Here is a 72,089-nt window from a genome sequence, read left to right on the forward strand (position 1 = left end):
GTGATGAAGGTAACATCAGTGGCAGGGACAACAGTGTGAGGGTTCTGACATGTTTGCGCCGATGATCTGACAGCAGATGGATAAAACATTGCAGTGCTACTCCTTTCATTATGAAAGCTGTCAGCTGATGCCTCTACCTGCTATGTATGTTGATAGCCTGCACATTATGTTTCTGCTTGCATGTCACCTCTGAAAAATTAAAGCATGTCTCTCATCCGCCCGCTCCCCGTCATTTAATTAGCAGAGAAGCAGCATCCGAGCCCATTACTCTACCCTGCCTACATCCAAACAATCATTCGTAACAACAGCAAAATATTATTGCTCTGCACAAAAATGAGAGCCAGATATATCTGCACAGGTACACAGAAACAATGGAATGGTGCATGGCAAACATCCAATATCCCCCATGAGTAGGGGTGGAAGCTATTATTCACTCGCTATGGGTGCAGTTTGCATTACAGTAACACTATTCAGGGACTCGGTTTTCCATGTATTCTTAAAAGAAAATATGTGACTACCTCATGTAAACTTAAAATATGTACCTTTTCAAACTGAAAAACGGCCAACCACTTCCATGCGCTTCTGTTTGGTACATTATGGTATTAAAGGGGCCCTATAATGTTCATTTCCAGGTTCATTGTTGTATGTTGTGCCTCTACTGTGACATATTTCCATGCTTTAATGTTCAAAAAGCTGCAGCACCTCTTTTCACCCTCTGTCTGAAACCAGAGTCAAGTCTGCTCTGATTGGTTAGCCGCTCCATTTGCATGCACACAAACAGCAAACTACCAAAAAGGACATTAGGGCCTCTTTAAAGGATTGAAGGTAAAATATTGTCTACTTCTCTCATATATTTCCTAAGGTTTCTAAGCATGTATCAATGAATCCTAGGAGTAAGGCTATGGTGTCAGGTTGCATCAAAGATGTGTGTAAATCTCGTTAAACATCTCCAGGTGGTGTCTTAAATTGTTTTTCTTTATGACAATGCAATCCTACTTTAGTCTGTAAAATAAGGTCAGGCATTTGCTCTGTTTTCTGTAATAATCTAACTGATTCTGTGAAAGGCTAATAGATGGCATCCGATTTGCATATAAATTATTGTGAAGTCTCTGGTGATCTATGACTCTCAATCTGATTAAGTAGCGATGGAACAGCAGGGGAGGAGCTGCCGATACAGTGGGGGGAGTTTAAAGGGAGGAAAAGAGGGAGAATACATCAACAAATAGGAAGGAGTTTTTCAGTTTGGCAACTAGATAAGCGTTTTAATCATGTTTCAGATTTCTTGGCCCTCTCTAACTCCTCACACAGCACAGGGCTCCTATTCTATCAGGGTTTGTTCTTTTTGCTGGCACGGCTCTCTGTAAACAATTATAAAATTGGGTAAGGTACAAAAAGATTACCTGTACTGGCTTTGCAAATTTCTACAAACATGATTCAGGGTTTGCTTTTTTTGCTTTAAGCATACAACTGGGTCAGCTGCTGGTGGTTGCATTTTCTCTCGAGGGAGTTAAATATTAATCCATTATTTAAAGGTGATCACATTTGAAATAGTAACCAGAAGCTACATGCAGGGGAAAGTAGCAACAGCTGAAATACACAAGTAACCCCATATTGCACTTATGCGTTTGATACGTGATATATTTCAATACAACTGATATAAAGTCATGTGAAATGAATCCAGGCTATTTTAAGGTCAATAATATCACCAGTGTATTTGTTTAAATGCTGCATGCTGAAGGTTTGGCAAGATCCAATGATTATTTCACCCTTGTTTCCACACTGCCTATGAGTGGAGTGCATCATCGTCAGTGTAATAACAGTTATAATGGAGGCAATCCTGTGAAAATGATGAGTAAGATTGCAGGAGCCATTTTGCAAGTGTCTGCCAGCCCGCCGTAATCAACTGGAGACCTGGGTTGTTCTCCGCAGAACTACACACATCAGGAGGAGCTATAGGAAGCAAATGATCTCATTTTGAATCGAGGTCCAGTAATTGCTGTATGATTCACGTTTTTGAAACACATGTTTATTTATAGTGTATTTAAATAACTCATTTGACGGTGGTACACAATGATCCCTTTATTTGCTATTTCAAAGCATAACAACAAAGGGGAAAAAAACATGTTGCATTTCTAAATCACACCTTCAGGTCTAGTTCTACCAGTCCATTCACCGTCTGTCATAACTTGTATTATGCTCTTTTACATCTTATTCCTGTTTTAATTTGTAGGGTATTGGCTTTTTAATGACTTTTAAAAAAAAGTTGATTTAAATGTGAGGTTCAAATGTGTTTATTTTGCGTTGTTTCTCAATGCGTTTAATCTTTTTTGTAGAGTACTTTGAATTCCCTTGTTTAAATAAACTCACCATGGCCAATAAATACCATCGTATAACATGCCCACTTGTTGTTAGGTCATTAAAGCAACACCTTATTGTACTTTAATGTGTCACGCCTGAAAGCAACTTGACTCATATCCAAATGATAATGAATGGAGAGAGCCATCCATATCCGTTAGGAACAGCAGTTACATTTCCAAAAGTGCTGATCAGCTCATTTCTAACATGATGCACTGTTAATGGCGGCCATATAATGGCTTTCTTTAGCACGCCCATTTATTTCAGCAAGTCATTTCATACATCACTGTATTTCAAGATGTGTGCCGTCGATTTCCTGTTAGCGGGCCCCTCATTTATGTTTATTTAAATATTGAGGATCTTTCAACCCGGGGATACATAAGTGGAAGATGCTGCGAGGCTGAGAGCGTTGTCAATTCTTCTGCAGGCATTCATTAACAGGGGGTGTGAGAAAATCAATTACTTCTATTTTAATCATACATGTCTAATACTAGCCTCACAGTAATGGTAGAGTGAGCTATAAAGTGCGTTTTAATAAAAACAATTAAGTTAAGATTGAAGAAAAACAGACATCTTTAGAGAACCCAACACTAGTCAAATTTACTTGACTGCTTTTTGACATTCTAAATAGGCCCTATTACGCTCATTTTCAGATGTGTATTTTGTGACTGTGACATTTTATACTTTTTAAAGGGCTCCTATTATGCTCTGTTATGGCACATATTATAGGTCTCAAATATATTAAAAAAGCATGTCTCTGATGTGTTTTGCTCAAAATACCAAATAGATCCTTAGTTTTAGCATGTCCACTATCCCTCTGTATCAGCCCTACTTTTGAAAGTGCTGATTCTGTGACTGTCGCTTTAAATGTGAGCTGAGCTGAAGCTGGCCACGCTCCTTTGGAGGGTGATGATCTCTCTGTCTGAAGAGAGAAGTCTCTAACGGAGAAAACTCAGCTAAACGCTGCCGTGATTAAACGCCATATGAGGTTCCAATCCACATCAAGCATTATTTCTGAAATACTTCTCAGTGTTTACCACGAGAACAGAGACATTATATGTATTATATCTACAACAACTCTGAGTCCCTCCTACAGACATCCTGCTGAGTACACAGAGACACAGAGGTGCTGCGGAGGGGATTCAGCTCGCGACTGTATACTGTGGACGAGAGGTTGGGACGTGTCACGTGGGCGGGACATTGCCAGGAGTTCAGTGTAAAGCCAGCCCACATTTCTGGCAAATCTGGATCAGCTCGTTTGTACCCCTGTTTTTAGAGATGTGGGTAAGGAGGAAAAGAGAGAGGGTTGTATGTTCTGACACTTTGAGTCTCCTTACACACATATTTATGTATAAAAGACATCACAAAGTGCATTTTGCATAATAAGGGACCTTTAATGTTCATGAAGTGCCTTATTTCTTTCCTTTTGAATGAGTTACAGCACCTCTTTTCACCCTATGGCTGAAACCAGAGCCTAGTCTGCTCTGATTGGTTAGCTGACCGGATCTGTTAGTCAACCCTTAGCGATGTCCCACCCCTTAGCCTAACAAGGTTGGAGCCCTACCCTATAGAAGCACACATGTTACATAGTGATGTCACTATGTTATGATAGTAAAACAACGTTTTCAATTGACATCTTTCAGGCAGGGCTTAGTTAGACATACATTCTCTCTTGAGGGCTGAATTGTTAGTAATTGGTAGCAGAATTAAAACAAATGAAATGATGTTTGTTAGCTGACTTACCTCTGCCTTAAATAAGCAATAGCTTGGTGTTTTCCCAAAGTAAATTCAACAGAAGCTTCCTGAAAGCCGTGAGCAGCTAACATTAATGTTTTATTTTTGTCCGTGGACTCTCCAGACCATTAATTTATGCAATTTATTTTCCTAATGAGTCAATTAGATGTAGATTACAAAAGGGCTAGCAAGTTTAATTAATCTATAATGGATAATTGCTCCACATCATTTGAAACTTTCCCTGATGTGCTGAATGTACTCAGACATCACGAGCCTGCTATGGACATCTTACTATTTTATAATGTGAGAAAATCACAGAGAGGAAATTAAACTAAAAACGGACCATGTGAGAATGGTTGCTCATTTAAAATAAGTTAATTTACGATTATGCATTTGACATCTTGTGTAAATGCTGACACCAATTAGCGCAAGATCAACTGTATTATAAACTGGCAAAATGTTTAGTACGTGTTGTCTAAAATTGTGTCGACAAGCATGAAACGTGTACATTTAACGACTAAATGATTAGATTTATCAGACACTTTACCATCACTTCAGGACTTTACTAAAACTCTCATTTTTGACATCTTTCCGGCAGAATGACACGCACCTTGACATACATAGAGCTAGTACAGAGAGTATATATTGATCTTCTATTCACTTGTATACTATTGACAATGGTTAAGGTGCTGTTAAGAAAACGAAGGTTACTCCATTTAGTTTCTGTAGAAATTCTCAAAATGCAAACAGTTCAAGGCGAGTTGTGCTGGAGAGTTCCCAGCAGTGATTATCTACACACATGTTCAGAGGAACACATTGTGTGCCAAACCCAATGTATTAAGGTAGACTAAAGCAAGTACCATTTATGTGTTCCCATTTTTCGTTATTCCTGAAAAAAAAACTGGGGACAAAACATTTCATAATTATGGCTGACATGACCAGGAGTATCACTTAGAGATTCATAAATTCAAAACAACCAGGAGTCATACTATTTGCTTCCTGCCAGCTCTCAGATAGTTGCATTATGTTATCCACAAATGGAAATGGACAGCTCCTGCTGACTGCATTATTTTTTGACAGATGCTCTTTAGATTATTGAAGTTTTCTATGACAGGAAACATATGGGGTGGTCAGCAATCACTACCTCATTCTTGGGCCAATTTCCCATCTAAATTCAATACTCTGACAGCCTGTAGATACGTGCAAAATGAGATGGATGCTGGGACCAGGCCATCCCCATGCATCATTAATATGTCAATAAACATGTTCTCCTCGTTCAACTAAATATCTCTTTTTCATAATACAAATGTAGAAATCCACTGTATAACAAGTAGTGGTTGAATAGTGTTCATTTGCATGTATTTTGTATACTACTGTTGGTTGAAAGAAAGCTCATTTGTACAGCAACATTATGATAATTCCTATGATGTAAGCACCTTCTGATATACAGGATGCATAAGATATGCTGCATCCAAACCTCCAGCAGTGACACACGATGATTGGCAAGGGCAGCGATAAAGATAACTCCCGCTCCTTATGTAAAATGACCAATCATTAAATATGCATAGACCTTGATAAGATATTTTATTTTTAGATACTCCTGAAATCACCGAGGTGCGACCTTTTTACGGCACCAAGCAAACATTGAGCCCTGGATGATATTTGGTACACTCCTGACTCATGAGGATGTGAAAACTAGACCTATAAAAAATAAATAACAGTGGAAATAACATTAATTTATCCTGAATCTGGCAATACTTTTCAAAGAAGTAAGCAATGCTCTTCTGTGATTCAATGTTTATTATAAAGAAAACAAAAACTGAGCCTTTACAAATCATCCATCATCCAATCATTGCAAGGCATTGAACTTCTGTCTTTGTTGACCTCTCATCGCCCACGGTTGTAAATCTGTGGTGATGGTAATGATGGCCCATCCCGAGTCAAGGACCCGCACCTCACAGACTGACGATTAAATCAGCAGTGACGTCATGTGGTGGGGAAGTGTGTGGGGAGGAAGCTTATAAGACAGAGTGAAGGAGAATGGCTCAGTTAAATACCATATATTCAATATCCCTTAAAGACCAATGTACCATCTTTAAAATCACAACAAGGATATTCGATGTACAAGGACAACAATTTCTACTATGCTCTGCAATGGTGTTTGAATTCTACATGTATTGTTTTTCAAAAGGGGAACACAACTACCTCCTGTACTACGTTTTTGTAGCATGAAAAGTGGGGTACGTGTACTTCTAACAGAGCCCCAATCAATGCACGCCACCTAAAATGTAAATCTGCATGGGAAACGTCATCTGCCAGGACAACTCTGTCTCATAGTAGTCCAAGGTTCATGGATGAAGGTATACTGGAAAGTAAGGTGCATGTCAAAAGGTTCAACGAAAGTAAAGAGCTTCCTGAAGTGGTTACACTTTTAAAAGCACATCATTACCGGCGCTGCAAAGAACATGTTCTGCTAAAATGAATGCTGTATGAAAAGAAAATAATTGGGTTTTAAAGAAACTTTTCGCATCACTATTGTGTGACTTTATTGGTAGGTTCAACACAAGGTTACCTAATCATTCTGATGACAGTGCCATTACATGTCTTACATAACATACTTTTAGCACGTTCGCACAACCCGCCTCATGACACAGTTGAAATATGGAGCTACTCTTCAATTAAAATGAATACTGACTGATGCATGGAGATTAAATATACATCAAATCAGGAAATATGCCACTAAGCTATATTGGCAGTTGAAGAAAAAAGTCAAGTTTAACCCATAAGCAGCCTAATAGCAGAGGGAATACAATAATCACCTGTAAACACATTATGGCCTCCATATATTTCCACTCACTAATGGGTACAGACAGCTTGAATGAGGATAGATATGCCAATCAACCGGCACTCACTCTGGATGATTGATGACTGTCATTTTTCTCTCCTCCAGGGTTCTACCTGATGGTCAGAGCTGGATCTTGCAGCTTCATGCTATAAATGTCCAAGAAATAGCATTGCTTTATCTTTGAATAATGGCATTTGTTTATATTTAGATATGTATTGTATTTTTCCTCTTCACAAAGAAAAAAGGAACTCATATGTTTCTTACTTTTTGACTTGATAGTTAATGTGTGAACAAAAGCAAGGCAGGGATAGAAGAATACACCCATGATTAATAAGAGATATCATCATCTACAAAGTTAATGTTATGATGTTCAGATTTTCTTCCTTTTGCCTCAGAGTTGCACAATAGTTATCATGAATTGTATTTGCCTAGTTGGTAATCATCATTTCCTTTCATATTAAGCTTTAATATTTCTGTCACAGACAAATAAAAACACCCGTGCTTTAAGACTTAATAAAAAACACATTTCATATTAGGTTCTGGGATTTCTGGTATCCCAAAAGATGGTCCATACAGTATAATGATGAGTTTAGTCACCTGCTATAAGTTGCCAAAAATGATTGTGCAACAATTTATGGAGCAAAGATGCTGCCTAAGAAAATAGGTCAGCATCTGAGGTTGGATAATCCCCTCCCCAATTTTTGCACCTCAAAAGTGCCATCTCCAAAAATACATATTAATGAGGTCAAAAGGGTGATATCCATCTGCCACCGGGGGTAACCTGGATCTCATTCATGGGTGCATGTAGGTTGATAGAGCAACATATATTATTTTATACATCGAGCTACATCAGCCCTGTTTCAAATGCATTCAGGCTCAATGTCAGTAACATGATTGGATTAATGTGATATTTGTTGCAGAGGGTTTGATGTGCGCTGATAAGATACAGCACCGTTACGCAGGCAGCTTTAAGTGTCTGTTATGAATAAAAGTCAAATGTGGGTTGCTGAATGAATTTCCTCCTTTAGCAATCTGTTGCTGGATACCGAGAACTGTATGACTTTAACACCCCCTTTGTACAAAACTCTGAACAGATGGTTGGATGGGTGAACAGAAATCAGCAGCCTAGATTTTCGTTGCGATTTACTGGTCAAATTAGTTTGGTGTTTCTTTTTGTTTTTAACTGGTTATGTAATGTAGAGTTTAGGGGTTGTGTTAAGCTAGCATGAGCACTGCATACTGTTTTTTTTACATGTTTGTAACTCACAGAAGTGGGTGGTGGTAATTTGGTCATGATTAGCCAATATTTAATGCCACCCATGATTTGAATGTCTTTCTTTTTAAACATGTAAAACATGTTGTCTGATAAGGGGCTTTGGCAGGTTGCATAGGGTTACGAAATGACACTTAGCTGCATTCTCCTGGGGACATGGACACACAGACACACACACACACACACATATATATATATAAATACATATATGTGAATCAATGTCTAATAATCAGAAAATCTTACTTTAAAGATTCAAGCATGTTGATGGACATTTAGTCACTTTAGTCATGGCATGGTCATCTGGACAACTACATGTAGGTCATCCAATGATTTTTTTCCATCCAAGGTTATGTGTGATAATCTGCATATGATGGATTAGAAGAACTAGTTAGAAGAACTCATCTGCAATTCCTCCCATCATCAGGCTTGTTCAGAGTCTGTATGCCACGAGGCAGAGCTTATGGGATTACAGTCAGAGTTCAGTGGCAGCTAATCAGAAACAACCAACAGATACTTTTAATATCCCACTGCGCTTGTTAAAACATTGTTGGAACTGCCACTGCAAATGTGGATTAAGTAGTGAGTGGGTTTTAAGTTCCAAGACAATGCCTTCAAATAGTTTTGTTCATCTTTTTTGACTGTTTTTCATGCGATCAAACAGACACAAGGTCTGAGAGAGAAATATTCTATTTATGTCATTTTTAAAATGTGACTTCCCGTGACCCATGACAACAACTGCACTGACAAGGAAACAAACTGTCAGGCTGTTTGAAACAATATCGCCTCCAGTCACTCCGTGCCCCCAAACAAAGCACTTATTTGTTTAGTTTGTAGCAAATAATAAAGGAGAAGAACAAAAAAACACTCATTGTGTGCTGCTGCTTGTGACAGGCTGATAATTGTAGGTTGCTGGCCAGTGGGAGACATATTTAGATGGTGAACAAAAGAATACAGAGCAAGAAACCCTATGCAATTTAACAGTTTTATATGTTTTGTATTTCATAAAAAAACCTTGAGCTGTACCAAGTAACGTCACTTTTACATGTCATCAAATACGAAAAGTGAAAAGGAAAAAACACACACACTCTTTTATGAGTTTTTTTTCCACATGAGCTGCAACACTGATCTTGACTGTTTGTTACACATGTTTGACAATTGGTTAACTACAGGATGTGCTGAACACTTTCACACTGAAGCTCAGAAATATAAAGACAGCTTGAGAAATGAGTCGTACTGATCAAAAATCGACTCGTAACCATACTTGATTATCAGCTGTTTGTTGAAGTGGTGTTTTTTCGGTTTTACTCACAAGGTGACGCACTTTGCACACACATTGATTATCACTGACAGTCCAATGCTTGTTATTGCACCAAATAAAGACCTATTCTTCAGCGCCTCGACACATTGTACTTGCTAAGGGGTGGGACATCTCTTAGAGGTTGACCAATCACAACAGAGTCGGCCAGATAGCCAATCAGAGTAGACTGGTCTCTGGTTTCAGACAGAGGGTGAACAAAGGTGCTGCAGCACAGGCAGTATGAGAAAAATAAGGAGGTTTTTGAACATTAAAGCATGGAGACATGTCCCAATAGAGACACAATCTAAATATGAAGCTGGAAATTAGCATAATAGGGCTCCTTTAAGATCATTCCATATACATGTTGATTTTATCTCACTGATTTTAATACTAGGGGTTTTAGATGGTCTAAATTGACGAGGTGATTTCTAAGGGGTGATTAGCTTGACTGGTGAAGTTGAGTTGATTTTTTTCCTCAGTCTATCCATGCATCCATATGGCAAGCTCAGTGCTGCTCTCTTGTACATATGTGCATTGACATATCTAAATAAAAAATGGTAAAAAGAAGGGGATTGCAAGCAGGTCACTGGACATGCACAGGAACTGTCTTTGCTCTTTCTCCCAAAGGTCCAGACTGAATTATTCAAGAGTTCTGTTTTATGTCCAGCCCTCATGATATGGAGGAAAAGAATGTGCTCTCTAAATACAAATCTGTGCTCTGAAATTAGAGAATGTTGCTCCCATTTTATTAAGTTATGCTCCCAATTTAATAGCATTTTCTTTCTGATAGCATTTGTGATGAGAGCCATTTTCAGGCTCTGTTTCTCGTCTGTGTCCATACAAACAAAGCCACAATATTTCCCTGTTAATGAGAAAAAAATTACAGTAGCTACATCGTCAACAAGGCTGCCTCTGCACACACGACAACGTTTGAACGCCAGGCTTTTCTTCCACACTCAAGCTCTGAGACAAAAGCCACAGAAAGTGTGTGGCTTTAGCTTGCGGAGGTGCACCCACACACGCACACACTGTATAGACCTCTCCACATTACAAAGCACCTCCATGTCACCTCTAAATAAACAGTTTTTTACAGCCACGAACGAGTGAAGCGGGCAGAGGCTTCAAAAGGGCTTCAGCGCGGCAATATTACTCACTGCACCCTGATTAGAAATAATTGCACAGTGATAACAATATATTAGATCAAATGATGCTGTGGTCTGATATGATGCCAGATATTGGACTGTCCCTCATACATTAAAGGCAATTAGATGATGTTAATCTGCAAGTCCTGCTGGAGACAGCCGTTCTAGCGGTGCACCGTGTTAATACAATATGTAGAAGTTCAATGTTTGCTGACATGTAGGAGAAAGATTGAAAGGTGTGAAGCATGCCTTCTCACTCTATTGACTGGTTAACTGTTACTCACACAGTTGACTTGGCTTTAAAGTACTTTGAAAATGTGTGAGCACTGGAACTGCACAAGACAGTTATGTAAGATATGTGAATAACCCGTATAAACACATTACATGATGCCTGGATCAACCAACCAGGCTTATTGGAACTTACAATTAAGAAGGGTGCATTATTATTCAGAGGTTGTACCACGTCCCAAGTCCTAAAGCTTGCATTTCAGCCCAACACAAGCAATACGGTTTCCTTTTATCACCCCACATTTTGCAGACTGCAATTTGTTTAGCGTTGACCACAGCATTGTTGTTATACAAACATGTTTTGTTTTCTCCACTGTAACCTGATTGGATACTGCGGGAACCGTTTGAACAGAAAGGATCTGAGAATTAAGGTTTGACTTGGATAGCTTTAACATTTGTTCGTTCAGGGAATGAAGGGAAACAAATTGATTTGTGACACTATTTTAAATTATCTTTAACCTTTGGGGCTGGGGACATCCTTTTAAGTATGTTATGTCAAAAGTCATCAAATGTTTGACTTAAGTCTCGATTCTGTGACTCCAGTCTGGACCTGTGCTAACAGCAGTGCAATTGTCTCTACTGTACATGATGCTCAAGTGCATGCAAATGCCAGAGTGGAGAAAAAAAACTACAAAACTTCTGAAAATAAACCTTCAAATTCAAATTGCCTAAATCAAGACAAGCTATTTCCTGCATCCCCATGATCCCGGGATCAGCACCTTGGACAGCAATTTTGATCAGACTGTACAACAGGAGGCTGCTACTGACTGCTGATCTGCTGATCACGTTTAATCTTCATCACACTCCGACATTACACAGCACTATTGAATTTTTCAGTTCATCATAGGGATGTTATCCAGAAGCCTGCAGGAAAACTGAGATGGAAAATAAAAACAGCATGGACATAAGTGGGTCGATATTGTCTTGAAAACAACACACTGCTTTCCAACTTGAGCGCGGCTCCGTTTTTTTCTATTTCCTGGACGGACATGAAATGTCTGTGTTACAGAGAATCTGTCTGACAGATATACAGAGTGACATGTACCATTAGTCTGTGACAAATACCTTAAGACATTAACACCTTATGAAAGGATGTCTTTTGCTTATATTGTTCTACTGTGAGGGCCACACATATTTAATATATATTAGTAAACTCTTCATTTGATAAAATGCTGATGATGATACAGCTAATTATTAAGCTGAGTACACAGATTAATTAAAAACCACAAATTGTTAAATGTTTTTTAATTTATTTGTACGTGTTGTTAAAACGAGCCTGTCCCTTGATTATGCTGCCCTGTTGGTGTTAATACTTGTTGATTGTAAACATTATTAATTATCTAATTATGATTAATGGTTCATTGGTTAATCGTTTGCCGTTTAACTTCATGTTTGGTTTAACAAATAGTGAAATGCATTCATGTTGCTCTTGCAGTATGAAGAAAGATGTATACATAGAATTATACAAATATGTATTTCACTGTACAGTATTTTCATTTACGCTCTGTTTATCTTATTCTATGTGACATGCACAAACGTATTCCTGGAATTCATAGGTAGAGATATACATGTATAAAGCCATTATGCATTTGACAGTAAAACCTTTGAACGTTTCATGTTTCTATCTCAAATATGTGGCAGTGGACATATATATGTTCATGTAGGTGCTGATGTTCTGCTAATCTTAATGTGGAGTGAATTGTGAACAGCTCTCTCAAACAATGTAACCTACAGTAAATTGGGTTCTTTTTCAAAAGGTAAAGATGGATTTTGAAGTGTGTTAAAGGTTGACATCCAAGTACAATACTGAGCAATAACACAGTACTGATACACTATTGGCGCAGAGAGGTGCATAGCCATAATATGACTTTATTTTGCTCTTCCTATTCCCTCAGAGTCCTCCTGTGGGTGCTCTGTTTTTGCCGTCCCTGATTTCCGCAGATTGTAAATATCTGAACGTTCACACATACGTCAAGAAGTGGAGATGCCAATCTTCCTTTCTTGTTCTGCAGAGCTGGATGCTGGACTGAGTGCTCTGAACAAACTGTCCTGTGGCTTGTATGAATTGGATTTGCTAGTTCTGCACATATTCCTCAGCAAACCAACGCAGCAGTTTTTATGTAGGTCTTGCCGCTTGCGTTGCATTTACAATTACTGTCTGTGCTCTTTTGAAGACACAAACTGCTCTTAGAAATCAATTCAAAAAAAGATTGGCCACTTCAAAGTGCTTATTATATCTTCTGTGTAACTCTTGTACGATGAGAGCACAGGATAAAGGATACAATGTTGTACTAGAAATGTGAATACCAGAGGAATATTTGAAATCGTGGCATTTGTTATAACATTGCAAGTTCCAACACTAAGTAGATTCATTCGCAGAAAGGTACAAAAAAAACACCACTTTGAGTTTCCTTCGTTTGGATACCAACGCTATGTAGTACTGTTAACATTAATTCACAAATTAACTAAACATTGGAAATGAGACTGAATACACATGGCTACTTTAAAAAATAAATGTATATTCAAAAAGTGATTCCAAGATGCTAAGCTGCAATTATAATTATTATTCTCTATTTGATATTACTACATGTTAATGTTGTTTAACCAGATTGTAGGGAAATTAGCTGAAGCCCGTCTCCACACATAAAGCTCATCTATTTATCCTATAAAATATGAGTAGAAATATGTTTCCACATGCCCGGTGGTGTCTTAAAATAATATTAAACCGATTATATATTTTCTCCAGAATGTAGTTACCTCAGTTTTAACTGCATTATCAGTACTGATTCCCAGCTGTAAAACGGCCAGCAGTCTGCCGACAGTGTGGAAGGTGATTATAATTCACATTGCCCCGGGACACTGCTCTGCTCTATTTCATGGATTTCAATGCATTTCAACCAATGTTACACCTGTTAGAATGCATCCTAATTCCAAGCCAGTTTACGGATTACCTGACTTTGGCTTGTTAGATGAACACATTTTGACAATTCTGTTCAGCGTGATGGTGATACTTCTACCTAATCTAGTGGGAATGTGACTGTAGTCTTTACATTTCTGATGTATGGCTTGTGGAACAACCTGCACGTGAAACACACAGATAGCTGGCATCTTAATTACAGTTCAGTGCAACTCTTCTACATCAGCTGTCTAATGATGTTTTCTATTTGCGTGGCAGTTCTTTTTTTGTCACGTTCACACTGGATGTAAATAAATGTCAGTCCCTTTCTGATGTCGGTTACGTTTCCTCCCTTTACAATCATCAAGTTCTCAAGGGTTTCTTTTTAACTCTGCATTATAATGAAATGAATACATTTTTGAAAATAACTTTCCCCGACAGTGCATCATTATGATGAACCGTGCTAACATGCCAGGCACAGCATCACCAGCAGATTGCCCTCGAGAATTTGCTCTTCTGTAACAAAGCCTAAAATGAGGAAAATAAGAGCCATGTAACACAGGCTTAAACTCAATGTCTCCAGAGTATCTACCCCAGGAATACCCCTGAGCAGAGAAAGCATCTGGTGGAGGAGTAAAATCCATCCAGCAGCCACTGTCAGAGCAGATCCCGGTGGACATGTGGGAAGCCAGTGATAGACATCCACACCGTAACGGCACTGTGCTACTTCCTGTGGAAATTCACACGTTCACCAACGATAACAATTTACTTTTCTTTATGGTTAAAACCACACATCCACTGCTCTGTGTTTAAAGCTGTAAATGCTGAGCTCTTAGTACCACAGATGTATTTGAATTGCAAAAATAATGCAAGTGTCGTGCCTCTACTCAACCAATGAGCTATAAATGAATATGATGAGTCAATGCTTTTGTTTTCTCACTCAGTTCCGAATTAAAATGTGTCGTTACGATTAAGAAAAGAAAGAAAACAACCATGGAGCAGATCTTAATTAGCCAGATGGCGTGTTGTCGATTCATCTTACAGTCTATTATCTACCTGTTTATTTAAACTTCTGCAATTTGAATGCTTCTGGCTCTCTTTGAAAAGACAATACATGAACCAGACAGATGTCTTTCTTTTTCTGACACTTGTTTAAAACTTTATACACAAATCTCAAAAGCAGTGTTGAATATATTTTTATACCTGAACAGTCACGGAAATGATTTTTCCCCCTCCCTTTGCTAGATAACAGCAACCAAATCTAACAATGCAGCACAGCAGACATCCAGAGTTGTCGGCAGCATTGTCAGAGAGGCCCACTATTTGAGAACAGTGCTGTTCGATACATCATGATTTGATTTCTCTGAGTATGGCAAGTTTCAAAGAGAAATACTAAGACAGAAAAGGATGTTGGCAGCCTGAAGTGGAGAAATGTGAAACCTCCTCCTTAATGGGGGAGGAAAGATCGACAGTTACTGTGTCACCACTTGTCAGAAAGAGGAGTGGAGGTATACCCGAGCTTGAGTTGTTCTGAAAGTAGTTTTACATGGTACCTTCTGCCAGCTGTCGGAGTAAAGCTTGAGGAGAAGCAGCAGTTCAATAAAGGATGTATGCTGCTGGCTGCGGCGATTGATAAAGTGAGATACTGTAGCTGTGGCAGAGTTTCAGAGCTAAATTAATCACCTATCAGCAGGTGGTGTTTATCTACAGTACGGACCAAAAGTAGATAACTGACTTTTGTTAACAGGGAACTTATCATTTCTTCGCAATAAAACATGTAAAGGTAGGAAAACCAATCTGCAAACATAACATTACAGATCATTTAGATGAGGCTTTATCCAAATCCAGTTACATTCACTCCTATTATAGCACTTTGGGGTTATGTATTTTGCAAAAGAACATTTCAAACAAGTTAAAGAAGAGACTGGAATTCAACATATCCTCAGATGTACCCTCTGAGCTAGCACCCAATACTAATGGATGTGATCTTCCAGTATACACATCACTACCGACTTTAGACAGTTAGATTATCGAATGTTTGCAAGCATTTTTACATTGAACAGTTCTAAAATCACTCAGAAAAGAGTCTTTCTGCTACAGAGTTTATTTTCACCTATAGTAGTCATAACTTGCACACAGTCAGTTCACTGCTGGATGTATATGGAGGCAGCACAAGTTGTTGCTAGGGGATGTGTGTGCAGAGCCTCAATACAATTGTGGAAAAACAATTTCACAGCCTAAACATTTTTTTCAACTTCTAAGGAGGTCCGTTTTATCTGTTGCTAGGCTTCTTTTTGAGTCTTTCTTTTCTTTTGAATTGTTAATGGATGTACCAAGTGTATAAGTCCTATTGAATACATGCTGAATGATGCTGTTGTACTCCAGCTATATCCCAAAGAGAAGTTGTTGGAAAGAAAGGAAACGTAACTCTGCTTTTAGCTGCTAGAACTTTAAACAGTGCCGTTAGTGTGAATACATCTTCCCAGTTAGATTTGTTTAAATATAGCTTCAATGAGAGAATGGTGACTTAGATGGAGTGATTTGGCTTCAAATAATGATGTTGAATGAATATGAATAACCATGTTGGTGGTTTTACAAATGTATTATATACCAAACAGTTGAATAATTCTCAATACACGTTATATAATAAATTGACAGTCAAATGTATACTTCTCTGGTATGATTGAGAACCCTTGGTTATTGTAAGAAAAAGTGAATTTCTAAGAAATATGAACATTATGTACGTTATGAGAGAGTGAACTGTGAGATGTCGTGAATCGTCTTATATATAAATGTAACACAGCAGAACTTCTTTCATAGACCCACACCAATGCTCCATATTGAATTCATTCATTCAACAGCTATTGTGGGGGATTCTTCTTTGCAATGGAAGAGGGCAAGGTTGCCAATGAAGAGAAGTGGAGATTTTTGTATAGGGCGGACTGCAGGTCATCACCATTGAAACGCCTTGAGCTATAAATGTTGCTCCCTTACTTATTTTGTAAGTAATTATTTGTAAATTAGGACTGACGGATGTGAGTAGGGCCAATAACAAAAAATAAATGACAATTGGCACATTTCAAATAGGTTTTCCACATATGCATGTCATGATTTATTACAACAAAAACAAATCTGCATGTCGACATTTCAGGAGCAAATGTGCCTCTACAGCCAGGTGATACGATAGCGTATGCTAAAGCTTCTCACAGTGCTATGCATGTGTTTGTTTTCCTCAAAATACCACAGGAATAGGCTTCAGAATCCATAATCATTTCATTCATGTACTGTAACCTCTCCAAAGTGTGCCATGGCAACACTGTTTCCAAATGATCCTTAAGGGCAAAAACAGAGCATAACAAATGTAAAATCAGGGTGGATACTGCAGTGTAATTCAAATGTATACGAACTGCCTTAGCAATTCTTATCCAAACGTGTTGTTGGCCAATCAGCACAATAGCCAGGCGAAATACAGAATTAATAAGAACATGGATTACCTGGACGGAGAGAATGTCTGCTATATGTCAAAGCATTCTTTTGAGCATTTTAGTCACCTAAAGAGACTTGTGGGTAAACAAAAGGAAACGGCTACATGGAGGATGTCAAACCCACAGAGTGATACACACTGACTTCTTTAGATCAAATATGAATGGTTTTATTTATAATAGCCTCCCACCAAATGTGCAGCGTGCAGCTTGTCCGTGCATACAGTTCTGTTTTCCACAAAAAATAAGTTATGTAACGCCAAATCCAGCAGATGAATAGTAACAAATAAATTGAGATGTGGGTCACCAAATTCAAAAGAGGAAAGAAAGGGGAGGACTCCATGTGTTCTTCATATTATGTATTCATACATGGACTAGCTAGGCGCACAAGTCAGACATACACACAATGGTAGCCATAAGCATGGTACAAATCTCCTTCCTGACTCATTTTGAGACTGATAAGGATATTTGCATTACTATTCAAGCCCGGAGCAATAGAGGCAAAGGTCTTTTGTGGACAAAGATGAACTCAACCCAAGTCTGAGAGCCTGTTGAACTTGATACAACAGCTCTGTTTATCCATACTGTGCATATGCTGACATTTGTACTCCGGCATTGGCCTGGAGAAAAACTAAAAATATACTGGAATACATGTAGAGTCACTGACAGTGTATAATAACAACATGTTGCTTGGGTTTTATCCCAAGAAGAGCAGCGCATTTGGACTTTGGTTATTCAATACCAACGTTTATGTCAATTTCAATTTGTATTTAATTGTAAATAAAAATAAATAAAATACATTGATTCTGCAAAAAAGTTTTTAGAATCGTTGCTTTAACAATATATATGTCTATAGTCAGGGGAAGGGTTGCATAAATCATGTTAAACTAAGGGTGCTTTGTGATTAGGGTTAGGCATCAAGAACAACGCTTTAAGCTTGAATAGAGATTAACTGTGTGGTTCATTATAAACACTAATTGCAGGTCTGTGATTGGAGGCTCCATTCTCCTGTATGAAATTCTGATCCGTGTTGGCTGTGTCTGTATATTGCCAAATGTTTAATAGGAATAGTGTTAAGTGTACTCTGAAACACTTCAATGACAACTAAAGCCTTTAGTGAAGCATAATGCAATGCCAATGTGAAGTATGTTATGTCATGTTTTCTGATGAAATGTGTCAGAGACCTTTTGAGTGGATCAATCCTTCCACCTTTCAGCCGGTACTTAGAACTGCAGAGTACCTTCTCCCTAGATACATCCTGAAGCCCTACTTGGAGATCCTGGTGTATTCCCAGTTTATATTGGATATCATTTAATCCGTCCAGTGAGCTCTGGGCTTTTCACAGCCTCTCTTCCCTTTTGGACCCCCATGATACCTTACAGTAAAGTATGGATGGCTGGGAACCATCTTTAAAGCCAAAGGTTAACAGTTCTAGCCAGAGTTCATTACCGATGCTTTTCAATCACACACATTTTAAGTTGTTGTGCTTTGTTTATTCTAAAACGCAATCATGGGTCAACGACACTGGATTTGCTTTGTGTTGTTAGAATATTTTGCCTTGGTTAAATTTTCATCATCAGCAAAGAAAACCTGGGTATGGGATGTCAGTATCGCCAGGCAAATGGACAAAAGGTCAGCGAATCAAGATTATGTTGTTGTGTTAATGAGTTTATTTAGGTTCACAGCACACCGTTAGAGTGGGGTCAAGAGGCTTTGTGGTGTCAGCGACACAAAGAGAAGGATTGTATTACTCACGGGTATTTTACAGACCAATATAAATCACAACCAATCAAACCCTTACTTTTATCTCCCTTTAAAAGCAGGGCTCAAACAATCGAGTCAATTTCGGGATGAAAGAATGGTCTGGGGGAAATTCAGGACAAAGGTAGACCTCCAAGATGAAAACATGGAGAGACATCACAAGAATGATCACAGAGCACGTATGATTCCTTATTTTACCATCAGTCAGTGGAGATCGACTGCTCAACACTGAACAATTTGCTCAGAAAACAGGTCAAAAAGCCCAACAGGAACTGAAGGTGGACTCGAAGCACAGATTGACTGGAGGAAGTCCGGAGACATTCATCATCAGTCCCTCAGATCTATACTGGATACATCCACCTCCATATTTCACACCATGCATGACGCACAGCAACAAACTGGAAAACTATAATTATTCCCACACAATCACTGCAGACTTTGCGTAATCATTATTTTTCTGCACCTATAAATATCTTAGCAAATGTTAGACACTTAATGACTGTACACGAACGGTGGGTGGGTTTTATGGAATTTTAAAAAAGTGTTTAAAGATGTTCATTGGGAACTGTTTCGAGGTACACCACAAAATCAGAGGTTCCTTACCCCTTTTTGATTTATCATTTCCATCTCAATATGTTTGAGATAGGAAGTTCAAGTAAGAAATGAATTGTATTTTCTGTTCTTATTTATTGTACAAGTTGCTGCAAACCCCATTGTAAGGGTGCCTGGCGACATGTTTGAAATGCAGCAGGTTTTATTCATTTATTTGTGTTTATATACTGTAAGTGTGTGGGACATTGAACATGTTGCATATGGGTAGCAAGTCCAATATTTAATTGTTTCTCATTATTTTATGGTGGCTTAATCCATTTATTGATCATACTTTTCAGAATCATCTGGCTTAGAAAATGCATGAGCACATGGAGATATTCAACTTACAGTAATTGTATTTGCTGTACAAAATGAATTATTTCCCCAGTTGAATGCTGCTCTACAAAATCTACTAAATGCCCACGAGGGGGAAGTGGACTGTGAATTTTTTTATGACAGTGGCAATTTTGTCAATAAAAGCTGACGTATTGCCTGCTGAGCTCCTCCATAAGTAAGTGTTCACAGACTGAGTAAAGTGTCATCACTTCTGCTGGGACAGGAGCATCCTCAGGGCTTTTCTTGTGAAACCATCATCCAGCACTTCTTCCTACACACCACCTCGCTCCACACAAATGTCACTGTGCATTAGTGTGTCACCGGGGATGGGAGCTTCCTCCAATAGCAACACTTTTTCGGAATTAAAAACAACTGCTGGGAGTAATACAATTATAAGTCAGGGCTTTTTCTAGGAAAACACAGTATGAGGGCTATACTGTTGCGCTGAGCTTGTATAGATATATATCAATTCTCGCAAGAAAAGGACGCCCATATACAAGATGGCGCCGCGGAGGAAAACAGAGTAGACAAACAAATATGTGATCGCGTCTGATGCTCTATTTGACACAACTTTCATATTTGTGGATTATTGAACCGTTTCTGATGGACAGAAATATAGTGTTCCGCCAACACTTTTACATTTTACCGGGAAAATCTGCATTTTGGTATGAGGGTGTACGCCAAAAGTATGAGGGTGCAGCGATCCTGTTACCTGTTTAGGACAAAACCCTGCATTTGCACATGTGTGTATTTGCCCAAAAGCACAATTACTCTCTTTTTGTAAAGGCATGGTTATTAAGTGTAATATTATATTGTAAATAATATAATTTTTTGGGGTTCGCAGTTAAACAAATATATATCACCAACTATAGGGGTCAAAATGAATCCGTGCAAGAGCTTTTCAATTACTACAATGGAAGCCTAGACACCTTAATTAATTGCTATTGCTAAAAAAAAGAAAGAGAAATAGTGCAATGTCTGTGAACTCAGCAAAGAACACTCTTAACGATAGAGAGGATTTTAAATTTATTGAATTGGCCCAAATTCAACTTTTTATTGCAGTCATAGCCCAGGTGAATAATAACAATCAGGACAAAAAAGCAATGGCGACTTCAGAATAACCTTTGGATTACAATTTTAAAAAAAAGGAAAGCTTTTGTCAGAGAGCCAAGATGATCACAGTTTCCTTTCCTGTAATAGCTAACATGTGTCCATTAACGGACGTGTATACGGTCAAAGTGTCCTTGAGCGGCGACCCAGACCTTACCCTGTACCTTCACCCAGTGTTAGATAGTCTTGGTAAGAGCTTTCACTGCAGTAAATATGTGGAATGTATGCAAATGAAACCGAGTCAATATTGAGCACACTCAACCCTCCAATTCTGCAACCTCTGTGAGTGTAATTATGGAGTATATCGTAATTACAGAGTAATTGTAGTCTTTAGTCTTACTGGCCAATGCTTTATACCTTTGATGGTATAACTATAGTATAGTTTGGCTAATTATAGTTCCAACTCTGGATGAGATATGCTTGATTACTGAGGCAAACATGAAATGTAATTGTAATTGTCATCTGTACTTGACAAAATTCTGAGCAAACAAATTTGATGACGAAACGTTACTCTGTGTGCAAAATCAAATAATGGTACAGCTTAAGGTATGGTGTTCACATGCTCCACAGCCTGTAATCAGAGAGAATGGTTCTCGGATTTGCAATAAAAATAACCCAGCATTGCCAAACTTCTGAAGATGATGGAACGCTATCAAACACTCAGCGTTATCATTAATTCACAGTCATGTTTGCTTCTGAAGTTATCTGGGTATCATTCTTGGAGTCAATAAATGGAAGACATGTATACACCCACAGCACTAAACAATCACAATCATTTGCAAAAGATGTATTTTCTAGATGTTAAACCTTATGTTACTTACTACTTGAGGAAGCACTTTGTATTTGCCCACTCAATTCCGGCCTTGAATTCACCACTGTTGTGCGCTGACAGTCAATCTTGCATTTGATCTTTTTCAACAATAAACTGTTTTTACTGCAAACAATCCTCCCAGAGATGAATCATGCCCACAATGAACAGCTGCACACCTGGCAGATAAGCATTCCTGTTATAGAATTGTGACTCAAATTACAGATGTTTTTCTTCAGTTTGGATTACAGCAGCAGAAATGATCACCCTATAGAAGATTGACATCCTATCAACATGTGATCTGTCCTCAATGGATTGAAAGAAGCTTGCCTCAGTCAGGCAAGAGGCAGGTGTATGTTGTACAGGCGCCTAAGTGGAACACACAGATTGGATCATTCACAAACATAGCAACAGGACTGCTTTAGCAAGAAAACGTTTTTCTTTACGTTGTTTGCTTTTGAATTTAATCCCATTTAATGTATTGGTTTCAAACTGTTTGAATGGTATTTAAAAATGTGTTTTGTAAGAATTTGGATACAGTGGAAACTAATGAGTCCAAAAAATAACTAAAATGAAGCAAAAGAAATAAGTGAAGTGAAGGACAACTGTACATACTTAATAAAATAGATCACAATGAGTTACAAACACAACTAGTTGTCAAGAACAAGCTTGCAAAGTTTGAAAACGCCATGAATTATGTATAAGGCCAAAATCAAAGTTTTACCCGGGAGTATTTTAAAGTTTAAAATGAGAAGAAAATCAATACGACTTGAGAGGAATATGCACGCCTAAGGAAAGGTCAGGGATAATGTAAAAATGGTATTTTTGTTAAAGGGGTGAATATATGGAACTAGAAATGTAGCACACTCATGTCTCTGCTAGTTGGTAAGGGATCTACATGCGACCACTAAGAGCAGCAACAGGAGACAGGACTCGGGTTTTCCTTGCTCAGCTAATGTGGTCTTGTCATTGCCATGCAGAGAGCCATATATCAATAACCTATCGGCAGCTGCAGTTGTTATGCTAGCACAGCAAACAGTGGGTAGACATCCGCACTTGAGTGTTCCGTTGGGAAGGCGAGGGAAATCAGAGAACTAATCAGCGGCAGCTAGCATTGTGGAGGTGAATGCAAGTGCAAGAAGAAAGTGATGCTGATGGGAGCTGACACTGAGAATTGGGAGAGGATCAGGAGACACCCTTACTTAAGGAAGCTGTTTCCTCAGCCTGGAAAACTTTGATTTAATGTAATGGAGTCCTCATCAGGAGGTTACAGGAAGAAAAAAAAACATGGGAATCAGGAAATTGTTAGCCTGGGAGGCCTGTGAAATTAGGAAGAGGAGATTGGAATTTCTCTGTGCATAGGAGAGTAGAACATGTTTGCACTGAAGACATGTTTCTATATTTTCAGAAACAGTTGGGAACAATGCTTGTTCTTGTTCTCTGATGTTTGCTCAGAGTTGTTTGGGCTGTGTAACAACAGCTTTATTACCGTCCCAGGGGGTGGGGTATAGCAGGTAAATTAATACTAATGCTATGCAGAGAAGTACAAATTAGCCTGCTTTTTTTCCCAGTGGCTTGTTAGTAAGAAACACCACACACACACACACACACACACACACACACACACACGTGCCTCCATCCCATACATACAAGGGTATAAGTAAACATGACAAACCTCCCCTCCCCCAGTCATACATACAAACACAGTACCCGGGCCAACATGTGCACACATGAACAAACACACACTTCTTCTTAATCTCGCAGCAGCATACACACTGCGCTGCAGAGTGTGAGGAGTTGGCTCAGATTCAGAGGGAGGCTACCTCGCCGCTTGTTTCGGATGTTAATTAGTTTGGCCTGTTTGCATTTTTATTAATCTGGTGCAGGGAGTTTGAGCTGATAATCTATTCACGCTGATATCGGGAGATAAAACTTCAACTGGGGTGAGGTTGGCCCGTCAAACTGCTGCTTTTCTTAAATTATTCATCCACAGTTCAGCTCAGAGTGGCGTCCCGTGCATTTCAAAGCCCCTTCAACTGACCGTTTATCTGCTCCAGGTACATGTTGGGGACCGATATCGGCATCTAATAAGGTATTGCTCCTCGTCTCACCCCTTAGCATCAAGCAGCCTGATGTATGACCCCCTCTCCATTCCATTCAGTTGAATTAAACTGCTATATCACTCAATAGGCACATGCTGTATGGAGATGTATTGATATGCATCCAACATGGAGCATGTAATGAGAAGGGATGACAGAGTGCCTGGAATGCATTTGCACCTGCCACAAACCGCCGGCCAAGGCAGCGGGACGAAAGAGGAGGATGAAGACGAACAGAGCACCCCCCACCCCCCACCCCCCCACTGCTGTGAGGCTGATTTACAAGTTATGGCCTTTTTCTCCTTCACTCCGCTGTCATTGAAAGAAGATTAGATGGGGCAGATTGCTTTAGACATCAAACATCATGCCGTCGATCCGTCATAGCAGTGGCTTTTTAGCGCAGCCTCTCATGTAGAGAGCTTTCTGGATGCATTCACAGTTTGAAAAAAAAGAAAAGGCTGTGTACGCTGCCAGCGTCTTCAGCCTCTAACCTCCCTGTTTCTCCATTCCACAGTCAACTGATGCTCACTGGGATGTAAGGGCACAATTTTGTCCCCTAACCCCCCCCCCCCTTCTCCCTCCCCCGCCTCCCTTTTTCTCCCTGCCTTTGCTTTTCTGCCCATTTTCTCTCTCCCCTTTTCTTTATCGCTAACTTGTGAATGGCAGCCAATCAGGGGCAGAGTCGCCTCAGCTTCAGCCTCGGTGACATCCACCGCCAGAAGTGATGCACTGCGAGAGAAAGAGAGAGGAGGGGAGGGGGGTGAGGGGGAGGGAGGGACATAGAAAGAGAGAGAGGAGATGATAGAAAGAAAGTGTAGAGGAGGAAAGGGATAGAAGCCAGAGAGCGGGGAGGAGAAATGGAGCGAGGGAGGGCAGAGAGAAAGAGAGGAGCATAGAGTGAGGGAGGCGAGCAGGCATTAGACTCTCTCTCTCTGTTGCACACACACACACACACACACACACTCACACACACACACACACTGCCATACACATTCGCACCAGCTGTGCTGTTGTCAGTCTTGGAATGTAAGCAGTGCCGTGAGGAGTCACATTCTCCAGCGCTAAGCACTGCTCAGGAGTAGGGACCGAGCGCTCAGTGACACAGATGGATGCTAAGCTGTGAAAATCAAAAGAAAGGTAAGGGCTTCTTTTTTCTGCTGATTAATGTTTAGGGATGTGTTTCTATGTTGTCTGCCTCCAGACTCCAAGGGATGATGTGCTTTTTTTGTGTTGCTCTGTGGCAAAGCTACACTTACGCAGCAGTGTGGAGATCTCATGAAAAAGAAGAGTTGCAACTTCAAAGAGGTTTATAAACGCTCCGTCGGCTGAACCAGGCGAATGATTAGACTCTCTGTTCAAAACTCTAATCTAGAATGTGTCTTCATCATTTATTTATGTACAGGGTGAGCTTGAATATAGGAAAAAAAAGAGTATGTGGAAGTAGGCTCAACATATTCGATAGACATTTTAACTTTAAGATGAATGATGATGCCTGAAAATCGTAAATAATTGCCACTGTTTTGTTTATTTTTCCTTTAAAATTAAATGAAATGCAAAAAAAGGGAACAAACCCATGACACCTGTCAGACAGGCTACATGTGTCACTTTAATGTCATGTTGTCAAGATATAAGCTTAACTTTGTAACTAAAATCAGAAGTGCTTCATTCTACTCGGTGCTTTTCTAACTCGATACTGCACACCGAGAGCCATGACCATATGTACATGTGGAGATAAATGATCATGACTATTTGCACATGTAAAATGTTGTCTGCAAGTGTGCTCGCACCCGCTTAAGTGTCAGTGTGTGTTGCTGTGTGTGTGGGATGCAGTGAGGGCAAATCAGACTGGTGATGTGCTCCTGGCAGATTTGATGGAGAGGCACTGTACCATTCCTATCTCTAAAAACGCATGGTGGTGTCTATCATGGTGTTCGAAGCAGCGCGACGCGAGCAGCCAACAGTGTTGCTGAGTATGTACATGCACGTACCCTCCACAGCACCAACTTAATCCAGCCTAACTCTTCTTCCCTCACTTTAAGTCCTCGGGTGTGTTGCCTCACACACTCCGACAGCTTTACAGGCACCAAAGTGATGTATCGGGGTGTAGTAATGTGCACCGGGTCACCCATGTAACGCCATTACTGTTTAGTGCAAATTAGCCACTAACACGCTCCCTGAATTATTGTCAGATATGGAGTGACCTTTCCGTGTTAAAAGAGAAAAGAGGTGGAAATCTATTTCCCCCTCACAAGCTCTCGTGAACATTCACACTGCTGCTTCTAAACGGATGAAAAATACGAGCTATGATAGTGAGGAAACACTGAACAGAGGAGGAAATATGGCTATGTTCTCACAATGGAATGGACATTTTAGCCAGTTTTTATTATTCCAGCATCATTATATTCTTTTGATGTGGTTGCTGTGTGTCATTTATTGTGATGCAGCTATGCTACCCTGAAAAAGTATTCCCTTGACATAGTTGTTTGAAGTTAAATTATTATTACCTTGTTAAAACGCCTTCAAAAGCAATCATGAAACAGGCTTTTTTTTACATAAATGTAATTGCCGTCAACACACCCTTTTCAAGAAAGAAGGCCCTCCCTCATTTTAAAAGTAGCTTTCAATGGGGAAGTGTGCACTGTATCCCAAAAATTGCTCAGAGGATTTCAAAACATGAGTGAAGCTTGCTGTGGTTTTCCAGAGACTGCAGCCGGTGCAGCAGACTTCTGAAGGTCTAGGGCTCCACCAAGTGGAGGTTTGCACAGGTGCTGCGGCTCATGATAGATTTACACTCTGTCCGTGCTGCTCTGACAAACCAGCGAGCAATCACAGGAGCTACTCAAACTGCCAATCATAAAACGCTCGTTTTTTTGTTTTTGCACCCAACTCACATGTACCGTTAGTGTTGGTCAGTGCGGTAATGCTGCATTTACCAGCCGTAAATCCTGCTGTTGGATAAAGGTATGAGTGATCAACACTCATGATGGCGGCAGTTTTGTGACCTTGCAACCTTCCTTTGCCCTCTCTCCATCTTTTTCCCAAGGAATGTACCTGCGTCCATGTTTCTATATGATTCTCATAGTCACTTGCTGAAGTCTTCAGCTGAACAACATGTACACAGTGTTTGAGTACAGCCATTTAAAATATGTGTGTAGCATAGAGAACGTCTTGGATGGTAGGTGGTTAAATATGTCGTCCCGCCCTAGTTCAGTCTGCATGTGTGTAGAAAGGTGTGTTTTTCTGTCTGTGTGTTGGTTCTAGAACCATAACAAATGAACACGTATTTAATGTTCTTGCATATAATTCACATTTAGAAAGTCTGCTGACATTAGAAAAATGTGGCTCTGTGCTAAATGTCAAGGAACTAGATCTACTCAGTATACCTCAATGAAAGTGCAGTTTACCGTTAAAAACACATACACAGTGCGATGCATTATTCCATGTGGTAAAGGTTGCAGCAGCATAGAAAACAGATGGTCAATTTAGGTGTTTATATTCTCCCATGTATGGAGGATTATCCACTTATTATGCATGCAAGACCTCTAGCAAAGCCAGACTTTCGCTGCACATAATTATTGTCCTCCTAAAGTCAGGGAAGCCATAAAAGTGCTTAGTTGCAGTGCTCAGTTTAATGTTTGTGGGGCAGCCTGGATGTTCAATTTACGGATGCATGTGCATTTAAATTCTCACAGACTAATGTGCAAGGCTGTGCTTTCCTAGGAAGAATATCCTGATGAACAGCTAGTTTATATCTGTTCAAAGATATTCTTATTCAGCAAAAAAAAAAAGAATGTATAATTTTGGAGATTACAGAAATGGAGCACAGGAGAGCTCTCGCCAGAAAGTGTCTCAGCCAAGATTAATAAAAACAACGCTAGACACACTTTTAAAAGCATATTAACCATTTTGTCACTTTGCATATCTTTTTTTTTTGTTAATGCCGAGCCGTATAAGCTGTCTACGACTTAATGTAATCATAAACAACTTTCTTTTAATAAACCCCAAAATGTTAATAGGCTGAATGAGTGGAGATAACTCAGCTTGAGCCTATAGGATCTGGCACGTATTCAGCATGCTCATTCATCCTTTAATGGAGTGTTTGGAATAATTCTGAAAAGACACACTGGCCCTAATGCTTAATAGGCACACCACATCAAAGATTAATATCCAGAATGCTATTAAAACTCAAGGACAGGCTGGAAAGATAATTAGAAAATGCAATCACAAGCATCAGACTAGATTAATTGCAAGGCGGCGTTTCCAGATTTCGGAAAATGCACATGTCACACTCATGCCACGTTATGAGCATGCACGGCAAAATATCGTAAAAATGTAGCAGGGATCAGCAATTTGAAAAAGTATGTATTTGTGTTATCTCTTTCCCTGCTGAAGCAGTACGATGACAATATTTTAATGTACGCTGCGGTGTCAGAGAAGGACACTCTGTAGAAATATGTTATCATGATTATAAACTACTGAAAGGTTTGCTTCAGTTGGAACCTTGAGAAGTTACATTGTGCTTTACCTTTTTCATAATTCCTAATAGCAATCCATTTCAAACTTTATCCAAGTGAGTCGAAAAAGTATTCAGAACACTTGAATATGATTGCTGATTAAACAGATTCAACAGTCTGAGTGACTGAGAAGGAGCAGAATGATGATGTTTTATGTAGAGATCTCATTAGCTCACTTATTTGATATTCTATTCAAAGGATTACATTCATTTATATGCCGTACTTCACTTTCATCACTTGAACCATAATACTAATTGTTCATGTGAATAGTCCCACTGACAATGCAGTCCTTATTGAAGAGCTCTGGACACAAAGCAGAGGGATTGCTAAACTAGCATGTGCCTTTACCCAGCATTCCCTGGGGTACACAGTGAGCGCTTGTCAGGATAACTCTGGTACTCTTAGTCCTTAATACGGGAATCCTACTAAATGGGCTCTTTTAGAAAGAGAGGCAAGATTTATTAGGATTAGCTTCCAAAAGACCATAAATTATGCATGCACACCCAAATTACCTATCAGGATGAGTCCTGGTGGAGACACCGTCTGAGTGAAGTATCAGAAGGAAGCTAGGAATAACACACAATGGTTTATCACAGAGAGAAACATGGGGGCTATTTTGGTTATTTGTTTCTTTGGAGACACCATTTCATATTTGGTACAAATGTACGGAATAATTCACAGATCACTACCACATGCATATAAATGGGAGATACCATCTTAGAGAAAGGAATACTGAGTGTATTATTGTACCTGCAATAAAAAAAGGGATACAAAAGGGTACTTTGTTTAGCTGTCCTGCTAATAAAATACAACACATTGCTTCTTGAAATAAAATATGAATGAAAATAATTGACCACATTATTCTTTTCATAGCATTAAACCAGGCCCAAACCCAACAGATATGTATTTTGAAGGACAATGCATCTACAGTGAGCAGTGGAAGTTTCTCTGCAGCGCTATAACTGAATGAGCGTGAAGCGGGACATAAAAATAAAAAGTGAGTTTGAGTCGAGTGTTTTAAAGTGGTGCCTATTGCTCATGTCAGAAGCACTGGGCTCCTAGAGATGCCTGTGTTCTGCTATTCAAATATCCTCACACACTGTGAAGCACTGTTTGCGAAACATCAGTAATGCAACTTATAATTAGTGAAGTGCTGCTCGGTCTTTTACTGCTCAAACACAAGGACACAGAGTGACGCCAGGGAGATGAAGCTGCAGTGAGTTAACTTAATTGGACAAAGGCACTGTGATGATTGCAGCTTTTTGATGATACATTATTTACAATGCAGTCATTATTTTTTATTTGTTGCACTCGGTAACTCCTACAGGAATAGGTTGGAATTGGTATTGCAAATGTTGTTTTCCTTTGAGTTGACTGATCTTCCAATCACTGAATTAGCACATTTAAGATCTCCTTCAATCACACCACATATGTGCTGATTAAATAATTAGCTGCCCTGCAAGCACGACTTGAAAGAGGTCGATGGCATACAGGGTTGCTGTGTACATAATTGTTGACCTTGAATATTCAGTCATTGGTCCAGGTCTTCTTCTACACTGCCTGGAAGTACAGCCCATTGTAAAGTACATGCATACATGTTGTGAATGTTATTTTTGACGGAAGTGTATTCTCTTTTCACAGGGATTTGAAGGACTTCCAAGCGAGGAATACAATGTCTGTTCTGTTGACACTGCCTTCCAGTGTTCATCCTATCAGAAGCTCATTACAATACTAACAACGAAGTCATCAAGGACATTTCCCAGCTGATTGGATACCATGATAACCAATCAGGTTCTGCTCCTCCTGATGCTCTCTATCCTGTGGCCCAGTACGGCCCTGCCTTTCACACCTGGGAATATTGGGAATCTGTTTGGGATGCCAGACAGTGATGGGAGAGTTCTTCAGCGGTCCAAGCGTGGATGGATGTGGAATCAATTCTTTCTGCTCGAGGAATACTCAGGAAATGACCATCAATATGTCGGCAAGGTAAGATGCCAAACGCATTGTCTGCACACTAATTATGGAAGGTTTAGCTTGTTGAGGTAGTGTTTGATGTAATTGGCTGAAGACGGATGGGCTGCCAGAAATCTGGCTCTTACAGGCACAGTTAACTGGAGTTATCTGATACACAGCGAGTGCACATAGACTGCTCTCCTTTCCTTCTGTCTGCTACAGTCCTTTCAGCACTCTTGCTGCTCGCTGAAAAATATACTATTCTATCAAATAAAATCGCATTGATGCCAATAAACTATGAGGTGAGTTGTTTTTATCACTAAATATGAAGTCAGTTTCACACTGTGATCAATGCTGAAATCAGTCAATAATACCAAGGATACATGAGCCCATTCAGCTGGAACTTCCTGCTGGTAAGACTTGTTTAACACCAAGGCTTTAGAACATAGAATCTCATTTGTCTTTGTTCAAAAATGAAAGATACATGGACATGGTTTCATTTGACACATGGCAAAAAGAAAAGGAATGACAGAGGGCAGAGCTTCAATCACACCTCTCTGAAAAACACCTACCGTTTCAGCTACGTCATTTAGATCCATTTACTCATTTGTTGTTTGTAAGCTCAGTTTACACACTTTCACCAAGTTTCCTGAACATTGCAATAGTAACCATAACATCCTTGGCCAAGTTAATAAAATAACCCTTTAGAAAACGACAAAATGCAGTATTTTAAATCAAACTCGGGCAATGCACACACCTTTTAGAAACACTTCACACAAAAAACATACTCTTCAGGGCCAACCCTCTTTGTAGGAGCTCTTCAAAGGTATATATCTGATCATTAACTTCAAGTTAAGGCCTGGACATGTCAAAGTTTAAACAGGTATAAGACTAAAACCGCTCTTAGATGTATAAAAAGTAATTCTTACAAGACGCTTTTCTCCAAGAGTTTCAGGACGATGCTCTTCCCTCCCGCCTAGATCAGAGAGGTTCTTGTCAGCTCACCCCTGCTAGCACTATGGAGACAGGTGTGATAGGGAACGCTACAGTTATCAACTTGAGGGAGGGAAATGAGGTGACTGTCGACAGCCAATTTTCTCCGAGGAAGCTGGCTTTCATCACACACCTCATTCTCCGGAGTAAACAAGTGTCTAGTGCAAGGTTGAGTAGGGGGATATGACAACTTCTTTTGCCGAAACCATCATCCTGATGTGGCGAAGAGAAAGGAACAGCAAAAAAATAAATGGAATATGGAGAGAAGGAGGAGGAAGAAGAAAACAAATCAATCAAGAAGGCCAATGAAATTCACCTTGTTGTGTTATGTGATGAAGCAGCAAAGTGAAAGCTAACTGTAAATGGGGCCATCCCTTGATGTCAGGGACTGGTGTGATGTGACTTTCTTCTTGACTCTTTGATGCTCTCTGGCGCCATACTTCCCGTGGCATGACAGCAATCGCATTCACCAGTTCCCAACTCTTCCTGTGTCCAATATCATTCACTATTAAACTGTCAGAAAAACATGCGGCTGTAATAAATTACTGCAGGGGGAAAAAATGGGGCAGACATAAAGTGCCATTGTACTTTACAGAGGGAGCAGTGGCGATCCGTATCACTAATTCAATCAGTTTGACTTTAGATAGAGAGACAGACTGTTGGCGACAGTCAGATACAGAGAACAAGTCAAATAATAGATGCAGAGATAGATAGAGAACAAGCCACGGGTTTGAAAGATAGAAAATGAGCAGAATTGCTAAAAAAACAAACATTGGATCGAGCGATTGCTAAATCAACAGTGAGTTCATCGGTGCCTGTTCTTTAACTTTATTTATCTTTCAGTCAGAAAAGCCAAACCGTTTCTGGGTGCAGCTGTTCAAATCCTGTTTGTCCTTCTCATGTTTGACAGTCAACTGAATATCTTTTGGTTTACACTGTTAGAAAGACACAACATGAAACTGATACACTAACATGGTGAATGTCATACGTGTCACTATTGCTTTAACATTTAATTTAATCAAGAAAACAAAATAAGTGACGGAGGATCAATAACAGACATTATCGTTAGCGGTAGCCATGCAAACAAGATGTGAGAGTGATGGATGGATGGAAAACAAGTTTATAGTTAAATATTTCAAATGCAATAACTTATTGATGAGTTACTCCATTAAAAATGGATCAACTATGTTAACTGATTAATAGTTAAGGGACATTTTCAAGCAAAAATAACAACCTTTATCTGGTAACAGCTTCTTGGTTCTTCTTCTTTCTTATTATTTCAGCATTTCTTTTGGTTGTGTACCTTTGGTCAGGAAGCTATTTGAAGACATAACCTCAGGCTGTGGAAAAAAAAACTAAAAAAACATTCTACCTTTTTTAAATATAGGAAAACAATCAATTGTTGCGGCTGTAATGGATACATCAATGGCTGAACGAAATAGTGGCTGGATAATAGCAATTGCAAATAAACAAACAAATAAGAGGGGGGGAGAGAGAGCGAATGATAAAGAGAGAGAGAACTAAGAGACTAAATGCAAAAAGCACTTTCATGCCCAGCACAAAGCCATCAAAGCCTTGATGGTCCTCCTCATAAAGATCATTTAATGGCCTTTGCGGTGCACTGTGGGAGACCTTGTTTATTTCACATTCAATCAAAGCTCTCCAATCAACCCACACACACTCAGTAACTGTCACTTGAGGTTGAATTCCTGATTACGCCAATCAGGTGTGATGTAAAGAACTGCCAGGCTCTTGCATAGCTCACTTTTTTCACTGAAAAGGAAGCAGTGCGCCACTCTGACTGCACCGTATAATAAAATGCAGCTCGTGCTGCTTATCAAGGTGTTCAAAAAGCACGCTGCTTTGAAGCTTACATACTGAGTGGTGCTGACGGATAGCCCGTAGAATGATAAGAAAAATAACAGCATTAGCCAAAGGAAGGTATTGAGTTCTGTCAACAGAGAAAATGAGCATGGTATATTTTGATGATTGTAAATATACTATGCAGGGGATGTGCGTTTATCAAGCGTAAAGCCCTCAAGTCACATTGTAACTGACTTTCACGGGGCCAGTAATGAGTGTGAGCACCCAGTGTGTGCAGCTGTGGTGCCCTACTTCTTAAGCAGGGCTGTGAAGTGTGAGCACTTGCAATGCTGAGCAATACAAGCACAAACTTTGGATTCTGGAGCATTTGAGTGGCGTGTTTGAAGTGAACTAAATCCTATTAAACTAACGCTGCACGGTATTGTCTTGTGCTGTTTTATATTAGAATATTCAAGGTTGCTGACTTTGATGTGTTAATATTTTGCAAATAAGTATCAGAGATTTTTTGAAGGCATTGTTCGATACATTTCTGAACTGCAAAGCACAGTAGAGATAATGAAAGCGGTAAATTTAACTAGCTCGCTATACATTATAGTACAGTGTTCCACAAGTAAAGGATTTTTGCCTGTGTCTTAAGCGACGGAGGGAAAGAGGGAGGAAGAGTAATTATTCTGTATCCATTCTGCACTCTATTCTGCTATCTCCTCTTTGCAGCACAGAGTAATGCTAACCAGAGACCTGACAAGAATTGCCAATGATTTTGCCGCTTTGCAGACAATTCCTCAGTGTTTGTGCAAGGCGATTTCACTCATCAAGGCTCTCTTCTGTGCTTCTGTTGTAAGGCCTTGCAAAGGCTGTGTTTGTGCTGCAAGGCCTTGAAAGGAGAGCTACTAAATCTCTGCAAATATAGTGTGGTACTGTGAACATTTGATTTTGTTAAGGCTGTGAGTAAAAAAACAAACATTTATCAGCGGTATCAGTGCCTTTTTTCCTGCTGTAGTAGATGTTATAGATTTACAATACATGCTAGATGCAGAGTTTATCTCGCTGTGACATAAAAACATGCCTCTGTTATATGTCATTACATATTGATTCAGCCTGCTTTCTACACTTCAAGCCACAACCCTGAATGGGTTCAATAATAACCGTTTCTATGGGACTCACCTCCACAAATCTAATCTTAAATCTCTGTGTTTTTAGTCAATGTGGATGAACGGGAGCACTTTTATTTTAGATGGCATGTTATATCATGATAACAGTTCACAATGCTCACCTCTGCAAAACTCCGTCCCTGCACTACTACTCCGTGATGAATCTATATGGCCACGCGATGATCTGTTTACCCATATGATTAGGAAGTTGACGTTATGTAGACATTGGATAATTAGATAAAGTGCACAAGGTAAAGGCTTGCAGGCACACACGTATATTGGAAATATGTAAAATGCCTGGCACAAGGTTCTGTAAAGACTGTGAGATTCCTATTATCCTGCAGACAGCTTGGCTGCATAGGGTGCAGGCTCCTTTGATGGCTCGTTGTTTGTTGTTTTCGCTTCTCAGATTCCTTTTTACAGGATTAACAACCAAGAATGGAAATATGGTAATAATCAGATGAAAACTACTGAAGAATATAATCAAAAGATTTAGAAAAAATGCAAATCAGTGTGGTCCGACTGGGTCTGAAAATGGTATTGGTCTAATTATCACACTGGAAGCAGAGAGGTGTGTTTGAACGTTAACAGTTGTGAATATCAGTGATGAAATACGTTAGTTGGTTCAGCGTTGCTTACCGAGCATGTCCCTATGTGTGCAACCGACATACAGTACCATTACATAGACAATTAAATTCAAAGCAGAGGAAATGGGACTGTGGTTTCTTTTCCCCAGGAGAATGTGCGCCTACCACAGATATGAAACCCATTTCAATGCAAAAATTCATACAAACACTCTCCTGCTCACCAAAATTAGCCTGTCATTCACAGTCAATAGCAGCAGCAGCCTTCACATCCATAACACGACATAAATCCTCTGTTCCCTGGTGTACAGCTCCGGATAGAATGCATATATCTACAAACAATGAAAAGACTGTAATAAATGGGAAATGTAAATCAAGAGTTGATATTTCATTGTAATAAACTTTAGATAGAGTTCATATGCAACACAAATAAATAATCAAACATGACACCAGAAAGCGCACATAGTTCATCTGAACCAGTGGCAATACATTTCTAATTTCCCATTCAAAGACTTACTGTTGACATCACTCTTCCCAAATGTCGGAAAAAATAATTAGTTTCCTCACAGCATGCGGACATTAATATTAATAAGTTGCTGACGTACATTCTGTGTCCCTAACTACTTGTCATTTAAAATGTGAACCCATGAGATGGTGATCTAAATATATCTGCTGACAGATCCAGTACAGTAATGAGCCTGAACCAAGTGTCGGTCACAGTATTCCACCATTACTCCTCCGTGACACTTGCGGCCACTTTAAGGTGATGGATAGGTCAGAGGTGACTAATTTTAGCAATTGTTGCTGTAGGTCAGGTTTTCATCATTTTTCAAAGGCCCAATTTGGAAGAAAAATCAAAGACTAATTGGATCTGAACTTAGGGAGGATGTCAAAGTTTGACACAGGGTTCAGAGGCAATGGTATGTTCTGAGACTAAAACAGATCGAGGTCTACGTTGGTTTGCACCATTTTTCCAGTGCTCACAAAGACTGTCACAACATTTTCATCCATCTAGTGTATGCTGTATATGCATGGAGTTCATTCAAATTACAGCTAGTCAGGTGAACACATGTTAAATACACTTTTCCCAAAGGACAAGTAGAAGCTGCATCTCCAGTAGGAACACATACACTGTGTGAGGACAGTAGGGTGTAAAAGTTCACTAAAGTTAGTTGAAACTGCTGCCTGTGATAGCATCCAATTAAAACAAGGAGAGAAATAATTGTCCACAACGGATTTACGCCAACAATGAAAAGCTAATTATTTTAGTGGTGCCTAAATAAAAAGGACATACATTGACACCCATGGCCAGAAATGTAATTTGTGAATCGTTGAGCCTGTTAACAATGTCAGGGATTTGTTATAAATGAGTGATTTGAGGGCAATTTATTTATGAGAATATAACTTTAAGATATTGGTACTATTAATTTCACCACATGACAGCAGTGTGTTTTCTTGTCAGTCTCAAGTGCATGTTAGAAAACCCCCTCCATCAATAAAGTTTGCCTAAATAAAATGTGTCAATTTCCTTTCCAGCTGCACTCCAACATGGACAAAGGTGAAGGCAATGTGAAGTACGTTCTGACCGGAGACGGGGCGGGCACCCTGTTCCTGATCGACGAGAAGTCTGGGGATATTCATGCCACAAAAAGGCTGGACAGGGAGGAGAAAGCCATGTACACGCTCGTTGCAAAGGTCTTGGATCGTAACACCAACGCAGAGCTGGAGCCCGACACTGAATTTAACATTAAAATTCATGACATCAACGACAACGAGCCAAAGTTTGCAAAGGAAATCTACTTCGCCAGTGTCCCCGAAATGTCAGAAGTTGGTGAGTAATGGTTGGTTTTATTTTTAGGGATCATTTATTTGTCTGGATAAAATGCCCAAGACTTTTGGGGTACAAAGTTGAGATGTGAGAATGTTCTCCTCATCTGTTTTGTATTCTAAAATGTTGATTGGGCTGTTAATTAGCCACTTATACAATTTGAGGAAATCACCTTAGAGCATGGTTAAAAAAAGTTGTGTTTAAGGTTTTCTTTAGACTAATTAAATAATGAATCAAGAACATATTCAGCACATAGACCTATACATGAATCACTTTTCAGCCAATAGAATGCTGCAAGGAAGACTTCTCAGGCACGCCGTATCCAGTTGTTCAAAGTTATTTCTGCTTTTTTGGGATTGTTATTTGTTTGGTCAGGTTCATTGGGCATTCATATCAAGTAATGCCATTTGTCATTTTTAATAGGCAGCAGAAATATTGGAAGTTTAGATTGTCAAAGTATTTCCAATTAAGGATTTGCTTCATTGCGCTTCACTTCATCCCATTCAAGTCATATAAATAAACCAATTGGCATGGATATAAACAAAGCGTATGAAAATAATGCATTCAGCCGGTAATCAATCCTTAATTATGCAGCCACAAATTAATACACAGGAGCAATCAAGGGTAAATCAAAACCCAATTGTCTATATATGACAAACAACAATGACCTACTTGATATTCATAATGCGCTCTGCTTAGACTTCTCAGCTGCATGGATACGTGCTAAAAGGTGGGTCAGGGTCACCACTATTTGTCTCCGGACTGATAAACTGCCTTATATGTTCAGACTGAACACACTTGTTAATCAAGCCAGCCAGCCATGAAGAATCAGCGGCTCCCCTTTAAGCTATCAGTGCTGGGACTAAGTGGGACAGATGTTCAAGGGTTCATTAGTATGCACGGAGACAGTCAGACCCAAACAGGACACGGCAGAGGTCCCCTGAATGCCAAGGACAGTATTTGCAATGTGGCATTATTGAAACGCTCGGGTGGATTATGCACAACTTTATATGGAAGTGCCTCAATGACAGGATATGTGAGAGGAACCACGTTCTTTTAAAAGCTTAAATATTCATGGGTTATATTTCTTTGGCACACACATGACACACATTCAAGCACCTGCCACTTGGTTTTTGGAGGCTCTTGTGTATAGGGTGGTTTGAGTTTTAGTGATATGATACTGAAGGTGAGACTGCCAAATAAAACTTTGTGTACCGGGTGCTGGGTGCATTGCCAGCTGGAAATATGAAAGGCAGTGTCCCTGAGCACACACATACAAATGCATTGTCCCTGAGCACAGTAAATGTATTCCAGCACCGCAGTAGAAGCTTGTCAGTATGTATCTAATGTTGCCGCACCTCTGGCTCTGACAACAGAGGTCAGTAAGAAATGCATCAGTAATATAACCTTGCTAGGCTAAAGGCCGAACTGGTTGTGTGAATTTAAATATTACAAACAACCTCTCATATTACTTTTTTTTAAACACACTTCCCCACTCTACATCGATGTATACTACAAAAACATGTACATAGAGGGTTTCCTTACATGACACATTCACATATGTACAGCTTAAGGACAATCCTGTAATGGTTTTGTTAACAGGCAATGGTAAATATTTGATTTATCAGAGTGAATCACTACCTGAGGAGAGAGAAACCTTCACTTCAAGGATGGATGATGTAAAACCTCTCAGTGTGTGACATTTAAGGGATCCCTGCACTAGGACACCAAGGTTTAATCAAAGCGATGTTTTCACTGATGTGCCAGCAGAGACCCAGCTGTAGTCAGAGCTACCATTCCTGTTTCACAGTTTTACAAACAGTGCCAGTTACTGTGTTTTATTAAAACTACCAGACACCACAGTGATGGATTTGCCAAATTGATTTCTTAGTTATAGATAAAACATGATTGTGTTACTGAGAAGTAATTGTGGCTTTACATTTTGCATGTTCTTTCTGCAGGTACATCTGTTGTCACAGTGACTGCCAATGATGCTGATGATCAAACATATGGGAACAGTGCCAAGCTTGTGTATAGCATTCTACAGGGACAACCATATTTCTCTGTGGATTCTGAAAATGGTGAGCCAAACCCAGCAGGATCTGTTGGCTGCAGTTTCTGATGTTATGCATGGTTATTGCATTGTGTTTCTGAGGAATAAACAATGAGGAAAAGGATTAAGCTTCTCTGTTTAAAACTCAATATTAAACTCTACTAAACCAATAACATATTTACTTTGGCTGAAATGTCAGCTTTAGTAGTTGATAGCATGAACCTTATGTGTTTAGTAAGTATGACATCAATAACTGAGCTTAGTTTCACAAGCTCTGTCTGTATATATGTATTTCTCATTTCAGAATAAAGTCCCTGCTAAATATCTACTATAGAGTTTCACACTGACTAGTGTCAGAACAGTCTAAAACTAATCATCACCGCTCTGAAGCCCCTCACTCAACAATCTGTCAAGCAGCCGGCCCTGCAGCAGCCAGTCAAGCTGCCTGTCAATCAGCCGCAGCGCCTTTAATCCAGTCATATGAATAGTCAAGATGCCAGTGCAGAAGATAATCCTTCTGTGGGGTGAGCAGGCTTATACAAGCACCTCCACACACCTGAAATATTAGCTGTTCCTTCAGCAGTCACAAGTGGTGTGAGGAGAGGAGCATTAGTGCAGGATGTTGACACCATGACAGGCAAGCTATACAAAATTGAATACAGAAAAAGCAAAATGGTTCATATGTTGGTAGCAGATACTCTTACTGGGTATACATATTCAGTGGAGAGAAAGAAATGATATGTGTAATGCAACCTTCTTTAAGTTAGTAATGTATACATTTTAAATCTGTAATTGTTTATAATCAATAGTCAAATTATGAACTGACAAATACTGCCGTGCTATAACCGTTCCACAAACATTTGTATCTGTATTTGACGTCAGAAACCACGATAAAATGGTCCCTTTTCTGTGATTAAAACGCTAAAAAGGAAACACCTATTCCAGTCATTTTTCAAATTATTTGCAGCATGTCCAAAATTAGATTTAAGTAATGTCTGACAAACTGGGCTTTTTTTCTTACTTGCCATCTTACCGAGAAATCGATCAAACTGTCAATTTCAGTTTCATGCGCATTCTGTACAGAAAACAGCTCTGTGACATCGTGAGCAGGATGCAAAACCATAAAACTTTGCTTTCGAAGAAGTGCAAACTGTCTTATTTACACGTTGGATGTGTTTATTTGACATATAGAGAAAGAGAAACAACTACATCTGATCAAACACAGCTGGGCTCTGTGTGTACGCAGCCCAGCAGAAGTCATCTTTAATCCAAATGTCTGTGTTATATGACATACTTAGTCCTGTGTGTGGTGAGGTTCAAAGTCCTGCTCTGTGTAGGCACATTCATCTCGACCACCTCCCACGACACATGCTTTCCTTCTGACACTAGAAAAACGTTGCCAGGGAACATAATCCAGGCAGCATTTACATTTCCCCTCAAAACATAATTGGCAAACCAAATTAGTAGAATACAAATGAAATGTTCTAGAGGACATGGTTGAGCACAGGGATGGAATTGATCTTTTTCTTATCTCGTTTTCAGTAAGGCAGCAAATACATTTTCTGAAATGAAGTTTTCCATTAAATTGTCGAAACTGATGGAAAGCATGTTGGTGTTTTTCTCTTCAGGCACCATCAAGACAGCCCTGCCTGGCATGGACAGAGAAGTGAAGGAAAACTACCAGGTTGTGATCCAGGCTAAAGACATGGCCGGACAGATGGGGGGGCTTTCAGGGACCACAACAGTCAGCATCACGCTCTCCGATGTGAACGACAGTCCGCCGCGCTTTGCTAACCGTAAGAGCAAGGCCATTTATCCCTCAGTGAAACGATTTGTACTGCGCCTTTAAAGAGCTTTTAATTCCCTGTCTGTGTATAGACTCCTTCCGTGTGACTGCTGTGGAGTCGACAGAGATTGGTGGAGCCATTGGACGTATAAAGGCGGATGATCCAGATGTTGGCCGTAATGCTGAGATGGAGTACAGCATTGTCGGGGGTCATGACATATTCAACATCATCACTGATCAAACCACACAAGAGGGAGTCATTATAATAAAAAATGTAACTATTTTAATTCCCAATATCCCTTTAGTCTGTGTACTATAGGTTTTGTGGCATACCACACATGGCAACCAGCATAAAAAGCAGCCACCGTGAGCATGTGACAATTACTTGATTGATAATGGCTTCGCAATCACACAAAACCCTACTGCTAACAAGTCAAGTGATTTCAAACAGCTGTAATAAAGAGCATACGAGAAATTCTGTTAAAGGTAATACTTTTAAATACAAAAGCATTTCTAAGAATTCAATGCAATTTATGAGCATTTGTATTTCTATAAGGACGAACCACAGACGAACCAATGGAATAAACGCCTTTGAAATGCTAGCTGGAATTCTGATTCAGATCAATAAGTACAAATATGATAATTTTGAGAAATCTTCTTTATCTCGTCCTAATATGTACGTTTAACTTCCATTGAAAGAAAGAATAATAGAGTTTAAGAGAGATTTCATTTAAGAGAGACGTATGACTGAACTTTTTATCCAACGGGAGTGTAAAATCTGATACTATAAGCCTGTGAAATGAATAACATGAAGCAGTCTTTTGCTAGAAACTCTTTACTTTCCCCGTGAGATCTCTGAGATCAGTATTCCTCACTTGGTTTCACAACTGAAAATTTGGAGAATGAATAAGATAAAGACAGACAAATGAAATGCAATGAATTGCCATTTTAAATCCTCAAGGCTGTTTTTCTTTAACAGAAAAGTCTACTGCTTGACTTCTTATGCTCTTTCATCTTCAGGCACTGGATTACGAAACTAAGAGGGACTATGAGTTCAGAGTGGAGGTGAGAAACACCTACTTAGACGCAAGGTTCATCCACGGTTTGCAATTCAAAGACTACGCCACAGTCAAGGTAACCGTGGAGGATGTAGACGAGCCTCCGGTCTTCACCAGGAACCCTTACATCATCGAGGTTCACGAGGACACCGCTGCTGGCAGCTTCGTCGGTGTGGTGTCAGCCAGGGACCCCGACGCTGACAACAAGCCAGTCAAGTATGATACCAGACACAGTGACAAATGTTGAGACCCTAAATAGAGCCGCATGCCAAATCACAGGATATTATTCATGGTTCCCTCCTGGTTATTTCCCAGAGGAAAATGGCGGTGGCAGCCCTGTGAAGTGAATAGATGCTGCTTATTTCCAGAATTATATAAGTCCTCTGTGGCACTGCACAAAGTCAAAGTGAAAGGACCTAATTTGCTGTATCGATTCACACAGCTCAGCACCTCCATTCCAAACATATGGCGCCCGTCTTCTCTGACAAGGGAGATGTAACTCTCGGCCCGAGCCGCATGCTGTATTGTGTTGCATATTCAAATTTCAGTTGAATATGAAAGTTGACAATGACAAATGAGCAGGCAGGGAAGATGTATCACCCTTTAACATCGCAGAGTGTGGAACATGTATTTGGCAATGAGTGATGCACTGTTTGTAAGATGCAATCTACAGATCTGCATCTCTTATAGAAGCAGTGTTCACTGTTGTGAAAAATGTTATGTTGTTTCTTCTCAGATACTCCATTGATCGGCATACAGATCTGGAGAGGCTGTTCAACATCGATTCTGTGAATGGCACCATCACAACCCTGAAAGCCCTGGACAGAGAAATGTCCAAATGGCACAACATTTCCGTGGTGGCCACTGAAATAAGTACGATTCTTATTCAACGCAGCAATTCCTTAAATGTTGCCTTTACTCTTCTGTCTAATTGCTCTGTTTATGTCTAATTCATCAAAACACGTGCTGATGCTATTATTTTTTAACCATGTTTTTCAGATAACCCACGACAGACAACTCGAGTGCCCATTTTCATCAAGGTTTTGGATGTCAATGACAACGCTCCTGAGTTTGCGATGTCCTATGACACATTTGTCTGTGAGAATGTCAGAGCAGGACAGGTGCGTACTCATCATCTTATTGAATGTGGATGTGTAATGGCTACTGGTATCATTTAAGTAGATAATACTCATTAAATCACTGCATTATCGGATAGATCCTTGTAGTAAATAGACATCCTTAAGGAGTGATTTTATTTGATATGTATGTGTCAGAGCTGCACGATCTTTAGAATATATGAAGAGAAATTAAATGAATCCGAAGGCACAGAGCAGTTATGAAGAGAACCATTTTCTACGTCTGGAAACAGTTCCCTTTGTCATGGGGCAAAGAACCAAACAGAAGTTGGCAGTGATCATACCTCAGCTCCTTCCTGACATTTACAGAGGAAGTGTCTGCCTCTGCATTGCTCACTCTCTGTGCATGCTGTGTTAGTGCACAGCCATTCACAATGCAGACACATGTAATTATAGTTTTGGAGTTTGAAGAGACAGCAAATCCTTTAATTAACCAGACACCTCTCACTATTTGCAGATTAGTCTAAAGTCTAGATCTGATTGCTGAGAAGTTTTTGTGTTTTCCTTTTAAGGCAAAGTCTTGGCAATAAAATGCCTCACAGTGTTAAATATTGTGCTGTGTGCCAAGTGATTAAGAAGACAATGCTTTAAATTTAACCAAGTAGAAGCATTCAAAGCCTTCATGTGTTTTCTCATACTTTGCTCTGTTCTTCGCAGCTGATTCAGACAATAAGTGCTGTTGACACAGATGAACCGCTCGTTGGACACAAGTTTGTCTTCAGCATAAGTGCCACCAATCCAAACTTCACCATAGTTGACAGGGAAGGTAAGATACACATGTATTTCATGTTTACTCTAAACAGCATAACCCAGTGTCCTAAATAATCCAATAACACATAGACATTGTAAGTCTATATTAATTAATATAGGTCAAAGTTGCAGATAAGAACCAAATGTATATATTACATATCTATTTAAGAACATTGTATACTTTTCCAGTTAGGAGTTGTAGGGTTTCGATTGACTTTGACATGTTTCTTGAAAAGCTTTGAAATGTCCAAATGTGTTTAACCAAATAAATGAGCCAAAGAGCCATTTTGAAAATATATGTTGCTTTTTTTGAGATAATTAAAAACATTTATACTCCCAATGCATTACTAACCGCATTTCTTTGGGAGAGAGAAATTAAGAGGTTGTTCAACTGTTCAAAGTGCATTCCCTTTCCATTTAGTTTGACGGATTTATTTGAAGTGTGGCCATGCGTAACCACCATGCGTATGTCCTTTAGCTGAAGACTACTATATGATTACTAATTAAGCTGTGTTTGCTGAAAAACTCTAATCTCAAAGAAACATTGTCATTTAAAACAGGTTGTTACTAAGATGCTTAGTGTTTGTTTAACTACTATTTAGACAACTTTACTCATGGTGCTAGTAATTATAAATGTCCCAGTAAAGCTATTACGAGCTGTCCGTCACAGCATAAAAAGAGAAGGGAAAACAAAGATTGCAATTATATCCTTTATAATGGCTTAGCTAAGTGAAACATCTCCTTACTGACAAGCTTTACCCATCTGCATCGTTCCGCAGATAACACCGCCAATATCCTGACGCGGAGGGGGGGGTTCAGCCGGCGTGAGATGAGCATGTACTTCCTGCCTGTTGTGATCTCAGACAATGACTACCCCATTCAAAGCAGCACCAGTACACTGATCGTGCGAGTGTGTGCTTGCGACAGCCGCGGAAACATGCAGACCTGTAACCCCGAGGTGTTGCCCTTCTCAGATGGCCTCACAACTGGAGCTCTGGTGGCCATACTGCTCTGTGTCATCATCCTGCTCAGTGAGTATGAGCACATGTGTGTGGCCATGTATCTGATCTGTGTTGATCTGCTTTGTGATGTGTTTCTTTTAATGTTGAGCTACATTTTGGTTTGTGCCTGAAACTCTTCTCTTAATCAAGTCAATTTAATGAATTCTGCCCTGAAGCAAAAATCCTAAATTGGCCTTGGACATCATAAAACATACAACTTTATCCTTAGACTCTCAGATAATCCTTTGCTATACCCCACCCCCTAGGTACTGTTACTATGCATGTTAAACTTTCCTTTTTGGCTAAGCACATGTGGTAGCAGATTATTTCATTGACATTTAAAACAATGGGTTTAACATTTTGAACAGAAGTTAACAAAGCATGCATCTCATTTCTAGCCAGTCATCCCTGATTGTTGCTCCTCCAGTTGGTTGCAATGAGGTTACCTCTTTCTTTCAAAACCATGAACCTGTAAAAGGATTGTAAGCAGCACTAGACTGCTCAAGACTTAGCCAGGGTTGATTGAAGGATCACAGTCTCTGTTTTTTGGGTTTCTTTGTATCAGTTCAATCAATTCCAAAGATTATCCTTGTGACAAAGATCCCCCTGTCCTTAAATTCACATCAACCTTAATGGTATGAAAGGACTATGATTTCTAGTAAAGTATCTTTCAAATCATCTTCGACCTCATTTGCTACAAGAGCTGTTCAAAGAACAAGCTCTCCTTTCGGCATCAAAGGGCATTTTTTCGATTTACCTTTTATAGGTGGTGCTTTTATATCCATGCCCTGGGCACAGGACACACAAAAAGTGAGTACAGTGAGAGCTACAGTCAGGCCTAGCTTTCATAAGTTCTATGCTGCAGCCAATTCAAGGTGCTGAAGTCAATAACATGGCCCAGAGTGTGTTGCTTTGCTCGAGTACGGTACATGCTTCTGAGCGCCAACATGGATGGGTGGAAAAGGTGAATGGCTCTTTGCGATAATAGGGTCTGTCTCTACAAACAGGACATTGATTAAAAGCTGGCTAAACTTGCAACAATCAATCAAATATAACTACAATTTTGCATTTCTGGCAGCAGCCCCCATTCTGGATTTCAGCCACTTAGAGTTTTAATGTTTTAAAACTATGACTGGGACATTGGTGATACATAGAGAGGATGTTTCCGCCTAACCAATCACCCTGAATTATTCCTCGAGTATTTTACATACATACAGATATTGGAAAAACACTGATGGTGTCAGTTATTTAACCCGACAGTATAGGATACTGCAGCATTATCCAAAATGTCGGGCACCTGCTGCAAACTTCTTCAGAATTTAAAACAGGTCCAATTAATGAAAAGTTGCTTTGCAAGAAAGAAACGGGGCAGGCGTGTTTCCACATAGTGTTATACACAACCGTTCTGAGTGACAAAATAGTAAGTCCCATTCATTGTCAAATAAATCTGCTTTACAGAAAAGGTTACATGTTCCTTCCTGAGATCCTTAAGCACCACTCCAGCCCCCTCCTCGTGATCCAGTGCAGTATGTAACATCATACAGGGCACAACAGCAACTGTGCCTATCATTTTACCCAGCAAAAAGCAGAAATGTGTAGTGCAAGGGCATATCAATAAGTAATGGGTTTCAACTGTCATTGAACTTTGCCTCGCTTGGCAAAGCACAATGCTTGAAAGGAAAGGAGCATTTATGACTGACTAGGCATTGTGACTGTAGGATACCCTACGTACTGTTGAGTTCCTCGATAATATGGTGTTCCAGAATGAGTCTATGCATGCATATGTGTGTCTCTCTTTTTTTGCCATTTGATCTGTACCCTGACTAAGCTCGCGACACAAGCAAATCATAGTATCGGCCAGCTTTTCTTCCATCTGCTTGTTCAAACTCCAGATTTTAAACTCCGTGTCTGGTGTTGGGCAGATTTTCTCTCACATATCCAATGTACTGAAGGTTAAGCTCCATGCTCTCCTCTTGAGCAAAATATCATGACATCTGCTCATTATCTGACGCTTTTCGCGCTTGAAGCCCCTGACAGACTGTCTCACTCACCTCTGCTTGACTCCGACAGGCAGGCGCTGAGCTGGAACGGCTCTCCCTATATGCTTCTCCTTATTGCAGCCCTCTGCGCTTTCTAAAATGATGGCACTGGTCAGTCAGAAATGTTAGCAGAGATCCTTTAAACTGCCACCTCCAGGTCCATAAAACCCATGTGGAAGGTATTGTAATTATCACCCAGGTGGGAGGCCGATAGACAACTAGAGTACCTGCTGGTATGGCAAAAACAGAAAGACGCCGGTGGTGAAGCAGCATTTGTTCCTGTCCTAAGAGACATTGCTTCTTCTTTTTCTGAAGATTTATGGATTTATTAAAAAAAACTTGCTACCAGCAGTGCCACTCTCTGGAAGCATGCTCACCCGGCAATTTCTGATTGTCTTTTTACTGCTGAGAGAAGAATGATGGAGATGTGAAGCGACGTGCAGGGGGGAGAAGAAAGGACACTCTAACCGCCTCGCATTTTATACAGTGAATGTGTCGTTCAAGGGAAAAAGAAAGAAAAAGCTTTTTCAATGAATCTTTAATAATATGAGGTGAATGCCTGAGGCAGTGTTGGGGATTCATAACTGGTAGCAAATGTGTCTCCCCTCTGCGCTTCTGCTCCCCGGTGCTCTTTAATGCATGACACATGTTAGCAGGCACACAACTTATGCTGAGCTTTCTCCCACTGTTTTTGTGTAGTGATCGTGGTGCTGTTTGCTGCCCTGAGGAGACAGAGGAAGAAGGAGCCTCTGATCATCTCCAAAGAGGATGTCAGAGACAACGTTGTCAGCTACAACGATGAAGGGGGCGGAGAGGAGGACACTCAGGCCTTTGATATTGGCACACTGCGCAACCCAGAGGTGATGGATGCTAACAAGCTACGCAGGGACATCATACCTGAAATGTTGTTTCCCTTTCGGAGGACATCACCTATAAAGGATAACACTGACGTCAGAGACTTCATTAACGGGAGGCTTCAGGAGAACGACTCGGACCCGACAGCGCCCCCATATGACTCCCTGGCTACGTATGCTTACGAGGGCAGCGGGTCACTGGCTGAGTCCCTGAGTTCACTGGAGTCTGCCGCCACTGAGGGGGACCATGATTACGATTACCTCAGCAACTGGGGACCACCATTCAAAAAGTTGGCAGAGATGTACATAGCGAAGAGCCCTGACAGGGAGACCTAGACAGAGCCATGAGGTCTCTCTTTTTCCAAGCCTATATTTTGTCTGTTTATCTAGCTAGCTAGCCAGACAGCTATTTGTCTAGTTAGTTAGCTAGCAAGCTAGTTGACTGTCTGTCTACCTATCTATCAGCTATATATATGTTTATCTGTCTAGTTTGCTAGCTAGCTCGCTAGTTAACTAGAAGTCTTTTTGATTCTCACACGTGCGTGCACGCACGAACACACAAACTAAATATGTTGCAATGGACTTGTGGATGCTGAAGTGGAATTCAAGACTTGAACTGAGTTGAACTTTCTCATTAATGGAGATAGAGTATAATTCTCAAAGTTTTACTGTTTTTGCTCATAATCAGTAAAGATGCCTTTGGATTTTAGGATTTTTTGTGAACATTGGTGTGGACAATGTGTTTTGTAATTGACCTGAGCGATAGTAGTATTGTATACTATCAATGTTTAATGGCACTGGATTGGGTTTGGGTGGGGTAGGGAAGGAGTCGTGTGGTTTTTTCAGCCACCTCCATTAAATACTGTACATGTACAAAGTGTTTTTAATGATGGACATCCTATATACTATTTGCTATCTTTGTCTGACAAGCAATGTTCATGTGAGTGGTTGGTGCAGTTTATTTGTAAAACTGTGAATTCATTTCATCATATATGTGTAATATGTAACAGAAAGTGTGTGTTGTAGGAAAAGCGTCATACACTGACAATTGTTTGAATGCTGAGTCATATTGTTTTATATTTATATTTTTATACTTATTTTCGTAATAAAATGATGTAAAAGGAGGTTTTGTTGTTACTGAAGGGTATTTGGGAACTGTAGGTCCGAACACACCCCGTGATGTTATTCTAAAGAAAAGGTCATGTTTTCAAACTGTTGCATCCACAAACACATACACAGAACTGTCTGTAAGGACTGGGATAATAAAAGTCATGTTGAGATTAATTAATGCTATTAGTCCAAGGTCGGTGTACTTAAGGATTTCATATCAGCGTTGCAATGTGAGTTGTTTAGACAGGATACACATTTTTTCTGAATAAAAACAACACAAAGAGACAACATGTAATGAAACAAACAACACAAGGAAAATGGTTTATGCAAGGAGAAGGGTTCCTTGTGTGGTATAGTTATTTAGAATTACAAACGAGACTTAAGGAACACACACTATCTTCGGGAACATCATGATTGAATCTCTCTAAATTAGACGTCCTTATGAAATATAATAAACATACCCATAAGATGAAGTCTCCTAACTTACAGAACAAAAACCTCCATGTACTCTCCAAACATTGCTGGCTGATTAGTGGGCAGCTGTAGAGATGACAATACCTCCAATCACTGCCCTCCTCACGTGGATTCACTTGCTTTAAACAGCTGAACAGCTGCCAGACGCCCGCTGAACATGCTGTCCTTTTTTTGGATGTATGATTCCTGAAGTACGCCCAACATGTGTACGGTACCCAGAGGAATTCAAAGTTAATTTTCTTGTTGTAATACCAAAGCTTTGTTAGTCTACTCAGAAATAATGAATACATTTGCAGCACTTTAGCTTGGAGTTAAGCTTTATTTTGTGTCATTCAATGCTCCGACAGTTGCTCTTTAAAACAAGACACAAGAAATAAGGATTTCAAGATAAGAATCTAACAGCATTGGTCTATTTCTGTTTAAAGAGGTACTAAGAATAGTGGCTCAAACCACACTATTACTTATTAATGTCAACAAAAAGACAAAGGCATTTTTGGGGGGGTTTTTGCAAATCCTCATAGCGCATCTATTCCTGGAGATCCTGCATATATTTATTATTGTTGGAAATAAAGAATGCTATAAATTACAATGGAAAGAGTTATGTGGTGATTCAATTCAGCAGTAAAGTCTAATCAATACTAATGCAAACCAATACAACAGCCATGAAACAATCCTGATTGAAATGCTGATGAGCCTTGTCCTTGTTATGGGGTCTTGTTCCTGTTGCACTGGATTGCAGTGCATAGGCAGTACTATTGTTTTCCCCTCTCCAGAAAAGCTGTCCAACAGAACAGTCAATAAGGTCTTAAATTCACCACCCCTCTGACATGGTGTTTACAAAGTCTCAGATTCATAAATATGTATTTGCACGGCTGAATTGCATTCTATTTTTACAGGAGTATATTTATTGTGCATTCCAACACTGGCACCGAGGGGAGGAGGCACGGTAGCAATTATTCTGACAAGAAAGAGGCTGGATATCGACTGCCTTGCTTTCCGTCACCTGCCACAGATTCCACAGGGCTCGCCTGCCGATACAGGCGGGATTATTGTGTTTCCCATATTGATCATCTCTACGCCACCAAAGATGATTAAAGCAATGTTTCCAGCATACTGTTATGTCTACTGACGTAACAGCTAGCCATTGAATAAACCTGATAAGGGATTTTTTTAAATCCATGTGTGAAATGTATTGAAAAGTCAACTTGATATGCTTTAATTTATTTTCTGTATCCCACATCTATTGTTGAACACTATCAGTTAACATAGATTACACTCTTCTTCAAAACATATTATCAAAACTGATTGTAGAAAGCATTAATTATTGAAATACCCAGCTACACATTTAACTAGTTATGCATTTTTTAAATAGTGAAATGGCAGGATATGCATTTCAGATCTTTCGAGCAGAACATTGAGATCATGATATAAAACATTGCAATAGAACAAATCTGATAAGAATAAAAGTGCAAAGATAGAGTTTGACCAGTGGATGTGTATGATTAATGTATTTCAAATCATATCCCAGGGCTATATCGCATAACTGTGTGTAAGAGTCAAATAAAAATATATTCATGCAATTGAAACACGGCCCTGTAAAGATTTTACTACTCATGAAATAATTTTGGTCTTCTGTCCAGTGGGATGAATGAAAGGCAATGTTCTGAATTTGACCTGCTATGCGGGAACACAACGGCCCAGAGAGAAGTGATTATTATTCAATCTTTTCATTAATGGTGGATCCCCGTTATGTTTCATGTGCTGCCACTCATTTGACCACAGTGCTTGCATCGATCGCGGCCTCTGTTCTCTTTAAAGTCTCTGTTGGCTTCCCAGGCATAAAGAGAGTTTGCTCTGGTCACATGCTTGATTAGAGCCTAATTAGAACATATCCTTGTTTGATGCATAAAGGCATTTGCATGTCACATGGAATAAAACATGACAGATGACTACTGATGGTAAACCAACTCTGGTGAGGATTTATAAGAGGAGGAATGATACTGGTCTAATGGTCAAGCTGCAGGATGTGATGTGAGTTTTCAAATGTGCTATTTCCATTAATGACAAAAAAGGTTTTCCTGATGCACATCCATGACAGCCTCCATCTTACAAAGGCATTATTCTATATTGTTTATGCACAGCTGCTAGATAACATTATCCCAGACATCCTGGTGACAGCAGGTTGATGCCAGAAGCAGACTTTCCTTTTTTAGGATGTTTTTGTGCCCCCTGCCAGGCTCATGAGACAACAGGCCTCTTGTCAGATCCATAATGCATAACGTTTCATAGGGGTCTACTGTAACTGCAGAAGACTAAAAGATACAAAGTACTGCAATCAATAATGCAGGTGAAATATTGGTATGCAGACAAGATGTGACAGCACAGACGAGCCACCTGAGGCTTTGTGTCTTGTTGTGTGCCTGGACTATTGAAAATATTCCTTCCTAGCATAAAGCATTTCCCCAAATCAAACAACCAACAGATACCCAAGGTACCTCATTATTTGTCCTGTGCATCAGCTTAATACGACTAAAATGTAACTAAAAAAGGCGCCATTTCTAAACACATATTGATTTCATAGCTGTCCATTTGGCTACATGTAATTACTAAGCTGCGCAGCACGAGAGCAGCATGGATTTTTCCATTAACTGACCTTTAGAAACTGAAACCCCCCCACAGGTAGACCTCAGAAAAGTGCTGAACCATAAAGCTTGCTAAAGTAAATCAGGAGGAACACAGTTATAGAAACGTGTACTGGGAACCTACAGCTATAAAGACACGTTTGATAAGTGGAACATAAAGTAAGCTCTACTTCTATTACTTTTTGAATTTCGTCTTCGATTCATCCAAATCTCAGTTTAGTGTGGGGCCAAGTTTGGGCAGGTTGAACACCTTAGGCCAGATTGTCACATGTTCTTGGAGCCAGGCAAGGCTCAGCATGGCCAGGCAAGAGCCGGTAAAGAGATCAGAAAACTGTGAAGATTAGATGAATCCCACAGTTTGGTCATGTTGTGACACCTGCTTTGTCTCAAACACCTTCCATGACACCTGTGCTTATTTGAAATTGGAAAAAATGACAAACATTTTTTTTTCAGAGTAAAAAGACGTTTTCACATGATTACTACTTGCTGCCTTGGTTTTAAAAGTCACTCTGATCCAGCACGATTCATCAATCCAGCTACACTCAAAGTTGCACTCCATGCTAAACTGTTGTTATTAATAACCAACAGCAGTCTACATTTCTGAAAACAGCAACACCAGTTTCCATTGTTAATAAGATTCTTCTCAAACACATCTACAAATTGTGTTATACTGTATCTCTTACAGGCTGTACATTCCCCAAAGAAAACAGGTGCAACATGTATATATAACATCACACCTGCTGTCATTTACATCAAACCCTGCACACTGACAGCATGATGTGTGGATGTGGCTTTGATGATATTGAGCTGGCTGCAGGGAGATCACCAGGGAGCTGAACATCCTTGCTGAACACCCTTGCTGTCGGCTATATTGCATGTCAATACCAGTAAACACCAGTACATGAACACTATCATGTATGTTGATATTAAATAAGTCTTACGTGAAGAAAGTATACTTTATATGACGGGGGATTAAATGGCAACATTTTTGATTTATAAGAGTTGTGCTACTTTATTTCAGATGATAGCCGTGTCGGGCTATGAACTCTTAGGAATTTATTTCTGACCTTATTATTATCTTTTCCCCTGGGTGTATGAAACTGGGGTTTATGTACATTTGTATGTATATATAGATTTTTTATTTTGTTTGTGTGCGTATTTAATTATTGATTTATATTTTTTGTTTTAATCCTGCAACTGGATGGCTAAAGGGAGGAGTACTTCCTGTACAAGCTGTGCTTTCTGCCCTCCAGCTACTACTAATTGTGTTTGTTTATCGGATTCATGAAGTGTCTGTATTAATATTGTTAAAGTAGAATACAAAAAATAAAACGTACTACTAAACTAACCAGATTAAAAACAAAAACACCTAAAAATCTTAACAAAAGACATGCATATCTTTCTATAACTTAAATGAGTGACATAACGACATGTTTATGGTGCACAGACTGACGACACATGTTGCAATTGCTGTACATAAGTGGCAAAGTACATGCAAGAGGGACAGTATTTAATTGAAGGCACAACCCAAACTAGATTTCAGTACTAGCGAATCATATGAAAGCAATATCTCCTCATAAAATGAGCGTTCTCATCATTTTTTGGTGAGGGTTGCAATTTCAACCATTCCTTCACCTAAGAGATATTCCACCTTCCAAAAAGTGATTACGATTAATTTGTGCTGGCAATCAGAACTCCACAGGGAACAACAAAATCCTGCTTTGACCAATTTATTTTGTCGTAGTTGCAATTCCAGAGCCACTCTTCCAGGTTTAAAGCTGTTTCAGTGCTCTACTGGCTAGTAGTTATGGACGTGGGTTGAACATTAAAAAACACAAGGCAGCTTTTTTTCCATTAGGAAAAGAAAATTACTTCTGAGCACAAAGGGAATGCATCAGTGGAATGGCATACTGCCTAGTCTGTTATAATTACAAGCAAAAGCAGCACTGAATAGGCATCTTAATGACCAAACAAATTGTTGCATATTTCAAACCCATCTGGATAATTTTCTTAGGGGAAATGTAATTGCTGTTCAGAGATGGTGAAAGCTATCTTTGTTGTGGTGAGAGTGTGCACACACAAACAACACCTGAGATGGTGCATAATGCCACTTTCTGCCAATGAATTGTTATTCTGACAGCTTTCATATAGTGCAGGTGTTGCTGTCTGCCTGTCAGTCAATTAGCCTGTAATAGACTATTAAAGCTTGTTGTGAGAACTGATTTGACTCACGTGTGGTACTGCACTTTAAAAGCGGACAGGAAGCGATTCCCATATTGAAGGTGTCAACAGGGAATCCATCACAAAATGTATTTTGAACACAGTTCAACACTAGTTGGACTATGTACTTTCAACATGTTGTTAAAGTGTGCTTTAATTATGCACTACATTACCACTTCAACAGTAGACTCCTTTAGTGAGTATCTGGCGCCATCTACTGGAAGGCTAAAGCCACAACATGTAGCTGCAGTATTTCCATTATTTGCCTTCATTCTTACACATAGGTACATACATGATAACAAGTTCCTGGATAAGGAAATAGTCACTGTTTACATCCAACACAATACTGCCAACATGACATCTCAGCTGTTTATCTGCAGGTAATTATGTATCTACTATAGTCATTTAACTTAAAAAAGACACTACCTGGGAAATATGTAAAGTGGACAGTATGTTAGTATTTGCTGAACACCTATAGAGTGTAACATGTCCTCACTGTGCAGTTTGTGGGCTGTGCATATTATAGTTTATGGGCTGGGTTGATGTCTTTCATGGCCAACAGCAGAGGGCAGCAGAGGTCTTTGAACAGTATGAAGGAAGCTGTTCCAAATGTTTTGCTGCAAAACTCAAGACTCCTATGTACTAAAACCTACAGAGAAGCAGATTGAAGGATCAACATGTTTTTTTAAAGGAACAATGGCAACAAACAAATGAAGGATTTGCTGAGGTTTACTTTTGAGTCGTTCATATATGCAATCACTAAGAAACATATCTAAACCATGATATTTTATATGCAAAGTCTTCCATCATCTGGCTGTCGTTTTAAAAGGTGAAATATTACAGATTAAGACTTGGAGCTTCTGCAGTGGCAGTAATATTGCATGAGCAATTTTAATACATCACATGGATCATTTGAAAATGTAAAACTCATAGCCCACATTTAAAGGTAGAAGTTGTATTTTAGTGCAATGTACTATTTCCTTCTCATGAATAAAATAAAAGTAATTACACAGATTAAAAATACCTGATGAACCCTGCATGCATTGCTTTTAATTGTTTTATCGAAATGTGCAAAGACGTGTGACGGCCATTTTATCTTAGGTACATGATGCAGATATACATGTTGCCAATCTAAAAAAGTGAATAATACAATTTAGAATATGGTTATTCATTCAAGCATAACTTGCAGTGACTTATCTTACATCGCAATGAATTCATGCTCCATTAAGGGAACGCTTCGGTTGCCAAACAAAGATAATACACAGAACATAAGGTGAGGAAAAGCAACAGTCCTGGATGCCTTGTCATTAGAGATGTTAAATGAGTTGCAACATCCAGTGTTTATTATCATGAATATAGTAGTTCCATGATGCTCAGATGAGATGCTGCCAGAGCCATCCACCCTTTGTCCCCAAGATTACATTTCATGATGCTGCTTTGTCCTTGCTTTCACCCTGCTTATGATGGAAATGATCAAATCAAAATGACGGTCCACTATCATCAGAGCATATGTGGATGAAATCTAACCTCTCTTAATCTGCCTGTAAACCAAACCTTACAGTACCCATACATAACCGAATAAAATGAGATCACATGTGGTGCCATCCTTTAAATCCCATAAACGTGGGTGTTCTGCATACAACAAACATATTAAGAATGGCCATTGTGTTTTCTTATGTTTATTTTTGCCGTGCCAGCGTTTGGCGGATTATGAACTGTTCGTACCACCCCCTTTAGATAATCTCTGTGACTGCACCCTGTACCTTCTGTGTATGGAGTGTGTTCCAGAGGTCAGCTCGGATCTCATCTTCTCTTTTCTACGTTCGTTAAGCTCCATTCTGCTAAGCATGTCCAAATAGGGTAATTCTGTGTTCAATTAAGCAGGGCAGACACAGGACATTCAACACAATGTCAATGAGCTGCCACTATGAGTGAGCTATCAATTTGATAGACAGTCAGAGGGGGTGGATAATAAGCTAGTGTATGTCCCCTGATTCTGCACCACCCAAGGCCATCCCTACAATCGAATTACACCGGCGCCTCGGTAAGTCACAGCTGATAGGGCCTCATGCATTGCAAAAAAGACACCTTGCAGTGACGGACTGACCGACTGTGTTGTATAATTGTGTGGCTGCCTCAAGCTATCATGGCACTGTCTTCCTACCAGCTATGGCCATGAAGTCGCTATAAAGGGACCCACTAGGCCACACAAAGCACTGCAGTTGTCCTTCGGCAAGAGGCCAGTAAGAGAGAGGGAGAGAGTAAAGTAGGAATTAGGGGGATGGGTGATTCTCCTACACACAGCGAGCCAAATATCCCTGGGCCACAAGCCAAGTGGCCAGTCACAAGGATGGCGTGCCAAGAGAATGCCATCCGGCCAGGTTGCACAGCCAGATAAAAAGCTCTGCGGGTCGCCTGTAGCTCAAAACACATATCCCATAATGCAACGGTCTCTTCTCACTAGCTAGGATCTTCCCAAAGCAGAGTTCACCGCGACGCATATGCACTGCAATCCCTGGAAAAAAGTACCGCCAAAAACTGAGCAGTGCTACGATCTGGAGATCACTCTGTCCAGGTGTGAGTTTACCTCAGGGTCGGTGAAAAGAGACGCAGCATCCAAGGCTTTGATTTGCTTTAGTCATGTGCCCGGAGCTGATGGACTGACATTTCTTCTTTGCTAGTAAGCTTCTGAACAAAAGTTTTCTCTTTCTTCTTGTTGTTTAGTATCTACCTCCAACAATATCTCAAAAGATAAAATAGATGGATGAGTAAAATACTTTGAAAAACTTTTGATAATGCTCGCTGACAGCTGCAGACTGCAAGGCTAGCAAATTCAGACCTCTCAATAACATCCCGCGAGGCCAAAGCAGTACAGCTGCAGCTAACAGTCTTACTTTTTACTCTGGCAATTATACTGTTGATTATTTAAATTCACTTTAAGACCATGCAATGTTAAAGCAAACAGAGGAACCACCTTAACCTCTGAGAATACAAGCTGAGACATGCTGATGTTTTGTTCTAACAAAAGTTCAAAAAGAACATTCTCAAAACACAAGGTTTCCACAGTTGTCATCAGTAAACATACGTTAGGTGATAAATATGGATATGAGCTTTACTCAAACTAACATAAATAGTTCCAACTAACAACGGTTCAACAAAGGCCAGCTTTAAATAAGCAATAGCAAAACAAATGTGCAGCAGAAAAACAAAACCGTTATGAATGCGTTTTGATTTAACATTGTGATGGTGTAAGAAGGACACAGCAGGTTACACAGTGAAGTCAATAAACACAATTTTATAAAACTACATATATTAAGATTGAAATAAAAAACAATAGAAAGTCTGCAGGGTTTATTTTGATTAAGTGCCAGCTTCCCACATGAAAGCAGCAATCAGGCAGGAAGTACGCCTCCCTCAGATCTCTTGTGAAAGCCGTTACTGACAGAACACCAGGTCCAAGGTAAATACAAGGTGAACAACATCAACACAGTAACTATATTGAATCTAGAAACGTGTTGAAGTCATTTAGTTATGTCTTAAATACTTTAATTTCTTTGACAGGACTCATCTCATGGGTAATCTATTACCAAGTTCAATGTTAAACTGTTGTTAATATGAGCCTTTAAGAACATCTGCCAAGTCTTAATAAAGCATTTACTTTAATATTTTCTCTCAATCTCTTAAACATGTTGTCCACGGATTGGACAGCCAATAAAATGGAGTAAATAGTAAAGAAAAAAATACATATGAAAATAGGTTGTAATTTCCTCTTCACTTCAACATATGCGTTTGTGCCAGATCTCCTTGTCAGAATTACATGAAAATGCAATCCCTTCACTGATCACAAAGAAGTGCTTTTATCCAGGACATTTACAAAGGTGCATTTCTTTTTCAGTATTGGCTTTCAGGGAGTGAGAGAAGGTGATAGATGTGTGCCAGGATGATGTTAAGCTGCTGAGGGATGGCAGGGGAGCAGCAGGAGGGCAAAATGACAGAAATTGGGAATGACAGACAAGTGACAAAAGCAAGACTGCAGGGTGTCAGAACTGGGAAAAGACCAGAGGAAGCCTCTTTTCTTACAAAGTACAAAAACCACCACTCGATGCTCACGAGACTGGTTTTATGAGTCATGGTGAATGCAAGGGACTAACAAATGTAGCAGAAAGAACTGCATTTATTATATTTATAATATGCATTTGTCTAATTGTTTGGTACTTGTTCTTACTCATGTACAACAGATGTGCAGTGCACCATGTTGACACGTTTCAAATGACAATTTGGATGTAATTTACTTCTTCAATTTACTACTCCAAGCTGAAAATAGATTATGTTATTGGCAGAAAGAAACTACCATTGCAGTAGCATCTCACTTTAAATTCCAGGTCCATTTTACGTCGATTTTGACCAGCTCTTGCAAAAACATAGTTTCATATTAATAAAAAGTTAACCCTAAAATTGTTACATCATAACACGTTGCCTGCAGAGATTTGGCTAGTACGGTACTTGTTTGTTTTGTAGATACAATTGTACCTTTACAGTTCAATAATGTCCAATTTATTAATACATTATGCACATTTAAAGATGAAGATCATCAAGTAATAGCTGCTGAGGCTGGGTTGGTCCAAACTCAAACGTGGTGAATGATTGTGTGTTTATGTGTTTTACTGCATTAATATGTCTGATACAGAGTAAGTATGTGTCAGTATAAAATGAGAATAATCTCTGGCGGCTTTATTTTGGTCAGTATGTCCGTCTCGTCTGGCTGGTGGACAGGACAACTTTAAAAATGTCGGCTCTGACATCTGAAAGCTCATAATTACACATCAGTAACCACTAATGTTCACTCAAAGAGTTGGAATTGCATGCTGCCCTGGGTTGATGTTGAACTCCATCCTCCCACATTTCAGTTTGTCAAACACTTACTAGGAATTATTTCTAAATGGCCCATATACTGCAAAAATTGACCATTTGACAGAATAAAGTGCACAGATGTTTGGTTTTTTTGTTAGTGGGAGTTTGATGTGATGATTCATTCCTCCAACCCCGGCAGTAACATTATCATTCCCTTAATCGCGTATTCAATAACCATTGTTTGTATGTGCTTAAAAAAATTAAATGCCCTAGAACCTTGTTAAAGATTGTTTGTTTTGTTTGTAATTTACTACATGACCATTAGCATGTTTTTGATTTATGAGACTGGCAGTTTTCAATTTTCTCTCAGGGGTAGCATGCACTGAGCTCTGTAACTACAGTTGGTTTGAGGACCATTAATCTTGCTTTACATGTTCCCCCATGAGTAAAGAAACTCTTTCCCGCTGTGACTGGTCAGGAATCATCCGGGCTGAGGAATGGAATCATTGATTATCTCTGGAAGGAAGCTCAAAAACCATGGCAGCTGCTTTAATTTAAAATAAAGACTCCTATCCCTTTCCAATTAAAACATATTGAAGACATATTATTGTTATCTTCTTTCTGAGTCAGTATAAGACAAAGAGTAGAACGCTTTAGGCAGGGGCTGTTGTTTATGATATCAAAATTGACACCTGAATAAATTCAGTCCAAAGAATCCATATATATCTTATAGCTTGGGGTGTTTCTGTGAAAGCTATTATGGGCAAAGCATAGGAAGCCCATCACTCAAAAGGCTTGTTTTGTTTTGTAGTTTACATTTTATTTGTGTAACCTCTTTTTAAAGCAGATAAATTCAATTGCAATAAATTCTTCTGGCAGATAAGACTTATGTTGCGCAATGAATTGTAGCAGGGAAAGTGTGACAGAAACCTTTGCCAACCTTTATTTAAAACTGGCCAGAGAGATGAGGAAATCTGCTGTGAGCCTTTCCTGCAGTTCACGCTAAAACCAGGGGTCATGACAAAAAAAACAACAACGTATTTTTCCAGTCTTCGCAGGCACGCAAAGCACTTTTACCCTGTGAATACCACTTGACCATATTGTACAATGTTTGGTGATGAGTTCTGTAGCCTTAGTTTGAAATGTATCTTAAAAGCAGCATAATAAAGAGGGTCAAGTAAGGTCAAAGTAATGCCAACCTGTAAATGGTATCACTATAGTCTAGCTGAAACAGGAAGACCTGAGACGCATGAAATTGCATTTTCTGTCCAACAAAACGTCCAGATATATTTATGCATTCATACCAAGACCTTGAAAAAGAAGACAAAAGAAATGTACTCGATAGAGAAAATGAAAAAGAGTCCAATCCTTTTTACCGTAATTACGGTGAGTTGTATTTGGCTAAAGCCCAACATCAGCAGATTTCACCTTCCCTAGATATATGCGTGCAGATGTGACCTCCAGTGGTCCAATAAAGGGCGGAGATGATAAAGGACACTTGACTGCTGTTTCACTGGAAGCTCTCCGGCTGATGACGGGTGCCAGCTTGGCTAGGCCTTGTCAATACAACTCATGCGTTTCATATTTATAACCTCCTCTCCTTTTTACCCTAAGAGCTTGTAATGCATTATTTATGCTGCCAAGAGGATATATTAGAGTTTGCTCTGACACTTCTGTAAGATGTAGTCCGTCCAACTTAAGAGGGCTATGGGAAATCATAACATCTGATATGTTTTTGTTTTTATTGCAAGTAAGAATTAATGTCTTACTTATATAAACATCCATTCTGACATGGACTGTCAATCATATTTTCTCAAAGGTGAACATGGTTTTGAAATTACTTGTTCAGTCTGTCCAAAACCCAAAGACATCGATTTATGAGAGGCTAACATCAGCATAATCGGCCATTTATTCATGAACATTGGATTTAACGATGCATTAATAACCAAACTAGTTGACAATATTATTTTTCTGCCAATCATCTAATCGATTATTCGACAATCCTCGCAGCTGTATCCCACACACGTGTCAAAAAAGGGTATTGACTCATTGTCCTTTGCCATGTTAAACATTAGAGGTCCATGAATTTTTAATCAACAGCATAGAAACAGTTGAGCTTGTGTCTTGGCCGCGTTCTATCTTTAGCGCTCGGCTCAGTCAGAGAGGCAGGAAGGTTGGGAGGGAAGTAATATGACCTTAATGTGTCGGACCTGAAGACTCGCCTGGCTCAGCGCCTGTCAATATAACATAAAGATCAGCACTTTTGAAACAGCATAGAGGCTCCCCACCTGAGCGTGCAGCAGGAGGAGCAGAGCTGTCCTCGCTCACTGTTTACAAGCACCAAGGTGTGTTTGCCCCTGATGTGATGGGGATCCTCACAAGTGTCTCTTTCAAGAATAGCCTAGTGTTTTTACGGCTGGAAACAATGTCACTGAGATGTATCGGGGAAAAGACATAAAAGCTGCTGCAGCAAATAATTCAGATGATGAACCGGGCGCCCGCTATACATCATGTCCCAGTTATCTCTAACCGTGTGGAATTGCCTGTTTGATGTTAAACTGAAGGTCCAATTTTAGGAACTGTTCTAAGGTATAACGGGGGAGTTTTATACAGTATATATTTAAGCTTTGACCTTCGTTTTATTTCAGATTTCTTTAATGCATATGTTATATCGTAAAGTAATCAGAACATGAGTAATCTGGTCACCTTTATATATATGGAGATAACATGTACCTATGCTATGCTGTATGAACACCAAGTGACAGATGTGGACAGATGATGAATTCTAATGGACTTAAAGGCACGGTCACTGCCTCTGGTGCTACTATCAATCTATTGATATCTTGTGTTTAGCAAACACGAAATGCACTAGAAACATCTAAAAGTATTCCTGTGCACACAAAATGTTTTTTGAAGATGCATAAACTGCCTACAATATCGCTTGGGATGAACCGAAAAGATAAGGATTCACTTGATTTATTGTGGCTCCTTGACCAACTCTAAGGATGAATGTTGCTTTAAAAATGGATTAAAATAAACACATGTGTACATTTTGAAAGTTCTAATGCAGTGTGTTTGTAATGAATTGAATTCAAATGTAATATGCATGGTGTGGTCCTGTATTCTAATATCAGAAACCCTTCCCGTGGCAGATTTAGCTCTTATACCAACAGCAGTGTGCTACGGGCCATTGGAAATTCCAGTGTTGTAAATACTGCATGAGATGTTTATTCCATAAATATGTCTATTATCATTTGCACAACAATATAAGCAAACACAAATGGAACACGGGTGCTATACGAAACCAGTTTATGTAAACACCTACAGTCTATTTCAACATTGCACTTTAGAAACATATAACCAAGATGCTTTATTAAAATAGATATAAAAACTGTGGTAGAATAAAACAATAAACTGCCTGCAGCAGCAACACCCCACTCCCACCCAACCTTCCTCCACCTTCCTTCTAAGTAATAAAACAAATAACATCTGCTTCTGTTAACACCACCTTCACTGCAGCTGTGTTGACTCCTCCTAATCCCCAAAGACTAGAAACCCACACCGGTAATGTTCCTGAACTGTCAGAACTGTTTCATCAAAACAAAAAGCATGTGTTTACGCTCAGCCGATCTTAATTTCACATGACATCAGGAATGCTGTATAGTCTGGCAACAAGTTACACTTCCCTTTTCAAATGACGAAATGAAGCTGTGGTGCAGCTAGACATACAAATCACACTGGTAAACACGTTTGCTTTCTATTCATGTGAGTCACATACATGTACATCAGATTGCAACAATACACTATTATGTTTTTAAATTGAAATCTTGGTTCTCTTACCTGAGCAACCGAGGTCATGTGACTTTGACCTCCATTTATACAATCTCTGTAGTGTTTTACAGCTGCCACCACTTGGCCAAAGTAACAGTCATCCATGCTCAACACTGACTACGTTTGATGTGCAGGAATCCTAGCTAAGCTGATCTCTGATAAACTCACCTTGTCCATCCCACCCTGTTAAGTGTGAAATATGTCGGGCATCAGATATGATATCATGTATTACCGTTTGCAACATCCAGCCTTAGAACACTATCAGGCCATGTTTAAGGAGTAAGGCGGAACCTATCGCTGTGTGTTGTGATACCCGCTGCTGTTTGCAGCTCACTGAGCATTTGCCTCATATTTGTGATGCACTTCCGTGCCTCAACAGGCAGTGAGCTCCCAGAGCACTCGGTAAATTGGACAATCAGTAATGGTATTTGATGGCATTAAGAGTGGAGATGAAAGGAAGGACACTCTAGTTATCAACAGGATAATGGGGCTGCTGCCTTGCACTTTGTGTCCAATGAAATGGGACTCAGTTAATTATCCTTGCCATTAATTAGGCCATCCCCATCAAGGAGAAAGGGGTTACTCTTCATTGACAATATACCGTATTATATTGAATTATTCGCCTGAAGAAATTTGCCTGGGTTATTTTGTTTGTTGCATTAAATAGGTGTGTAGTGTCAAAGCCCCCAGGAGTGACACCACAAATACACTCCAAACAAATGCCATTTTGTATGTCTATTTGTTTGAACAAATGTGCTGTGGTAAGGGGTTTGGTGGTTGGCACCGTCACCTGCTTTTATTATTCAACAAACATGCTATTCAATATGCAACCCTAATACGCACTTTTTTTCTGCTTTGCAAAGTTTCTGTTGCAGTCTCCTCTGTACAGCCACAACCAGCTCACACAATATATAAATATGCCAACACAAGTCCAAAAAAAGTTGATATGCAATATGCTTTAAAGATATATGATAGGGTTATTGTTAAACTATCACTGTCTTTAAATCAGCTCTGTACACGCTCACAGCTCTTGCCTTTCACATGTCAAACTACTGATTGTCCATGCAGAACAAAAAGTAAGTTACACTGTCAAATATTTTGCAAAGACACTTAAAGATATTGTTATGGGGATTGTACTGTATTGTGTAGAGTTTTGAGATACTCTTTTAGTTTTGTGTACCATGCAAAATGTGTTAAATGCAGTCATATCTCAGATGCAATCGTGTCAACATATGACCAAGTGATAAAATGCTCCTCTGCCTTCCAAACCATATGGTGGAAGGTTGCAGTGACGTACCTATGTGCCTATGTATGTAATGGTGTATAATGTGCTGTGGAGCTAAGTGTATCAGCTCCTAACACTGAGAATAAAGTGGTAATCCTGGTATTCCCGAGAACATTAGCTAAAGAAGAAAAAAAAATGACACGCTGTCCTGTCATTTCAACCCAACATCGGGCTACACCAAAGCTGAATGTTCAATTTGAGTTGAGTGAGTTCTAGCCTGCTGTGACTCGTGCTTCAATTTGACATGTGCATATTTCCCATGTTAAGTCTCATATAGTTGTACAATGTGAGATAATGGTTCATTTGGGAGTGCCTGTGTGATGGACGGACCTGGAAATTATATTAATGAATGGCTCTTTGAGGACTTCAGCTCCACTATTCTGAGTCTACTGACGTGCAGATACGTGGTCCCGAAGCGTGCGGCCAAACCTGGGAGTATAATCCGTTTTTATTATCAGCTACCAAAAGGGGGTACTAAAGGTGTGTGCTTCAAAGATTCCCTTTATGTCTTTATTTTATGAGATTACAGCACTGGCACACTGGCAAACAGCTTAATAAAAAATGCCAATGAAATGCAAGCTAAGTGCTGAAGTAACTTTATATAATATTGCACAGCAACGTCAATTATTCGAGAAGTTTCAACATAAGAATAACGATGAACGGACACAACAACTGCTTCAAAGTCTTTCAAATTTAACAGAGGTATGCTAATTTGTATGTACACTTAAATCCCCCTCAGGTAACATCAAAGATTGTTTTTCTAATCTAGTCTGTAACAAGCCATTCTGACAACCCCAGGTCACATGATACATTCATTTGACATAATCATTAATACTGCGGACGATGGAAGCAGCCACAAGCAGAAAAAACAGGGGGACAGATTTAAGATTTCCAATTATATGTCAAGTTTATTATCTCCTCTGCTAGCTACAGTATAAGGATGGCTCAAAGGCCATAACAATTCTCATCCATGATTGCATTTGGGTAAACTAATGGTATTGTTTTTACAGCCTCCAGTGATGTAATGTGAGGTCTGATAATAAACAAATTGTGTGTTTTTTTGGAATTTAATGGTTAAAGACTGACTAAACACAGATGTGAACCGATACTATGTCTCCCAAGTGTGGCACAATAATTACACTTAAGTTAGCAAATAAAACCCACCAATGTTTTGTGTCCATCTGATTTGGGAAATGCGAAATGAGAATATATTAACACAAACATTTCAGGGGCATAAAAAGCGGTCATTTTACGATAAAGCCTTTTAACTGTGCAAGGAAGACCAAAGCAACACTATGTCTTACTTACTTTGTAATAGATATGCTTAATTTGCACTGCTGCAAATGCAAATATGTATTGGCCTAAATTGGATAGACCTATCTGGAAAAAGGAAAGCATCATTGGCAGCAAACATAAAAAGCAGAGAGGACACTGTTTACCCCACTTCCTGTTGAAAGATGAAATAATGAAACCATTAAGACTTTCCTTACTTTCATAAGTGAAGGCAAGCAGCGAGCTTTCATTGTTTGAAACACAGGCATTGCCGTTCCTCATGATAACAGTTAATTAGCCTTTATTTGAAGGTGATCTCGCCTCTCTGGCTCCCAAGTTGATCAGTTGCCTTAATTTGTTCTGTGGAGAATGCAGTAATATTGGACTACGTGATTTGCGAGTAAATATTATCCCATCAAGCGCTATAAGTTGCTATACAATTCTAAAGAAGGTCTGTCTTGTTGATCTGTGTCTATGTATTGACATTGTTTAATGGCATAAAGGGTGGGGCCACTAATCAATTATCAGCTCCTACTGTCCTTATGCCAAAGTGTATTTGGGGAAAAAACAAACCACCAAATTGCTTCTCTGTGGTGCAAAGTGATCTAACTCACAAGGGTATACTCAGTATGTTAGGATGTGGATCAGAAATAAATTAAAAATGAATCGCAATTATTTGGACTGATATTGCAATCAGGATGTGAGATCATTTGTACATCCTGAGTCATTTTAAACTATATGAAAATGATGATGAAGATGAAGGGGATCTTTACTAAATGTATATATTGTGTCTGCAGAATATAATGTGTAGGCTGGGAAACCTCCACAGCTCCACCACATTAAAGTGACAACTTATTTCAACACACATTGAGCTTCCTGTGATTTCAATATTGCGATTTTGATAACACTTCCAGATCTAACCAGAAACCTACAAACTCATTATTGCTACTGCTAATATATAACTCTAAATCCCAGTTAACATGATGTGAAAACAGTCTGTGACCTTTCCATTTAGGAACAGTAATTATAAAACCTTCCAACTGTACTCATCCATCTGCCGTGGGTCACTGTAGCTGACCGTCCTCTTGCCCCAAACAGTTGCAGCTGCCGAATGCTCACGTGGCTTCATGTTATCTTCTGGGTCTGAATTTATCCTCTGGGCTTTATACCAGTGTTTCTGTTTACATGGCCCAGGTCAGCCAGTTCTAGCATGCTTATGTTTTTGTTGATCTTGTCAAAAGGACTAAAATACGGAATACATTAACAACAGCTGACCTCTCTGTCAGGTCCGCTGCTACATATATTCCACTAAATGGTGGAGAACGAATGCACCCTACCGCAGTTTTCACCCTTTTCTGGACTATTTCAGTCTCCTCGCAAGATCCCTGTGCTAACGGGGTGAAATAGATGAAAGAGTCTTAGTTGTTCTGTGCACTGTGCAGCCTTACACCCACTCGCTGTGTATATCAGAGCAACATATGCCACTGAGTATAAAAAGAATGTCACACTTGACACCTGGAATGCTTCACCAGACCATTATGGGGAAAACAAATTCACTTTCCCAAGGACAGGTCTACAGCCACCACATACAGAATCTGCCATTACTTGACATCACCATTTCTAACGTGGTTGACATTAATGACTTTTTATCTGACAAAAACCTCCAGAAGCTATTGGTTATTGAATCCTACAAAGAGAAACTGGGAATATCTCTAAAATAAATCCTACCGCAGTCCTGCCTGTCCATCAAATCATCCATTCATCCCGCCTTAGCCTCCAGAGGGATTGTGTGATGCATCATCCACCCAGCTTCGATTGCAAGGCCACTGTCTGGATGAAACCTGAGTTCAGCCCAAATGAACACCAGTGTTGACTGAGGCAGTGGGTGACACAACCAGCAGCACATGATCAGTTAAACTTTAACCTGGAATATTTTATCTTTATTTCCTCTCATTGGAAACAAGCCATTTAAAATAGAAAAGAGAACATGAAGGACTGCAACTCCGTATTTGAAGAGAGGGAGCTAAGTGCTTTTGTGAACACGGTAGTGCTGATGACATCTTTAGAGTTGTTTTTGTTAATTATATTGCATTTTGGATCATTCGCATAGATATCAAACAATTAGGTGGTGCAGTTATAATGATGCATGATTAACAAAATACTATATGTGAGTTTATAGAAGCTTATATTAAAAGCATCTATGTTTAATTGTGTCATGTATCAAATTAATTAAGAGTTAGATTTCATTTTTGAAATGTAGTTTGTCACACACTGAGTGTTGTGTTTACAATTGCTATGAAGCTGAAAAGCAGTGACCAGAAATGACAACATTATTCTTTGAAGTTGTGAAGATACATCGTTTATGATCATCAACCTGCAATGGAATTTTCCACTAAAGAAAAACTGACATGCATTTGTTTGTTTCCTGTCAATTCTGAACATACAGTAATGTGTGCATGCTGACAGCATTATATATAGTTGCAGTATGATATTTTGACAGCTGATTGAAGCTGATTGAAAGCAGCATTAAAAGCTACTACCTCATGGTGTGTCCCTATTGCCTCAGTGTAAATGTACAATAACTGATGCGGGAAAATAAATTATGTTTACAACCTAAGAGTGTGTGCACACACCTGCACTAACCTTAGCACAGAGTGATGCATAAAACAGACCACTAAAGTCTACGGGCTAGATTAACGACATCCAAAAGGTCATCCAATAAATCTAAACTTTTGCCTTTCCTTCCGTGGTGATCTTTATATGTTGCATCAACTTCGTCTCGCTTGTCCTCCAGTGCCATTGATTGAGGAGGACATTTGAGGGAAGGGCATCTTTAATTGTACACAAAATAAAGCTCCCTGGACTGTTTTTTCCCCGAGCCCGTTGTTGGATGGGAAGGGATTAATTAAGTACATCTTCAACAGGCAGAGTTGACTGTGCAAGCAGTCGGTGATTATCTGTGATGGGTCTCCAGACCCAGGAGGGGGAAGGCTGAATAGCTGTGCTGCTGACAAAATGTTGGCAACTTTCTTTTAAGGATCACTGCGTGTTAGTTTCTTGTTAATTATTTTTGCCTTACCCCTTTGTGTTGCTTGCTGCTTTTCATTAAAAAGCTTTTAGGACGTCAACCTAAAGTTTGCCATCAGAGTGCATGGATGAATAGGTCTAGTGATTTAGTTATACGCGATGTGATTGGGTGTTTGTTTACATAACATAGCTTGATTAATCATCATCCATCTAGTCAATGTTCAGAGATCACTCAGTCCTTCGATATTTTCAGCAGAAACATTTTGATTATGACTAATTTAATCAAAAAAGCATTTGTGTTTTATGTGAGCAGAACAGAATAATCACCACTGTTAAATTGCTTATAGGCTGTCTCATTGGTCCCCCAACCAAGGGCAATTAAGTGTGTTTCAAAAGTAAGGGAAATTATTGAACAGCTTTGGCAACATTGAAATCATTCTTGATTGTGTATTGAATTGTGTACCTACAGTATCAACAAAATCATACAATGTTTAGAAATAAAAAATCAATAGTAAGCAAGAGACAAAAGATGCAGGCACGTTAAAATCCCAATGCAAACCTGATAACCATTATTATAAAAATCATGAAACTGAATCTTATCTGCCTGATTCTGCATCATTTGACCTTATATTGTATTAATACCGATGTTGGAATCTGTATCTGTCCTCTAATATGATGTTAATGTCATGACAGTGTGTGCTAATAGAACAGACAGAAAGCAGACGGTGCCGCCGAGCGCTGCTGTTAAATTCTGCCCTGCATGATTTATAACAAATCATTGTATTCCAACAGCTTTGATTCTCTAGGGGCCTGTCAATCTGCATTTCCTCAAAAATATTTCATTCCTCTCACGGCGCCTGAATGATATGGCCTTGAAACTGTTGCCCCGCAGTCAAAATGCACGGAGTAAATCAAATCAATGCACAAACTAATGTTGTTTGACAAGCCATGTGATAAGACTTTATTTCATTTTCATACTTCTTTCTACTTTTTAATCTCAGAACATTATGCTTGCGGCAATATTACACTATTTCACCTTGAGAGAAGCATTCTGAAAAAGACAAAAATGGAATTTCACAAGATGGACGGTTTTGGCCTGCAAACCACCTCAAAGTCACAAACCTGAACGTGGAAAAATGAGGATGGCACCCTATCAGTGGAGGATGACTTATTGCAGCAAGGCAGCCTATAGACAATCTGTCCTGTGGTATAATATGTGTGTAAATGATAATGTTAAAGGTTATTGTCATGCTTTGCTGCCGACTCAAAATGCATTGCCACTCTGGAAGCCGGCTTATCATTAACTCAAGGTGTCAGGAGACACACATTGGCTCAGTGGCATTCTCCAAAGCCAAAAAGGTATGTAATGCATTTCCTCCAGAGGAATGCACAGGAAAGGATGCTCTAGTTGTCTGATGTGTATCAACACTGAATATCTCAGAACCAACCTCTTGAATATCTAAAGATGTTGCTTTAACCTTGAAAAGAATGTCTTTTTCCTTTACATTTCTTAAACTTCTCCTAAACTTCCTGTTCATACTTCAGAGTTGGGCTCAATTTCAGTAGCTGACTGTAATTATTAGATGGCACTCAAGCTAGTTAATGGTTTCTGAGCTTCTAGATCTATGAGGTTGTAAGCAAACATTGATTTTAAACTCTAATAGGAATAATGATGGAAATCCAAACATACGGACGCAGACAAGAATGCATTTGTCAAAATCTAAAGCAACACAAGAACCTGGCGGGTGGAAACAGGGACTTATAATTACAGAACACAATGTAGCTTAGAGCTTGACCTTACAGGGGTGATGAATGGTGCAAGACATATCCATGACACGCAAGCAAAGAGCCATCAATGTTTGTGGGCAAATACAAGATATGAGGTAATTAATCATGCAACATGGGCTCGGCATGATTTTAATTAACTGCGAAACACATGTTCTTGCCCTCTTTGGGGAAGAGGGAAAGGACTGGCGTGAGTTGAACTGTCTCAGCCTTTGCAATATTTATGATCTGACCCTAGCAGATTTCTGAGTGTAATGAGTTGACCAAGAGCTGCCTACGGAGTGATGACGTAAAAATCTCTTACAGCTTACACTCTTTCCAGATAGGATAATCAGTCTAGTTCATGCTGTAGGCAAACAGGTCAAAAGTTAAACTAGTGAAGCTTCATTAAGTGTATTATGGGAGGCATTTCAGTGAGAAAGCAACTGCACTACTAGGTACTGTAATATACTTATTTACCTTTACCTGAATTGCTTCCCAAGTATCTGATTGTGACGTCCAAATTTAAAGTCATCAAAAGAGTTGAATTTCAGTTAAAAGTAACCAATTACTGCAGACTGATTAGAAAGGTAGCATGGCATCACACTTGTGTCCTTGCCTTATTAATGCAATGTAACACCACAATACTGGCTGTGCTAATGTCAGGAAAAAAGTATGTCACAGGCTAATGTGTACATATTTGTTTATCTAAGTTACAGCATAACTCCAGCATGTTCAAGACTATATTTGAAGTTACCAAAATCTGGTGCAATAGACTGCCGATCTTTGGCATGACAGTTGCTTTTATGCTGAGTAATATTCATACTTTGTTTTACTAAATGAGATTAGTTTTGTGTAAAAGCAAAAAAAGAGGATTATCAATGAAAGTAGATCATTAGAACCATTTATCATATCACTGCATATTTGTTTGAGATGCAGCTGCTCTAATGGCTCATGATGTATTGTACAGCAAACGTCTTTCTGCAGAAAGATAGGGGCCTGTTTAACACATTGATTTATCACTGTGGAGCTCCAGTCGACAGTGCACTTTTCAAAGGGAACTACATTACAGTGGGTCAACTTTACGCATCTACATCATTCATGTCATAGTATTCCGGCACACGGGAGAGTATTCCTGGAAGCAGTGGGATGCCTCCCAGCCGAGTTGTAGGTTAAGTTACAGAACCAGAGGGATAATTGTATCAAGAATGAAGGTGTTTCACCAGAGCTACGATGACACCTGTCTCAAATAAAGGCAGCTCGGCAGCTGGAGGAACAGAAGGCCTTGATATGAAGAGAAAGTAGATGCTCCTCGGTTGGATGACCCCAAAGCTTGAGCCAAATTATTTACAATCAAAGCTCCATGTCATATCTGTTTAACATTCAGGATAGGAGTTATGTGCTGCAATGGTGCTGAATGTCAATTGGGAAGGCATTCTGTTCCGAGTGCGGAAGCAACGAGTAAAATGCTGCCAAAAGTTGTGAGAAATATGAAAAGTAATAGGAGGCAGCAGATGCAGCGCTTTCACGGGGCACTGAGGTGCCAGAATGAAATGTCTTGACTTTTGTTGTCAAGACGACCAAATGTTATTTTATCAAATCATCTGGTAATGATGCCACTTGCGAACTAATCAACCTTGAAAAGGTTTTGTTATGATAGATCTCCAAAAATGCAAAAACAAAAAAAACAAAACAGAACTTTGGCATGAGGTTGTTTGCTTCATTCACTAAACCATCACAATCACGATGTGTGCAAATATAAGCAAAGAAAGACAGAAAGGAAAAACAGGGATGTGGATTATGTTCCCCTAAGCCAAACAAGTCAGGCGGCACACACAGTCCCATGATAACACAGAGTTACGACCTCGGGCTCTAAGCTGCTGGCCCACGCTCACATCACTTCAATCACACAAAGAGAAGATGGCAAGTACAGGAAGAAATATCCTCATAATTGACTCGTTTGAATTTGACGACATATTTAACATGTTTAACAAGCAGTGGGCGTTTTAGTTTGAGCTGATACCAGAATGCCGGGGACACGATACGCATGATATAATGGAAATGGATACAGT

General features: G+C 39.5%; 1 protein-coding gene across 1 annotated transcript; it reads left to right on the forward strand.

Moving 5' to 3' along the window:
- Positions 1-24,916: 24,916 nt before the first annotated feature.
- On the forward strand, positions 24,917-49,444 carry cdh10a (cadherin 10, type 2a (T2-cadherin)). The gene is made up of 12 exons (XM_063874022.1): positions 24,917-25,154; positions 30,173-30,517; positions 36,573-36,867; positions 38,826-38,945; positions 40,546-40,713; positions 40,796-40,977; positions 41,724-41,977; positions 42,498-42,634; positions 42,761-42,882; positions 43,555-43,663; positions 44,427-44,678; positions 47,387-49,444. The coding sequence occupies exons 2-12, from the start codon at positions 30,308-30,310 to the stop codon at positions 47,875-47,877; spliced, it is 2,340 nt and encodes a 779-aa protein (XP_063730092.1). The 5' UTR covers positions 24,917-25,154; positions 30,173-30,307; the 3' UTR covers positions 47,878-49,444.
- Positions 49,445-72,089: the final 22,645 nt, after the last annotated feature.

Source organism: Eleginops maclovinus, chromosome 21 (assembly GCF_036324505.1).
Source record: "Eleginops maclovinus isolate JMC-PN-2008 ecotype Puerto Natales chromosome 21, JC_Emac_rtc_rv5, whole genome shotgun sequence".
NCBI classification, from domain to species: Eukaryota; Metazoa; Chordata; class Actinopteri; order Perciformes; family Eleginopidae; genus Eleginops; species Eleginops maclovinus.

Excerpts from the sequence above, each read along its gene's own strand:
- cdh10a (XM_063874022.1), top strand. The coding sequence starts at position 30,308 with ATGATAACCAATCAGGTTCTGCTCCTCCTGATGCTCTCTATCCTGTGG. Across the intron at positions 40,978-41,723 it reads GAGTCATTATAATAAAAAAT|GCACTGGATTACGAAACTAA; the intron begins GTAACTATTTTA and ends TTTCATCTTCAG. Across the intron at positions 42,883-43,554 it reads AGAATGTCAGAGCAGGACAG|CTGATTCAGACAATAAGTGC; the intron begins GTGCGTACTCAT and ends TGTTCTTCGCAG.